General features: G+C 45.9%; 4 protein-coding genes and 2 pseudogenes across 4 annotated transcripts; 3 read left to right on the forward strand and 3 right to left on the reverse strand.

The window, feature by feature from the left end:
• Positions 1-11,643: 11,643 nt before the first annotated feature.
• Positions 11,644-12,884, reverse strand: LOC125537952 (BTB/POZ and MATH domain-containing protein 1 pseudogene; annotated as a pseudogene).
• Positions 12,885-21,794: 8,910 nt separating this feature from the next.
• On the forward strand, positions 21,795-23,398 carry LOC125527378 (uncharacterized). Its single transcript, XM_048691893.2, has one exon. It carries the CDS (start codon positions 21,852-21,854, stop codon positions 23,184-23,186), a length of 1,335 nt encoding a protein of 444 aa, XP_048547850.1. The 5' UTR covers positions 21,795-21,851; the 3' UTR covers positions 23,187-23,398.
• Positions 23,399-24,110: 712 nt separating this feature from the next.
• LOC125527388 (uncharacterized) lies at positions 24,111-26,582 on the reverse strand. The gene is made up of 5 exons (XM_048691901.1): positions 26,246-26,582; positions 25,435-25,591; positions 24,672-24,722; positions 24,415-24,510; positions 24,111-24,291 (listed from the first exon to the last, which is right to left on the reverse strand). Exons 1-5 carry the CDS (start codon positions 26,434-26,436, stop codon positions 24,229-24,231), a joined length of 558 nt encoding a protein of 185 aa, XP_048547858.1. The 5' UTR covers positions 26,437-26,582; the 3' UTR covers positions 24,111-24,228.
• A 2,639-nt stretch (positions 26,583-29,221) lies between these two features.
• LOC125537960 (uncharacterized) lies at positions 29,222-29,795 on the forward strand. Its single transcript, XM_087540376.1, has 2 exons — positions 29,222-29,347; positions 29,412-29,795. The coding sequence occupies exons 1-2, from the start codon at positions 29,222-29,224 to the stop codon at positions 29,793-29,795; spliced, it is 510 nt and encodes a 169-aa protein (XP_087396502.1).
• Positions 29,796-31,324: 1,529 nt separating this feature from the next.
• On the forward strand, positions 31,325-32,833 carry LOC125537973 (uncharacterized). The gene is made up of 4 exons (XM_087539021.1): positions 31,325-31,978; positions 32,084-32,239; positions 32,334-32,591; positions 32,705-32,833. Exons 1-4 carry the CDS (start codon positions 31,364-31,366, stop codon positions 32,831-32,833), a joined length of 1,158 nt encoding a protein of 385 aa, XP_087395147.1. The 5' UTR covers positions 31,325-31,363.
• A 495-nt stretch (positions 32,834-33,328) lies between these two features.
• On the reverse strand, positions 33,329-36,655 carry LOC147992396 (protein FAR1-RELATED SEQUENCE 5-like; annotated as a pseudogene).
• Positions 36,656-71,537: the final 34,882 nt, after the last annotated feature.

The following is a 71,537-nucleotide window of genomic DNA, read 5'->3' on the forward strand; positions in this document are numbered from 1 at the left end:
GCGTTGGACGAAGTTCACGAGCTCCAGGAAATATCCATGCACTTGCAACCCTCCACCTCCCTGAATGACGTCTGGTCGTATGCATGGGGAAAATCTGAGTTCGAGGCATCAGACTACTATAAATTCTGCTTCAGAGAGGCTGATGCACATCCTACCTTCTCGCACTTGTGGAAATCGCATTGCATTATGCGTATCAAAGTCTTCGGGTGGCTTCTCATTCATGACCGGCTAAACACTAGGAATATGTTGAAAAGAAGGCATTTCAACATTGGTGATGATCACACGTGCCTGCTTTGTGGGCTGCAAGTTGAGGAGACAGTTGATCACATGATCTTCTCATGTTCGTTCAGCCAAGCCTGTTGGAGCAAACTGGGTGTTATTTGGCCCTCATATTCATGCAGACTACAACTCCTTCATGGGATGCACCAAACCTGGGATGGACCGTTATTCTTCTTTGATATTTTTTTTGACTACTGCTTGGAGCCTATGGAAAGAAAGGAACAATAAACACTTCAGAGGCACCATACCTAGTACTAACACTTGGCTCGATAGATTCATCTAAGATTTTAGCTTGTTGCAGCACAGAACCAAAGAGGCCCTTGGTGCCTCCATCACATCCTTTGTACACTCCTTAGCCTAGTTTTGTTCTACCCTCTTCTTGCTTGTTCACCCCACACTAGGGGTTGGAGGTTGGCAACCTCCCCATTTGTACATGATTTGTACCTATGTAACACCCCCCATTTATATATATGAAAAAACAGTAGGAGCCTCTCCTACTGTACAGTTCCTCAAAAAACTGCTTTGGGGATTGTTCTTCGGTATGTGACTCCTCCAATGGTCCAATTAGATTTTGTTCTAGTGCTTTATTTATTGCAAATTATTGGTGCTTAGGTGACCCTGTTCTTGAGCTTACATGTCAAATTTATGTGGTCAAAAGTAGTTTTAATGCATGATATGGCCTCTAGGGACTTGTAGGAGTAGTTGCTATCAATCTTGTTGAGTTTGATTCACTTTTATTTTGAGTCACTAAAAATTTCAGAAATTTTCAGAGGAAGAAAAATGTTTAGGAAAATGTACCAAGGTGGTTCCTCAAGGAAGCAAGGACCGAGGCTCGCGATACGTGAGCCGGACAATGAACCACCAAGGGAAGCTCAAGTGTGGCCTTGTGAATGGCCGTCAGAGGAGTTTATGGTCCAAGCAGGTAGCAAGGATTAATTTGACGCGTATATGCGTAATGCTGATCTTGAGGACTTCGTGTCAGATAAGTGTCGGCAGTACCACTACCTATTCCTTTGTGAGAAGGTTTAAATTTACATCCTCGCGCAATTCTGACACTGTTTTATTTAATCTTTATGATAAATCATATACCATGGACCTAGAAGATTTTAACACTGCTTGTAAACTCCCGCATAGGGGCAATGTTAGTGAACCTCGCAAATCTGAATATAAAGACTTTCTTGCTAGTATCACTGTGGGGGAATCTAGGGAAATCACACAAGCTACCATAGGGAGCATTCATTTCCCTTCCATACATTATTTTGCTCTCTTCATTGGTAGATGCACTAACGATAAAGATGAGGCTTGTCACATGTGCGTTCCAGATCTTAGCGTCCTAAGAGTGCGGTATTAGGTGATAAACAATATATTGGGGGCCATTATTGCACGAAGGTTTTATCTTAACGGTATAAGTGGAGATTTGTTTGGTGGAATTAATGCAACTCGTGTAGCTAATTATGTTGATGTGCCCATACATGCAAATGATATGGAATTGCCTCCTGCTTATCTAGATTATAATGTTATGGTTCGCCATTAGTTTGTTGAGAGGAATGAACAGTTCCTCCAGTACCGAGTAATCTTTGACAGACGGCGCACTGTCCATGTTGCCCTCCCTGCTCCTACTTTCTTTGACTTTCAGACAAAAAGGAGATATGTTATAACCAGGGAGGAAGCGAACAGATATGAGAGGAGGACGGAGGCAGCTCGCCTCCAAGCTGTAGCTCATCAGGCAGTAGCTGCTACATCTCAGTACGACCCCAGCTACAAATTTGGATATCCACCAAGCCAGAAGTGGCCATAGACCAACTTAGGCCAAAAGCCTAAGCTTGGGGGAGTACGTATTTCTCACCGACATTACATTCATGTTCACACACTCATTCTAGTTGTCGGTGCTCATAATTTTTCATTGTACTATCCATGCTAGTTTATTTTCTTTTCTAAGCCTTCTTCTTGTGTGTTTGAAAAACCTTAAGAAAAAACCAAAAAAATTAGTTGTAATTTTTAGCTAGTTTACTTTCCATGCTTCTAGTGGTAGTAATTAAAAGAAAACCCAAAAAGATTTCTCGTTCTTCTTTTACTTGTTGGGAGCTTTCTGTGTAAATAGTTTTATTTCATTTCTTTGGGGGTCGAGAGGAGAAGACCATGATGAAAATGTTGAGTGGCTCTCATATGCATTATTGTTGATTTAACCAAGAGCCCATATTACCTTGTCTTCTCCCTTGTATTAAATGCTTGCAGATTCCAGCTTAGTCCAATGCATGTGCACTATTATTATTATCCACACCGTTCGGTCGTGCAAGTGAAAGGCAATAATGACGATATATGATGGACCGATTGAGATGAGAGAAGCTGGTATGAACTCGACCTATCTTGTTATTGTAAATATGATTAGTTCATCGTTCCTGATTCAGCCTGTTATGAATGAAACATGTTTGCAATGACAAGTAGAGACTATAGTTGCTCATGCCATGCTTAATTAGCTAGGCGTTTATAATGGTTTACCTTGCGTGCCAACATGCTATTAAAATAGTTGTGATGTGGTGTGATAGGGTGGTATCCTCCTTTGAACGATTCGAGTGGCTTGACTTGGCACATGTTCACGCATGTAGTTGAAACAAAATCAACATAGCCTCCACGATATTTATGTTCATGGTGAATTATATCCTACTCATGCTTGCACTCAGTGTTGATTAATTTTAATGCATGTTCATGACTGTTGTCGCTCTCTAGTTGGTCACTTCCCAGTCTCTTTCTAGCCTTCACTTGTACTAAGCGGGAATACTGCTTGTGCATCCACTTCCATAAACCCCAAAGTTATTCCATATGAGTCCACCATACCTTCCTATAAGCGGTATCTACCTGTCGTTCCAAGTAAATTTGTATGTGCCAAACTCTAAATCTTCAAATGAAATTCTGTTTTGTATGCTCGAATAGCTCATGTATCAACTAGGGTTGTCTATATCTTCCATGCTAGGTGGGTTATTCTCAAGATGAGTGGACTCCACTCATCATTCACGAGAAAATGGCTGGTAACCGGGATGCCCAGTCCCATGCTCAAATCAAAATAATTACAAACAAAACTCCCCAGGGTTGTTGTTAGTTGGAGGCACCTGTTGTTTTTGACAAGCCATGGATTGATGTTTGTTGGTGGTGGGGGAGTATAAAGTTTACCATTCTGTTTGGGAACCGCCTATAATGTGTGTAGCATGGAAGATATCGAGATCTCTTGGCTGTTATGTTGACAATGAAAGTATGCCACTCAAAATATTATTTATCTCTATTTCAAAACTCGAGCTCTAGCACCTCTACAAATCTCCGCTTCCCTCTGAGAAGGGCTTATCTATTTACTTTTATGTTGAGTCATCATCCTCTTATTAAAAAGCACCAGTTGGAGAGCACCGCTGTCATGTGCATGCATTACTATTAATTTACATTGAGTATGAATGGATCTCTTTTACCATGAATTACAATGTCTAGTCAATCCTTGATCTTCAAAGGTGCTCTGCATTTATGTTTTGCGGTCTCAGAAAGGGCTAGCGAGATACCATCCTGTTATATCATATTATGATTGTTTTGAGAAAGTGTTGTCATCCAAGATTTATTATTATTGCTCGCTAGTTGATTATGCCATTGATATGAGTAAACATGAGACCTAAATGTTATTGTGAATATGGTTGGTTCATAATCTTTGCTGAAAAACTTGAATGCTGGCTTTACATATTTACAACAACAAGATCAAACAGAGTTTGTAATTTTTTTATTTATCACTTTCAGTTTGTCAACTGAATTGCTTGAGGACAAGAAAAGGTTTAATCTTGGGGGAGTTGATATGTCTCCAACATATCTACTTTTACAAACACTTTTGACCTTGTTTTGGACTCTAACTTGCATGATTTGAATGGAACTAACCCGGACTGACGCTGTTTTCAGCAGAATTGCCATGGTGTTATTTTTGTGCAGAAATAAAAGTTCTCGAAATGACCTGGAAATTTACGGAGACACATTTTGGAATCAATAAAAAATACTGGCGAAAGAATCAATACCAGGGGGCACACACCATATCCACGAGGGTGCAGGGCGCCCCCTGGGGAGCGCCCCCTGCCTCGTGGCCCCCCTGAGGGTCCACCGACGTCAACTCCAACTCTATATATTCATGTTCGAGGATAAAAAAAACAAAGAAAAGGATTCATCGCGTTTTATGATACGGAGCCACCATGTAGCGACCAGACCTCAAACGGTCCAATCTCTGTGCTCCGGTGTCATCCCTGGATCAGTAATGCTGACACCACACAGTACTTAAAGGATTTATAACAGAGTAGCAATCACACACTTATTACATCGAGTGTCTCAAAAGATAACTTATTACAATAAATATGGCTTAAGGCCATCTAATAACGATAACAGCGGAAGGCTTGGAAGATAGGTGAGTCCATCAACTCCAACGGCATCACTGAGTATAGAACCACGACCTAATGGCACCTTAATCGTCGTCTGAAAAGTCTGCAACATTAACGTTGCAGCCCGAAACGGGTCAGCACATGGAATATGCTGGCAATGTAACACATAGAGAGTAATGGAATAAAATAGGCTATTCTATATGCATATATGGCTGGTGGAAAGCTCTATGGTTACAGTTTTGTGTAAAGCCAATTTTTCCCTACTGCAAAGGAATAAATTTTATTTAACTATCATGGTAGTTGTTAAACATTGAGAATGGTTGACAGCATTCTCAATCCCAATTAAGCATCATCATTAAAACCCAACAATTAACTTTAGAGTAACATGATGAGATTCACATGATAATCCAGGTACTAGATACTCAAGATGTCCATAACCGGGGACACGACTAACCATGATTAGTTTATACACTCTGCAGAGGTTTGCGCACTTTTCCCCACAAGACTCGATCTCCTCCGTTGGTTTTCTCGCACTGCATGGTGTTTGAGAAACGGATGATCGAGACATAGTCTTTCAGAAGCGCTAGCACCTTACGAACGGGTAGACCGTACCAACCTACATCCCCTACATCTGCTAGTCTACCACTGTAAGAGTTCGCACAACTTAGTCAACTATGCTAGAGCCCATAGTAGCTTGTGGCTGCACACGGAAGTTTCTAGTATGAATAATCTCATGATCCCTTTGAGCCTCGGTGGCGGTCCAAAAGAAAACAGGCAATCGCTGGAATACCCAGGTGCCTCAATCCACCCAGATGTGTGTTTAGGTTGCCACCTTAAATAAACCATTAATTAACAAAGCTCACATTTGTCATGGATACACTCACCCGATCCACGTCTACTAGCATAGCATAGCAATAATAAGCAAACGTAGAGTAACTCCCAAAGGTTGGATAATAAACAGGTAATAGGTTCTACCTCAACTACTCCCCAAACCCACAATTTAATTAGATCCTAATCATGCAATGTGTGAGGATTGATCTAATGCAATAAAACTGGGTAGTAGGAGGTATGATCAAAGCGTTACTTGCCTTACTGATGATCCGGGAAACCTAGCAATTCGAAGTAGCAAGCGGCGCACTCCGGGTACTCTATCGCAAACAAACAAACATACAATAAGTACTCATGCACAGGTAAAACTCGGACAAGAGAACTAACCAGAAAATTCAACTTAAGAACTCCGGTTGGCAAAAAGAATCAAAACGAACGAAGCAACGAAAGACAAACGGCAAGAGAAACAAGCTTCGTTTACTATTCTGGGTCTAAGGCAATTTTTACAGTGGAAAAAACTTGTTTGAGTTGGTTAAACGGAAAGAGGGTTTCGAGACTAAACTCCAAGCACTTGAATCGCCTAATTCCGATAAACGAGCGAAAAGTTAAACTAGAACGAACATCGGATCAGAGATCGCGATCGAAAAAACCGCGGATTTAATCCAAGAAAAAGAAAAATGACGAACAGTTAATGAACGAACGTTCGTTAACAGAAACTAAACGAAAAACGCGTTCGTTAAAACGAATGGACGAACGGGCGCTTGCTAAATAAATAAACCGGAAAAAAACCAATCTATTTATTTTAAAAAAACGAAACTAGGGTTTTCAAAAAAAAACCAAATCGGTTTTTTTTCCAAAAACCGGCCGGCGACTACCTCGGCGGCGGAGGCTCTCCGGCGGGGCTCCGGCAGGGCGGCGGGGCGCGGCAAGCGGCGCGGCGGCAGCGGGCGGCGGCGACTCGGCGGCTTGCGACGGCGCGGGCAGTGGCAGGCGGCGCGGGGCGGCGACTCGGGGCTCCGGGAGGGGGGGGCGGGATGGCTATATAAAGGAGGGGGGTTGACTTGGGAGGGGGTCGGCGGCGCAGGGCGGCTCTGGCTCGGACTCCTCCTCGAGTCCGGCGGGGAAGGCGGCGGCGGCGGCTTGGGCCGGCCTGGCTCGGCTGGGCCCTTGGCCCAGTCGGGCGCGAGGGTTTTTTTAAACAATTTCGCTGCGCCTAAGAAAAAAATCTAGAAAAGAAATCTAAAATGCCAAAACAAATTTTCTCCGTCTAAATAAAATATTTAGAACAGGATGAACATTTTTTTGGCTCTAAATGCAATTTTTGAAAACGTGCAATTTTTCCTAAATTCGAATAAAATAGCAAATAAAACCAAGATAAATCTTATTTGATTTTTTTATTAAATCCTCAATATTTCTTTATTTTGGGAAAGTCATTTTATTCCCTCTCTCATATTTTTATAATAGAAATAATTGAAGATAAAATAAATAAAATCAAATGATCCTATCTTCAAAATTTGAGAAAAACTCAAATATGAAAATAACGAAATCCCCAACTCTCTCCGAGGGTCCTTGAGTTGCGTAGAATTTCTAGGATCAACCAGAAAAGCAATAAAATATGATATGCAATGATGATCTAATGTATAACATTCCAAATTGAAAATTTGTGATGTTACACACCACTAAGCCCTAATCTCTCTCGGGAGGGCTGATCTGGAGTCCGTTCGGGGCTCCGGAGAGGGGAATCCGTCGCCATCGTCATCATCAACCTTCCTTCATCACCAATTCCGTGATGCTCACCGTCGTGCGTGAGTAATTCCATTTTAGGCTTGCTCGACGGTGATGGGTTGGATGAGATTTATCATGTAATCGAGTTAGTTTTGTTAGGGTTTGATCCCTAGTATCCATTATGTTCTAAGATTGATGTTGCTATGACTTTGCTATGCTTAATGCTTGTCACTAGGGCCCGAGTGCCATGATTTCAGATCTAAACCTATTATGTGTCCATGAATATGTGTGAGTTCTTGATCCTATTTTGCAAGTCAATAGTCACCTACTATGTGTTATGATCCGGTAACCCCGAAGTGACAATAATCGGGACCACTCTCGGTGATGACCATAGTTTGAGGAGTTCATGTATTCACTAAGTGTTAATGCTTTGGTCTGGTACTCTATTAAAAGGAGGCCTTAATATCCCTTAGTTTCCAATAGGACCCCGCTGCCACGGGAGGGTAGGACAAAAGATGTCATGCAAGTTCTTTTCCATAAGCACGTATGACTATATTCAGAATACATGCCTACATTACATTGATGAACTGGAGCTAGTTCTGTGTCACCCTATGTTATAACTGTTGCATGAGGAATCACATCCGACATAATTATCCATCACTGATCCATTGCCTACAAGCTTTTCACATATTGATCTTTGTTTAGTTACTTTTCTGTTGCCAGTGTTACAATTTCTACAAAAACCAATACTGTTACTTTTGCCATAGTTACCGTTACTTCCATATTACTTTGCTACTAAATACTTTGTTGCAGATATTAAGTCTTTCAGGTGCGATTGAATTGACAACTCAACTATTAATACTTGAGAATATTCTTTGGCTCCCCTTGTGTCGAATCAATAAATTTGGGTTGAATACTCTACCCTCAAAAACTATTGCGATCCCCTATACTTATGGGTTATCAACGTGCTGTGCTGCCCCTACTGTCACTGAGAAAGGACACTGCAAGATTGAACCCAAAGCTAAGCACTTCTCCCATTACAAGAAAAACCAATCTAGTTGGCCAAACCAAACCGATAGTTCGAAGAGAATTACAAAGATATCAAATCATGGATAAAAGAATTCAGAGGAGATTTAAATAATACTCATAGATAAGCTGATCATAAATCCACAATTCATCGGATCTTGGCAAACACACCGCAAAAGAGTATTACATCGAATAGATCTCCAAGAACATCGAGGAGAACATGGTATTGAGAATCAAAGAGAGAGAAGAAGCCATCTAGCTACTAGCTATGGACCCGTAGGTCTGGGGTAAACAACTCACGCTTCATCGGAAGGGCAATAGAGTTGATGTAGAGACCCTCCGTGATCGAATCCCCCTTCGACAGGATGCGGAAAAGGCCCCTAGATGGGATCTCACGGGTACATAAGGTTGCGGCGGCGGATAAGTGTTTTTGTGGATGCCTTTGTTGGTCTGGGGATATATGGGAATATATAGGCACATAAATTAGGTCAAGGGGTGCACGAGGGGCCCACAAGGGTGGGGGGCATGCCCTACCCCCCTGGGCGCGCCCTCCGTCCTTGTGGCCACCTCGTGGCTCTTTTGACTTTATCTCCAAGTCTCCTGGTTGTCTTCTGGTCCAAGAAAAATCATCGCGAAGGTTTTATTCCGTTTGGTATTCCTGTTCTGCGAAACTCAAAAACAAGGAAAAAACATGAACTAGCACTGGGCTCTAGGTTAATAGATTAGTCCCAAAAATAATATAAAATAGCATATTAATGCATATAAAACATCCAAAATAGATAATATAATAGCATGGAATAATAAAAAATTATAGATACGTTGGATACGTATCAATAGACTTGGGATTTCTTTGCAACCCAATAAGCTATTTGACATTGCACATAGCAAACAACAAGGATCTAGTCATTTGGAGATTTGGACTACTGAGGGAAATGGTGAGGCAATTAAATGCATGCCAAATGACAAGTCACCAGGTCCTGATGATTTCAATGGTTTATTCATAAAGAAATGATGGCATGTTGTAAAGAGCAGTTGTATAAATTTTGCAACGACTTTCAGGATGAAACTTTGAACGTGTGACCTATTAGTACTGCATATATTTCTGTCATTCCTATAATGAATACTTCAGAGCCCCCTGCTTACTACATGTTATTCCATGGTAAGCATGACAATTAAAGTACTCACCAAACTATTGATAAATAGGGTTTAGAAATATATCACTCCTATAATCAGCAGAAATCAGTGTGGATTCATCAAGAATAGAAATATACAAGACTGCCTTTCATGTGCATATGAATACCTAAAGAATACTATAAATATAATAAAGATACTATTATCTTTAAGATACAATTTGAAAATGAATTTCATAAAGTGGAGCACGTTTTTATCATATGTATGTTACAACATCTAGGTTTTGGTCATAAGAGGATTAAATCAGCATTTCCTCTACCCCCGTCATCATCAATGTGATTGCTAGTAAGAAAATCACATGTAATAGAGGGGTTAGATAGGGAGACCCAATCTCTCCATTGCTATTTTGTTTTGGTTGTTGAGCTACTTTGGATTGTGATTAATGAGGCATGGCACAATGATGGAATAAAACTACCTATTGATGATATTTTGGTCTGGGATATCCTATTGTCCAATATGCCGATCCCATGCTATTGGACAGGCTCAAGGATATCTTGCATAGATTCTCTAAATCTACTGGTCTTATGGTTAATTACAATAGATCCCCTTTTGTTCTTATCAACTCTCTTAGGATAGGGCTACAAAACGAGCTCAACACCTGGGTTGCAAAATGAGAGTATGCCATTCACCTATTTAGGGTTTCCTATGGGCATCTACATGCGTAGAGTTGATGATCTATAACCATAGTTACCAAATTGGAGAAGAGGTACTCTAGCATTGCTTCTAGCTATGACGTGTTGGCAAATTAGTGCATTGGAAAACAGTTATATCTGCTCTGCCTATATATGCAATGTTCTCTATCAAAGTGACATTTACTATCACTAGCCATTTTGAAAAATATGGAGGATCTTTATTATGGTATGGCAAGAATATAAACAAACAAGGAAAATGGATGGTTAAATGGGATAATGTTTTATTACCCAAGGTTGCTAGTGGATTAGGTGTATTGGATCTAAGGTGGTAGAACAGAGCTTTGCTGATGAAAAAAGTTTTCAAACTTTCCAACCATCATAATACTCCCTATGTGTAAATCGTATGGAAAGATGTACTATAAAAATGGCTTTGTCCCAACGACCTCATCCAATGTGGGGTCATTCTGGTTGAAGGACTAGTTCAACCTTTTAAACAATTTCAAACAATTAATTGCATGCAAAACTCATAGTGGTGATGCGTCATTGTTATGGAATGATTATTGGCATGACGATACTCTTCAAGATAATTTCTCACAACTTCATTATTTTGCCAAGAATGAAGATATTATTTTTGTTTATGCAAAAAATTATAGAAGATGACAATATATGTGATATGTTCCACTTGCCTCCTCTACTATTGCTCTTTAGCAATGTGAGGCATTGGATGATATTCTCAATGTAGGTGCTTTGAATGGTAGTATTGATTTTGGAGCTTCTACAGTGTGGGTATAGATATTCCAACAAAAAGGTTATAATGAAATCAACTGGGAATCCTCCTAATTCCATGACACCTTTTAGATAGATTTGGAAATCATGTGGCCTTTCAATATAGAAATTCCATCATCCTCAATGGGGTTCCTGGTATGAAAATCACACGTAAGAGATGGGTCAGACAGGGAGACCCAGCCTCTCTATTGCTATGTGTTTTGGCTATTGAATTGCTTCAGATTATGATTAATGAGGCATGGCATGATGATGAAACAAAACTACCTATTGATGAATGTTTTGGTCTGGGTTATCCTATTGTCCATTATTCTGACCTACTTCAATCAGACAATATCAAAGACATCTTGCATAGATTCTTTGAATCTACCAGTCTTATGGTTAATTACAACAAATTCTCTCTTGCTCCTATCAACATCTCTGATGATACAGCTGTGGAAGTAGTTCAACACCTAGGTTGCAAAAAAGAGAGTATGGCATGCACCTATTTAGGATACTAACTGGTAGTGCTTTGATAAATTCAAGGAGCACACAAATAGACAATGTATAACAATAAACAAATTGTTTAGTTTGAAGACCATAGTATTTTAGAGAACACTAGCAAGCTAGCAGAGATTAACGTTCATGTATAAGATGAGCTATGAGATAGAAGATATAATTAAGGTGATGCATATCATCACATACATAGATCATTTTGCAAAAGCCCGCTCTTGGCAGAAATATCATGGGAAACTAAATTGGAAGCCAAATGTTCATTAGCTATATAGTTAATCAAGGATGAACATGCTAAATTTTGCGGGACTTAGTTGCCCTCTCAAAAATATCAGCTATGATAGAAGGACAGGATCTTTTGAGTTTAGCATACCCTTCACTTGCCACCACATCTTGTACTCTATCTGGAGAAGTGATAAACTCAAGGCAAGCATTTTTGAGTTGGTTGCAATGATAACAGTTGGCTAGATCTAAAGTAGTAGTGACGTTCTGAACATTAAGATTCTTGCAAAGGATGCTCTCACATATCACCTTCATCCTCTCCATGGCATACCTATCTGCGGCCATGACCAAGTGCTTGACCATTTCTTCACCATTATCTCCATAAAGATGTCCCATGGAAGGTAATGAATCTGTGTAGATGAAGTGAAGCAATGCACTGAAAATAGCAGGCTGTATACCTTCTATGTTCATGGTCCGCCTTGTCTGTCGCCCATCGGCCCAAAGAGAGCCGCTTTGAAGACCGGTGACCGCATTGCAAGCACAATCTTGTGTGCATGGAAACTCTCCCCTCTAACCTCGAATGTGATATCTGTTTCCTCCCCTGCCTTAAGTAATTCTCCAAGATTATTAGATAGGTTCGAGGGAGGCACTTGAATGTCAATGGAAGTCGTCGTTACTGCCACCTTAGATTCTGCCAGAACTGTGATAGAACATTCAATCATAAGGCTGTCATCCTGTAGGTACAAGGATGGTTGTAGGAAGTCTTTGCCTACATAGGGTGGCGGATGAGAGCGAAACACTATCGGCATCTTTTGGGAGAGCAGCACCAATGGCGGCAGCTTGTTGGCTTTGGTCGACCAACCTGATCTCGAAGGACGCCCTCACCTCGGAGTTGGTGCTCGCAAAATCTAGGGAAATGTACGCATAGTCCCCAATTTTCATCTCCATCTCCCCGTCGGGGTAGTACTCAATGCGCCAAAAGTATCCGCCGACATCGAAGGCGGCGGACGACAAGTACCTACCAACGCCGATGCCCCTTTGAAGGTTGTAGCTAGAAATCTTGAAAGTGTGCATTCCTCGGACCACGGAAGGGGTGCACAATGATGCCGACGCCCTCATTCTAGGCCTTTGGGGCTCCTCCGAGATTGGAGTTTGTGCAAAGAAATTCATGGGGGTGGTTTCTGGATGGGGAGAACTGTTCTCAGGCCATCAAAGTAGGGGAGGTAGGTCCTAATTGGCTAGGGAGGGGTTGATGGTGATGTTAGCACGCATGGGGAAGGAGGTACGATGGCACTACTCGTGAGGGAAAGGACGCGCGGCTATGGAGTATGCCTACTCTGGTCCAACCCTACCCCTATTTAGGGCTCTCGAGTACTAACGGTCGGTTCACAATCAAAACACGCTTTATCTGTGAATTAATGTTATGTGTTATCCCGAAATGCGCTTTAGTTGTCAATCAATGTCATCCCAAAATAAACTTTACACCCAATGTCCAGAAGGCCAAAATGCACTTTAGTCTCAACTGTCAGATTTGAGGTCACACATGCCTTAGCCATGAATCAATGTTATGTGTTATCTGAAAACACGCTTTAGACACGAATCAATGTTATCCAAAAATAACTTTACTCCCAATGGTCATATTCTCAGTCAAAACATGCTTTAGCCATGAATTAATGTTATGTGTTATCCAAAAACGCATTTTAGCTACAAATCAATGTTATCCCAAAATGCACTTTAGTCCCATCGGTCAAAACGCGCTTTAGTCCCAACGGTTATTTTTGTTGCCTAAACGTGCTTTACCATTGTCTCGAAAGTGGTGGTTATGTGTCAAACAAAGCAAGACTGGTGGTTTACTGGTAATCTAACCTTGTGATTGTTTCTTGTAATTCACTCGCGTGGATTTGGAGTTAGTGGTCGTTTGCGAGCAATGTTAAATTTCCAAAGTTTCCCAATAGTCTATTTTAAGTGGGAAGTACGATAATGGAGTCACTTCTTATATGCAAAGATAGAAAAATTCACGTGGGTTGTTGGATCTCGAATGGATGGCCTGTTGGAAATATGCCCTAGAGGCAATAATAAATTGGTTATTATTATATTTCCTTGTTCATGATAATCGTTTATTATCCATGCTATAATTGTATTGATAGGAAACTCAGATACATGTGTGGATACATAGACAACACCATGTCCCTAGTGAGCCTCTAGTTGACTAGCTCGTTGATCAATAGATGGTTACGGTTTCCTGACCATGGACATTGGATGTCGTTGATAACGGGATCACATCATTAGGAGAATGATGTGATGGACAAGACCCAATCCTAAGCCTAGCACAAAGATCGTGTAGTTCGTATGCTAAAGCTTTTCTAATGTCAAGTTTCATTTCCTTAGACCATGAGATTGTGCAACTCCCGGATACCGTAGGAATGCTTTGGGTGTATCAAACGTCACAACGTAACTGGGTGACTATAAAGGTGCATTACAGGTATCTCCGAAAGTGTCTGTTGGGTTGGCACGAATCGAGACTGGGATTTGTCACTCCGTGTAAGCGGAGAGGTATCTCTGGGCCCACTCGGTAGGACATCATCATATGCGCAATGTGACCAAGGAGTTGATCACGGGATGATGTGTTACGGAACGAGTAAAGAGACTTGCCGGTAACGAGATTGAACAAGGTATAAGGATACCGACGATCGAATCTCGGGCAAGTAACATACCGATAGACAAAGGGAATTGTATACGGGATTGATTAAGTCCTTGACATCGTGGTTCATCCGATGAGATCATCGTGGAACATGTGGGAGCCATCATGGGTATCCAGATCCCGCTGTTGGTTATTGACCAGAGAACGTCTCGGTCATGTCTGCATGTCTCCCGAACCCGTAGGGTCTACACACTTAAGGTTCGGTGACGCTGGGGTTGTAGAGATATTAGTATGCGGTAACCCGAAAGTTGTTCGGAGTCCCGGATGAGATCCCGGACGTCACAAGGAGTTCCGGAATGGTCCGGAGGTAAAGAATTATATATAGGAATTGCTATTTCGGCCATCGGGACAAGTTTCGGGGTCATCGGTATTGTACCGGGACCACCGGAAGGGTCCCGGGGGTCCACCGGGTGGGGCCACCTGCCCCGGGGGGGCACATGGGCTGTAGGGGGTGTGCCTTGGCCTATATGGGCCAAGGGCACCAGCCCCAAGAGGCCCATGCGCCAAGAGATGGGAAAAAGGGGAGAGTCCTACAAGGGGAAGGCACCTCCGAGGTGCCTTGGGGAGGATGGACTCCTCCCCACCCTTGGCCGCACCCTTCCTTGGAGGAAGGGGCAAGGTCTGCGCCTCCCCCTCTCCCTTGGCCCTATATATAGTGGGGGAAAAGGAGGAGCAAACCAATCTAAGGCCTGGCGCCTCCCTCTCCCTCCCGTGACACATCTCCCTCCTCCCGCAGCGCTTAGCGAAGCCCTGTTGGAATCCCGCTACTTCCACCACGCCGTCGTGCTGCTGGATCTCCATCAACCTCTCCCTCCTCCTTGCTGGATCAAGGCATGGGAGACGTCTCCGTGCTGTACGTGTGTTGAACGCGGAGGTGCCGTCCGTTCGGCGCTAGGATCATCGGTGATTTGAATCACGACGAGTACGACTCCATCAACCCCGTTCACTTGAACGCTTCCGCTTAGCGATCTACAAGGGTATGTAGATGCACTCTCCCTCCCCTCGTTGCTAGTCTCTCCATAGATAGATCTTGGTGATACGTAGGAAAATTTTGAATTTCTGCTACGTTCCCCAACATGGCCTGTATTGTGCTTGAGAGTTTCTCTACTTGCCTATTTGAGAGTTACTCTTAGGATGTAACAATAGAGAAACTGTATGTGGGCCGATAGATCTTCAATGGATGGTCCAGATTGGCGAAGTGAGAGCTAGTAGGAGGCTAAAAACCCAAAAAATTGAAAGCCACCGGTTTAATATAGTAGTATTTTTTTGAATGGTCACTTGGGATCAAGTCCCCACCTGAATATTTTCATTCATAGTTGCCTATGGGGATTTGAAGCCTCTACAAGATAGGTTCCAACACTACAAAAAAGACGCATCTATGATGATACGGCTTTGTCACAGTAGATCGTGTTTCTGTCACCTATGTACATCCATGACATTTTTATGACAGAATCAAGATAGTCATACATGTGTTGTCGGGGGTGTGTTCCATGAGAATAATCCCTTTGCTGGGCCGACTCAGGGGATCCTCGTCAATAATGAGACATAGGAGTCAACATGCACATCCATCATCGAATGAAGATGCTCTGTCGGTGAGCCAAACTACGTGCGGGGCGGCTGGCTCTAGCTGGTCCCGCTGTTCACTGCACCACCTCATGCAGCGCCAGCGACCTTCTTGTGTGGCGAACGTGAACCGGAGAGTCGAGGCCTCCACCGCTACGAGGGATCATGCATCGGGAAGGGTCAAGGAGCTCCTAACTGACGCTCTTAGTGTCGGTTTAGCTTACTGGCGCTCGAAGGTGATGCTGCTGGGCCAGCCCAGCAAAATTTCAATCGGTCGCACGAGACACGAAGTTCGCTCGCGGATAGCATGCCCCTCCCCCCCCCCCAAATAAAGTGGCCCTCCTTGAGGATCAAACTCGCACCATTACACCCACATACAAGTATGGCTAACCATGAGAGTCACTAGATGCTAGTGACCAATTGTAGGGCGAGCTATTTAAGAACAATTATAGCTGCACAATTTATTTCATCGTTCTACCATTAGCGCTTTGATTTTTTAATTATTTGAAAACATTTTGGAAAACATGATTTTTATTTAAACTGGATGTTTTTGAAAGTTCACATATTTCAAAAAAGTTTGCATATTCATAAAAAGAGCACAAATACAAAAAGTTCAGGTATTCACAAAAGTTCACGGATTCAAAAAGCTTGTCAAATTGAAGAAAGTACACTAATTTGGAAAAAAGGTCGTGACTTTGAAAAGGTTCATGGATTTCAAAAAGTTTGCATATTTTACAAAAATTCTTGAAATTTTAAAAAGTTAACAGATTTTAAATAAGTTCATGGATTTTTGAATTAAAGAAGTCACATATTCGGAAAAAGTTCTTCAATTTTGGGTTAAAAGTTCACAAATTCAAAAAAACACTGAATTTTGAAAAAAATCATGGATTTGAAAAAATTCATTGATTTTGAAAAAAAGTTCATGATATTTTAAAAATAGCAATAATTTTTAAAAAGTTCACTAGATTTTGAAAAAAATTCATTGTTTATGAAAAAAATGTTCATCAATTTTGAGAAAAAGCTCACGAATTTGAAAAAAGTTCATTGATTTTGGAAAAAAAGATCAAGCTTGAAAAAATGTTCACAAATTTGGAAAAAAAATCATTGATTTTTGAAAAAGTTCAACAATTTCGAAAAACAAGTTCACAAAATTTAAAAAAGTTATCCCTTTTGCAAAAGAGTTAATCGATTTTGACAGAAGTCCATCAAGTTTGGAAAAAGTTAGTGCATTTTTAAAGAGTAAAATAAAAGAAAAGCAATAAAGAATAAAGAAAAGATAAAATAAAAATAAAATGATGAATTGATCCCAAATAAAACTTTACAAATCCTTCTTCAGAAAAAAAAATCCGACTGAACTGAGCTGCCGTAACACCTTGGATTTTCAGTCCTGACAAATTATTTTCTCGATTTGGCTTTATATTAGTACGCATAAAACAATATACTAAAAAATAGTACATACCACCTAAAAAGTAGGATATATATTATCCAAATATTCTTATATATACTATATAGTACACGTACATACTCACGGTTTTGACTAATAGTACACATGCAACATACAAAACTCACATGTACTGTGTGTGTTTATTTATATATATAATGGTTGTTGTTGCTTCTTCCTTATAAAAAACAAAGTTCTTAGCGGAAGTACCTTTCTACACCCAGGAGCAAATGCTCCCGGTATGAATAGTAAAATCAAAAAAATAGAAAAAATGTTCAAAAAATTTTGGAATTATTTTGCGACATACTTTCATAAATGTTTGTCGTGCACGCAAAATTTCATCATGAAATCACATTGGTGGACGGCGTGTAAGAAAACAAAATCAGAGCTCCAAAATGCTTTTGTAAGTAACATTTTCGGAGCATCGATTTTGTTTCTTTTACCACTCCTTCGACCAATATGATTTTGCGATGAAATTTTGCAGGCACAACAAACATTTGTGAAAGTATGGCACAAAAAAAATTCAGAATTTTTTGAATTGTTTTTTAGTTTATTTGATTTTACTGTTCACACCAGGAGCATTTGCTCCTGGATGTAGAAACTCCACATCCAGTTCTTAGTTGCTCCGTTAGTTTAAGTATTTTGGTCACTTATACACACTTTTTTAACAAAGTAGATCTTCCATATAAACAAGGGTAAATGATTGCTTCTCGGTCGCTTTTCCCATGCTGGCGCATTGGACAGGTTCAATCGCAAAAAACGCGACACATGCACACGAGACCCACTCACCATAAGTGCTACCTTATCTCTTCCCCAATGCACCACATCCACTCTCCTTTTCCTGTGAACAATCTTTCTTCTCCCTCTCAGTCTCTCGCTCGCAGCGGTTGTCAGCGCCATTGGTGGTGACGAGGAATGATTCCAGGAAGTCGCTAACGGCAAAATCTGGCAGCGAACGCTCGCTCGTTTTGCCTCGTCCACCGGGTGACACGTCTCTGCCCCAACCAGTGCCTCCAACGAAGATGGGAGAGCTGCAGCAGCGACAACTGTAGTCACGCGTTGTTTCGACAGGCCATCGGAGTTGTTGGAGACATCGCTGGCACTAGGTCGTCGTTGCCGGAGTCGGCGCATTAAGAGGGTGTTTGGTTGCCATCCTGAGACAAAAATGCCTGCCTGTAGTGTGCCTGAAATCTGCCTAGACCCCGTTTGGTTGGTGGCCTGATGAATCTGCTGGTAGCCTGGCCTGGAACACATACGAGGATGATTAGCCTGGCCAGCTGTCCAGGCACATGGTTAGCCTGAACCAGGCCACCCAGATTGGACCCCTGGAGACGCAAATGCACTTGTCTGGCATCGAAAGTCGAGCAAACAGTGCTGATTAAAGAGATCAGAAGCTGGCCCACTTGTCTACTAGTAGTACAGGCTCTCGCAACAAACCAAACAGCACCTACTGCAGGCAGCTTGGCCAGGCAAAATTTCTTCAATCTTCAGGCACACATCAGGCATCAAATTTTCTCAGGCACATCTCCCAGGGCAGCAACCAAACACCCCCTGAACATTTGCAGTCGAGGACGACGCGTGCTGGAACTAGCGTCGGTAAGGCCAACTCCACCGTGCGACCCCAAACAGACGTTCGGTTTGGTCGGATTTGTCCCTTTAGGTAGGATGATGGAGTCGTGTCTGGGTCTGTCCTGGGATGCGGTGTCCGTGCGCCCAGCGCGCGGCCGCATCCTTTGGCCCCATCTTGTCCGCCTCCATATTAAAAAGAGAACAACGTTTCAAATACCAGCGGCCCTAGTCACGCCGGCAACAGAGTCAGCAGCCTACACGTCCACGCCGGCAACAGAGCCAGCCTCCAAAATGAATAGTTTTGTTCGCCGACAACACAGCCAGCCTCCAAAATGAATGTGTTTCTCGCCGGCACACAACCAGCGGCCCGCGCGGGCGGGCGGCACCCATGCCAGCCTCCAAAAAGAACAGCCGCAGCCGATCGGACGACCTAGTTCAGGCCGCCGGCATCGAACATCTCCTTCTGCCTGGCCTCGAACCAGCTCCTTGTCTTCTCGCTCATCTTGGTCAAGTCCACGCTCATGATCGCAAGGGCCACCTCCTTTGCTTTGGTTGCGGCATTGGTGGCCTCGATGTCGAGCAGCCGCTGCCTGGCCGAGACATTGGCGGCCTCGATGTCGAGCTGCCTTTGCCGGGACGCCTCCTTCATGTCGATTTTCCTCCTCTTGGCAGCCTCCTTCATCTCAAGCTTCTTCCTTTGAAACTCTAGGTATTTGCTTCATTTGCTCGTCCTTGCTTTGCCGCTTTTTCTCGTCCCTCACATCCTTTTGAGACATCATGTCATGCAAAGTCTCATGCAAGGCCATGGATGAGGCATCACGTATGTCGTTCACCTTGGAGTTGGTCTTGCCCCTCGGCCTCTTCAATGCCTCGCCATCTCCACCTCCGGCGAACTTGGCCGTCTTCTTACTTCTCTTCCTTTGAAGTTCACGGTATTGATCCTTGAACTTGGGGCAATTGTTGATGATCATTCAACAGTGCACAAGAGTGAATGGATTGTCATTGTGCCGTGCCTTGAAGGCTTCCAAAGATTGAAATGCCTACGCCACATGATCAACAACAATTGAACATGCAAACATATACAAGGCCGAAGTCTCATGGACGTAGCAAGAAAAAGACTAGGATAAGGATAGCATCGCGCTCGGCGGCGAACTTGGCCGCGACGGCATTGACCTTGATGACCGCCCTTCGGTTCCTCCTCTTCGCCGATTCCACGTCCAACTTGGCGATCTCCTCCGGCGTGCACTCCGACTGCGGCTTCCTTGGCGCCTTGGCCGCCTTCTTCTTCACCTTTCTGGGCGGGTCGACGGCCAGGCCGTTGGAATCCGGCTGAGCGTCGGCCATGGACGGGGAGGGAGGGGGCGGCGGGAGGGATGTGGGAGGGTTTGGGGGAAATGGCGCCAAATGGGCGCGGGGTTTTTTTGCTTTGTGGCACTGACAGACGAGCCAGTGGAGGACAAGCGCGCGCGTCCCGCCCGTCCGCGCGTTGTCCGTTTCATCCCAAAATCAGCGCAAACTTGGGCCGGGGATGGGTCGAAAGCGGATAGAAAACAGACAAAAATCCGTTTGCTCCCGCGTGCTGGGCTGTCTGGTTTGTCCCTTTTACCCCAAACGGACGGGGCCGGACAGAATGGGGTCGCGCGGTGGAGTTGGCCTAATGTTGGAACCGGCCATCGATGGAGCTGGAATCGGTCGCCAACAATGCTAGAACCAACAAAAAAAGAATGTTGGGACCGACGGTGATGGGAGTTGCAACCGGTCAGCAATGCTGAAAATGGCGGTGACAAGAGCTGCAACCGACGGCTGAAAAAGCTGCAACCGACGTTTTTGCTGAAGATGCATCCAGCCCTGCTGTTTATGGCGGACTGCAACGTCAGACATGCTGGAACCATGGTCCCGTGATGTTGGAAACCAGCGGGCTGTCGTGCTGGGACGAGCAAGGCATTTTGTTGCAAGCTTCCTACCCGCCACGCTGGAACCGGATATGCGCCCTGCTAGACCTTGGGATGTTGCGACCGTTGTCGCGAGATGCCGGAGCCGACCGACAGAGGAGCTGTAATCGGCCACATGGGGAGACTGCAACCAACAGCAGCCTTGCTATGGCATCTTTTTACGTAGCAAGAGCCGCAATCGTGCTCGATGGAGCTGCAACCGATGAATTGGGGAAGACAGCGAGGGACGATCGTCGTTGCGGTGAGCACGTACCGCAAGGTGATGTCGGTGTTGCCGCTAGCTCAAGGGGTGAGGCAGTGTTGCAGGGCTTCGACAACGATTGATGTGATGTAAGCGGTGGTGGGACAGTGTTTGCCGCTATACCCAAGCACATACGTAGGAACTTTGACACGGTGGTTATCTTGCTGCACTGGAGGATATGGAAAGAAAGAAATTCCAGAACTTTTGATCATGTGGCATGCTCGCCGATCGGCGTCTTGGAGCGGATACAAGAAGATGTGGCCATGTGGCGGGCCGCCGGATGCATCGTAGATCTGCTAACTTAGCTGTTGCTGGGGCGTTTCTGTTTTGGAAGGCTGGTCCTCCGCAGAGTTGTATTGGGAACTCTGAGTTCAATCTAAACTTTTTAGACTGTCCATGATGTAACTCTCTTCCCTATCTAATAAAGATCGGCCAACGGCCCTTCGAGATGTAAGCGGTGGCGGGAGGGGGTGCATCCGGCCCGCAAGGGTGCTACGACCGGCGCGCGTGCGAAGCCCTCGAGATGTCTCTCCCCAATGCCTCGATGGGGCGGTGGCAGCTCGTCGGTGCTTCCATGCTAGTGGAAGGATGCGCGGCGGAGCAGTGGGGCCGCATCGTGGCGATTTGGGGCGAGGACGGATGAGGTGGAGAGCAGAGCAACGCGAAGCGAATGGAGCTGTGGAAAACTACGAGCACGTGGTGAAAGGGCGAAGAGATAATCCAACGATCCATGTTCCATCGTGCGGCGACCGGGCAAAATTTTGGCCGGTCGACCAACTCGACGCTAGTCACCCATAAACAAAACAAGGGGAATGCCAATCACCCAAAGGGCCTCACCGATGCTTCCGAACTCGAGAGCCCGCCACCGGCGCGACCCGAGCAAGCTCCTCTACAAGCCGCGGCCGCCGCCGGAGCCGCACCCGTTCCTGCTCCACCTCAAGTCGCTCCCTTCCCCGGTCGCCGCGGCGGCCGCGCTCCTCTCGGCGCCGCGCCGCCTCCACGACCACCCCTTCGCCTCCTGCGTGCTCTACCGCCTCGCCCGCGCGCGCCTCTTCCCGCTCCTCCTCCCGCTCCTCTCCGCGCTCCGCGCCCGCCGCGCCCCGCTCCGCGCCACCGTCTTCGCGGGGCTCATCGACCGCCTCGGCGCCGCCTCCCGCCCCGACGCGGCTCTCCTCGTCTTCTTCCGCGCCGTGCCCGCCTTCTGCTCCCACTCCAACGCCACCTTCCACGCGCTGATCCACTGCCTCGTCTGCAACGGCCGCGTGGACGCCGCCCGGAACATGCTCCCCCGGGCCGCCAAGCTCGGCGTCCGCCCCAACGCCGTCTCCTACAACATCATCCTCAAGGGGCTGTGCGGCCGGGACGGGTCCGCGGGCGCCCGCGTGGTGCTCGACGAAATGCTCGGCCGCGGCGTCCGGCCCACGGTGGTCACCTTCAACACCCTGGTCGGGGCGGCGTGCCAGGAAGGGGACGTGGGCGCCGCGGAGCGGCTCAAGGAGGAGATGGTGCGCCGGGGCGTCTCGCCGAACGCCGTGACATACTCCCTCCTGATGCGGGGCCTGTGCGACGCCGGTCGGCTGGACGACGCCAAGAAACTGATGTTCGACATGGAGTACCAGGGCTGCCAGACCGAGGCGGTGAACTACGGCGTGCTGATGAGCGCCTACGCGAGGCAGGGTGACGTCGACGCCATCAAGGGGCTGCTCTCCGACATGCGCAAGCGCAAGCTCGGGCCCGACGACGCGAGCTACAACGTCCTGATCAAGTGCCTGTGTGACAGCGGCAGGGTGGAGGAAGCGCACAAGGCGCTCGTCGAGATGCAGCTCAAAGACGGCACGGCGCCAAGCGCGGCGACGTACCGCGTCCTGGCCGACGGGTGCTGCAGAGCCGGCGATTTCGGGTTGGGGCTACGGGTTTTCAACGCCATGCTGTCCAGCGGGCATCGTCCCCTAGGTCACACCTTCAAGCACCTGGCGAAAGGGCTCGGCGAGGACGGCAAGGCGGAGGAAGCCTGCTTCGTCTTGGAGAAGATGGCGGAAAGTGGGATTTGGATGGATGCAGAAGGGTGGCGGTCTCTTGCTACATGCGTCTGCAGCGGCGGTGCAGGTGAGGTGAAGCTCGTCGATGAGCTAGCGTTGTCATCTTGACATTTCCAGTCCATGTGAGGCTTTGACAGCCTTCAGCTGTGGCATTTTCATTTGTCTATTCTCTTTATCTTGCTTCAGTTCCAGAAGCATTTAGTTGTGCAAGGCAAAATGCATAATGCTCCTGGGTATAATGGCAGATAAAAGATGCGAGTCTTACTGCTGAAAGTGAAGTTCGTCAGTTTATTTCAAGTTAGAAATCTGTGTGCAGTTTATCAATCTTTCCATACCACTTTCAGAACTGTCGTTTTTTAAAATGGTCACCGGGGGAGGAATCGCCACCTGTATGTCGATCTCATTTCGGAAAGAATGATCCGGTTTATGTAAGAAACCGAATCGAAAACCTTTTTTTCCAACCGGGCTCGCACCCCTTTCCACTAATTTTGCAATCAATGGAAATACATCAGTCTGTTTTCAATCAAAAACCATTGATTCAGTTTACATGAGAAACCGAAACCAAATCAAAAACCTTAACAATGCTGAGGGGCAAGCCTGGCTGGCCGAGCATGCACCAGGGAGAAGCGTCGCTTTAACGCCAGCGAGAACAAGTGATGGTGATTAAGTGATATGATCGTAGAGAATGTGGTGAGTGGACATATCTCCACCAACGGGTGGTCGTAGCCCAAAGAGAAATGTAAGTGAAGGGCACACACAACAGGGAGAGAGATGACAAGAATTGCTACTGAATGGCGTTTTGATGGAGAATCTGGAGAAACCTCAGAGAAGTTCACCGGGGATGGGAGGGGATGAAGAGAAGAACAAGGCGAGGGGCTTAGCCTGGCGGCCTCCTCCGGTGACGGCAAGGCCTGGGAGGGTGGCGAGAGAGCAAGCCGGAGACAGCTGCATGGTGTCGTAAATTCGACGACCATCATCTATCTACCAGCGCAAAATATGCTGTAACCAGCAAAGAACAACACACGCAACCAGTTCAACAGAAGGGCACTTTATATGGCCAGAGATACAAAGTAGACTTTGCACAAAAAATGTTCCTCGTATAAAAGTAGTGTAATCTGAGTATAAGGCAAATTGCCAACTACAGTATTTCTCATACAGAAGAATTCCCCATTAAATACGCTACTGTACAACCAACAAGGGCTCCGGCAAAAACCTGCACAAAAAAGGCATAAGTCAGCACAAACGTACACCTAAAAATAGCTGCGAGTTGCGGGTGTAACAAGTCTGAATGGCAAATTCAGTTTCTTAAATTGGCGTGAAATATGAATCGAGCTACCTGAAATGGACTGTGTCCAAGAGGTTCCCGAAGCGGCCGGAAGGTAGAGATAATTGGATGTTCCGGTGATAAATCAGAAACTATTTGATTTAACAACTGCAGCAGAATTTAATAGACTATTAGAGGATGGAAAGGAAACAATAGACCATTAGGAACATGGTAGGTGAAAATATGAAACAATAACACGATAAAAAAAATATTGCTAGTAGGCAAAAATCACTGATGTGAACAATGGGCGTGCAAAACCATGAGCTTACCGCAGCTTGGCGGCCTGTGTGAAACCTAACTCCTGATGCATCATACATTACCTGTAACGAGAAATATATGCTTAGAAACCCATACTGAGAAAAGAGCTTATGTGAATATGAATACACTCATGACTGATCTTTTTTTTAAATAAGATTTGAGAAAAGGAAAAACATAAAGTTAAACTGACAGACGATTATGTTAGAGCACAGCTGCAGACTTGGCATGGCAACAATTAAAGTACATAAGTTACAGACCAGCTTGTGAACTCACAAATACAGTAGCTCCTATCACTTTATTATTCGAAATTAGCTCTTATTCCTAAGCTTTATAGACCTTTATTAATGGAATCACTTTAGGATGAAGATGTGCACATCCAGCGTCACTGCACAGCTATAAAAGTTGACCATAAAAGTAGTTAACCACCTCATGAATGACAAGGCCATATTTTTGGAATTTTCTTATTATTCTTTCACTAAATCACTCTATCAAGCTAATAGACAAGACTATCTTTCAGCAAGGTGCCTTTTGGGGAAAATCCATGTCCATCCCCAGCAAAGCAAGAAGCAATCAAATGCCTACTGAATTGGGGTATTGATAAACATGTACTACATTTTAAAAGCAACAAATAATACCAAAAGGGAAGAGAATTCTTAACGGAGATGCAACTAGTCACGAGTATATCAAGTTATGAGAGAAAAAGCACTTTCTTGATTGCGACATTCACTTGCTTGAAAAAGGAATGCATGGAACCTGGTTGGGTCAAGTACATACAACGGCAGCAAAAACCAATGCAAGGGCGAAAACAGAGCTATCTCCGCCTTCTTGTTGGCCAACCGCCACAGCCAAACTTGCCACGGCCGCAGAAAGAGATGAAATAACTCCGGAAGATGTAAGAAACTTCCTTGCATCCCACTTCTTCTCCTTTAACCTGCATGTCTAGGGCGAACAAAGCACAGCTTAACGAAACAGCAGCGCAACTGTCCAACTTGCTATTCAACTGCAATGGTTCTGAAGATACAGTAATGCGCTTTTCCTTTGAGCAGGATAGTCTTATTCAGTTATCAGCGACGCAATATACATATATGCGATACTGGTGTCCGGTTGTGCGGTGGAAATAGTTCTGGTTCCACTGAGTGATTTTGGAAAAGCAGTACTAATCTCTTACAAGTTATTTTGGCAGCAAACGGGAAAATGTAACAGCTAACTCAGCCTGATTAACCGATCGCGCATGGGTTTTCCAAGGAATAAGACCATGTACTGAATTTCAGTGCAGACGGCACAACACAGATCGCATAGGCGTGCATCGAACCGATAAATCCTCGTCTGCGTACACAATCCTCCTACTGCAGCCAAGTTCATCCCTCTAGTCTCCGCCGTGAACGGAACCTAAGATTTCTGAAACGCTAAGCAAGCCGCTTGCTTCCACATCAAAAGAGGAAACCCTTTCGCTACGCTTTCTATCAGCAGAAAAAAAAACTACCGGATCGCAGGAGCGACACCCTGAAGAGATCGCACCGACAGCGAAGCGGAGGGCGCGTCGGATCTAGCAGAGCGGGCGGGAGGGAGGGAGGGAAGGGCGCACCAGATGGAGAGGACGTTGACGAGGTTGGCGAAGGCGAAGGCGAGGAGGGCGGCGCCGAGGGGGAAGTTCCCGCCGGCGCCCGCGGCGGGGACGCCCCCGCTGGCCCCGGCCAGGCCGGCCACCGAGGCCGTGGAGGGCGTCGTCCCGGCGGCAGCCCCCGCCGCGGCGGTCAACATCTCGGTGGCCCTCATGCCCGCCCGTCGGTGGTTGGGACGGTTGTTCACTCTGGCTGGCTTGGCTGGGCTCCCCCTCCGCGGCCGGCTCCGTGTTCCCCCTCTCTCGGTTCGGGATCGTCTGTCGCGCGTATGCTGCTCACTCGTGTGGCGGAGTGGGGCTTGGCTTGGGGCCGCTTCGGGGAAATATCTGGTGCAGGGTGCACCTGTTTTGATTTAGCTATTTTACGAATGTGTAATAGATGTGAATCTTTTTTTTAGATAAAAGGTGTGAATCTTTCAGGACATAATAGTAAGAATAATATATCTATATCATACATAATATTAGTGATTAGCCCCACATTATTCTCTCACAAAGTGTGTTGGAGCTCAGGTTGCAGTTGACTATTTACAACCCATCTTTCTTCTCTTTCCTCGCCTATTTCCTCCACCTCATCATAAATCTGAGGTGGTAACTCTTAACTCTTATAACATGTTTATGTCATCTTATTATAGTTGCTCTCATAGTAGGGTACTAGGGTAGGATTTGTTTAAAAATGTAGTTAGTTTACACGAGATGTTATAACAGTGTAGAATGTGCCAAAAAAAATCCACATATGGCTAGAAACACGTGGTTGGTATCTGGTTACACATCGTACTTCCTTCCTAAAATGTAATGCCCCTCGAATTCTAATCCTAATTTGGGTGAACAAAGTATGAGTTATATGACACATTATACCATTAGATTCGTATTCAAAAGATGTGTGCATCACTCACATCGTGCAATTGAAAATTGTCCTACACACGTCTATAACAGTCCACTATGTGCACCCTTTTCAATCTTCTCTTGACTTATTTCCGTTGAAACTATTGTCCGCATATACTTCCTCCTCCATTATCCCTTTATCGCTAGCTCTCTCACACTCATACCCCCCACCCCACCCTGTGTGTTGTGTCTGATGATCTCTCCACACAGTCATGGGTGACCCCCCCCATCCCCTTGCACATGCATTGCTACCCGACGCTGCTCGCCTTGCATTACCGGGATGAGGGGGTAGTAGGATGACACAACATGGGCAGGAGTGGTGATGCAAGCCTCTCACGAGCTGTTGCAAGAGACAGCCACTTCAAGGGTCGCCATTGCATGGTGATGCAAGGGGCAGACGATGATGCTATGTATGGTGAGGGCGGGTGCTGCAAGCTTTGTGACGGTGACATTGTGTGATGTGACGAGGCGGGCATTGCCTGACAGTGTTGCAAATGACCATCGTCGATGCTCCGTGCGACAACAGTGAGTGCTACAAGTGACGACGACAGGTGCCACAAGCTTTTGCGATGGTGATGTTGCATCACTAGTAGAAAACATGGCTTTGGTCCAGGCCGGGTAAGCCCATTAGTCCCGATTCACTCATGAACCGGGACCCATGGGGGCATCGGTCCCGGTTTGTGAGGCCAGGGGGCCGGCCGGGCCTCGGGGGCCATTGGTCCCGGTTCGTCTGGCCCCTTTGGTCCCGGTTCCAGACACGAACCGGGAACAATGTGCCTGGAACCGGGACCAATGTGCCCCACAACCATTGGTCCCGGTTGGTGGCTGGAACCGGGACCAAATGGTGTCCTTTAGTCCCGGATCCAGTCACGAACCAGGACCAAATAGATGCCTATATATATACCCCCTTGCCTGCGAGCAGAGCACTGGAGTGCTCTGTTTTTTCGGCCGGCCGTGGAAGAGCTTTGTGGTGCTCTAGCTCACCTCCTATGCACATGAGGTGTTCGATGAAATGCCCGAGCCACACTTAAGCTTTCTCCTCTCGAATCTCCTTGTCCAAGCTCCATTTTTCTCAAGATTTGTCTAGGTTTGGCGGTCCGTCATGTCCCGTCCCCGTCCTCACCGCCGTCGATCGCCCGCGCCGATCTCGCCGCCGGCACCACCTTGGTGAGCCTCTTGATCTTATCTTCTTTCTAAAAGAAAAAGTTCTTACTTGTATGATTTACATAGATACTTGTGTAATTTTCTTACTTTTATTATTGTTTGATATTATATAGTGCGATGGTTTTGGTATCCGCCTCCGTCGCCCTCGTCCTGTCTCTAATTCGGATGTGGTATATATATTATCTTTTATAACTATTTGTTTCATTTAGTGTTTATGACAATTATGCCGATAAACGTGACATGGATTTTTTTAATCTAGAAGTTATGTGAACCAGAAATTCCAACCGACCCTATTGTCGAGAGGTTAAATTTAGTTGAAGAAGAAAACAATTACTTGAAGGAAAAATTGAAAAAAATTGAGGAGGGGAAGATGATATTGGAGTTGCATGTTGCGGATGTCGTCGATGATCACAAGATCAAGATGGATGCAATGCGTTTGAAGATTAGAAATATTAGAAAATATGCCATTCATACTGCGATAATTGCTAGGCGCGGACGAGCTCGCGCGCTCTCGGAATCTGTATGCGTTCGATCCGCTGGAGGCGCGAGGGGCCCGCTGTATTGTACGCGACGGGTGAGTACAGTTAATGTGCGTACGTAACGGGCAAGAGACGTTGGTGGCTCAGGCGTTAGACGAGGATTTCACGGTGTTTATGTAACGCGTCGTCTGTCTACTGTTCTGGACTTGTGTGTACCGGAAGTACGAGACGGCCTGTAACGGTGAGGTACAGTAAGTAGTTGGCGGCCCACTGGATGTATTTAACGCAATCCACGGGCCCTTCTGGATCTGGTCCCCGTTCGATCCCCAAAATCGCAAGACGAAACCCTAGACTCACCCCACAGTTTCTTCTAGGTCGCACCAAATCGGAGCAGATAGATCCCTAGGTATCGAAGATGGCGGATCCAGCTGCTCCGCCAATCGTGCCTTGTCCGGATTGCGGCAGGAACGTGGTGACCTACGTTGCTAGGCGCGGGCAGAACGCCGGTCAGTGTTTCTACAAGTGCCGGAATCACAACCGTGTTTTTTGAGATGTTTAGCTGGGTAGATTATCACGAGGTACGTGTTCTTGTGGATCCATTGCAGCCTTCAGCGTGCGGATGCGATTTCTACAGGTGGCAGGAAGGCTATGCAGCGCATCTGGCCAATCTTGAAGGAGGAGAAGCTGCTGTGGGTCAAATCGGTCCGGGTCAGATACAGGGTGGGCAAGCTGTCGAAGCTCAAGTTGTGCAGGCTGACCACGGCCAGCCGGTGCAGCAAAATGGGCCGCCGGAGGCGTCGCAGGCTGCATCGTTTGCTAGTGCAGTCGCAGGATATATGCTCGCGACAGCTCCAGCTGCCGGTCGGCAGGGTGTGACAGTCGCCGACGCCGCCTCCATCAACCTGGTGGTATCTGTAGCAAACCTGGTAATTGGGGTGGCAATTCTGCTGTTGCTGGTGGCAGATGTTGTCCTGCGCCTGGTTAATTAGGTGACGTGGCCGTTCTTATCTGGCCGAGACGGCAGAGTGGTTAACTAGGCATAGGCTTAGTGTTATGCAAAATTACGTTATGCTTTTCTAGTTGGTCGATGTGTGGACGTGACGCTGCCATGTAGTGCTAAGTGTGGACGAGCTGCAGATGTAATGTCCTGTGTGATACTATGAATGATGATGCCTACGGTGTGTGAAATATGTCTTTTTTTATCCTGTCAGAATGGGAGTTTCGAGAGATGGCTTTTCAGCATGAATGTCATTTTTCCTTTTTGCATTTTAAGCCGTGATTTTTAGGAGCTGGCGTGCATGTATGAAACGGATGGTCACCAACATGGTTAACCATTGTTTGTATGCAGATATTCAGGCATAATTTTTTTATTCCTTTTGTGTTACTTAGATTTAGTTTTTACATTTATTCCTGTACGGCAAAGATATATTTGTTAAAATACAAGTTTATATTTTTATATATGTCCATATTTTTTAGATGCATATTTTTTTAGTATGTTTTTGAATTGACTGATAATGATTTTTTTTGAAAATAAAAGAATTACATCTTTTATTATGGCAACATTTTCTATGAACACATATAAATATTTTAAACAGAAGTGGTGCTTTTTCATGGGTGGTCGTTCTTTTTTTTTATGCATTTACATTTTTTAAATTGGCCGATAATATTTTTTAATACTTGTTTTCACCATTATTCAAATGCTTGATAATTTTTATAAGTAATGATTAACTCCTTTCACACATGCTGTATATAATTGGTATACACTCTTAGGCAAGAGAAACATTTTATTTATACACTTTTGAACATTTTTTTGCACATGCTGCTTAATTTTTTTTGCACACGCTGCTTAATTTCATATACATTATTAAGATTTTCTATACAAAATTGTTGTACTGTCAGATGCTTGTTTAACATTCGTCAAGCACAAGTTTTTTTGATTTTTAATATCCGGTCAGTAATATTAACGCATAGGAGGTGAAACAAGCGTGTAACAGTAGTACTCCTCGTCCCTCAAAGTGATTGGGCTGTTCGTTCTGGTGGGTTGGCCCGTCGTGCGTAGACTGCCCTGCCCCGTGCATCCCTTGGCATCTAAATCGCCCGGAGCCTTGTCCGATGTGCTTGACCACCTACCCCCTTATCCGCATCTGAATGGCTATCCAGTCAGAGACGTCACAGCCGGAGCTTTAGTTCAAAGAAAGGTCGCTAGATCTGGATCTCGTGAAGCAGGTATCTTCTCCGTCGGCTCTGAAGGGAGGTTTGCAGTAGCTGCTCGGGTGCGGCGCTTGGCGCCTCGTTGCCCGGGTATTCGCTGGTACGTTTTTCATGGCGTCAGATCTAATTTCGGCTGTGGCATGTAGTTTTGCATATAGATTTTGTAGCTTGGAATTGAGGAGTAGATCCATGTAGTGATTCAGTTGCAATATTGTAGATGGACGAAGAGTTTGAGGAACATGATTTTTCTGATGGAGCGGTGGGTGAGGGAGAGCCTGCACTTGATCCGACAGAAGAACATCAGCCAGTTATTACTTCTCGGTTGTCAGTTAAGCGTGTTGTAGAGATGGTTGCAAAATTTGACGAATACAAGAGATGGCTTGTAACCGAAATTGGTTTTGGTGCAATTCTGAAGCTCCCAATGCTTGTCAAGTTGGACCTGAGGATGAGTGCTTGGGTTATGAGGAAGGTGAATGCTCGGTGTCGTGCAATCGCCATTGATAATGACAATACGATTGGTTTCACAGCAGAAGATTTCCACAAGGTTTTTGGCATCCCATGCGGGAATCGAGATGTGGGTGGCAGGGATGCACAAATTTCTCAGTCTGCAATCAATTTCATCAAGCAGTCAATTGGGATGGACAGTACAGTTGCTCATAATCTGAAGGTGGCTGAAGGTTTTATAAGTAGAGATATTTCAGAGGATTCGAGTAAAATTGAAAAGGATTGTTTTCAAATTGCATTCGTCATCTTTGTCATGGGCTATTTGATAGCACCGTGTACCAAGCATGACACCATGACCATTGATTTCTGGGGTGCTCTGGCCAATCCAGAATTGATCCCGCAGTTCAATTGGTGTGAGTATGCTATGCAGAAATTGATGTCAGCTGTTGTGAAGTTGCAGAATGATTATCAAAGCAAAGCGGCAACGGTTCATATGTTTGCGTGCCACCTTTTTTTTCCAGGTGAACACATTTTTAGGTTTTCATAGTTTGGGTGTGGATTTTCAGGAAGCGATGTGTGTGTACTATTGAATTCTTGTTGCTTACTTGATTATAATCCATGGCAGCTTTTCTTGCTGGACAACATTGACCTTGGATTGTTCAATATGTCGCCATCTGAATTGCCCTGCGTGCAGTGCTTCGAACAGAAAAGGTTTCGGCAGATGATCATAATGGCTTATGGCATGAAGCACGGGAAGTGGGGTTATGTCCCTGCAGGGGTATGTTTTTTGTAGTTGTTGGTCTAAAAATTCATTTCGGTCGAGGTTGAGAAGTGATTTTGTTTGTCTAAGTTTTTTTGTTCCATGCTTGTAGGTGCGGCCTGCAGAGCTAGTTATGTACACGCGGCCAGACACGACGCGCCAAGGATGCATTGACTACCATGTATCATCAGGTTCATTGAAGCAATCAATTCCAAGGGTGCCTAATAGAGTGGACCAACGGACTCCGGATTTGGGTGTGCATGCAACGACGGCACCAGCTGACTATTTGGGTGATGTGAGGTCGGCATATCATTCACTTGGGCCAAGGGATTTTGCAAATCATTTGCGCCAGACTTGCTACGGTGATCCGGTAAGTTTTGTTCATCTAATTAGGTGGGGTTCTGGGTGGGTAATGCAATGACTTTTTATTGTTGAAATGTTGATGGATATCGGTTTTTAAGACAAGCATTGTGCAATCTGCAGGTCCTTGAAGAGCTGAGCCTGATGCTGAAGCAGCAGAATGCAAAGTGCACGCTGAGCATGTCGTTGCTGCGGAGTAGGATGCAGTCTGACATGCTTAGCTTTGCTGATAGAATTGTATCACTTGTGTAAACTTGTATGCGGTATGCACACACCGATTTGCTTTTCGCACACCTTGCTCATAGGCAGCAGGATGTAGAGGGCTTGGGGGGATTGGGGTGGCAAGTGGTGGAGGTTGGTGTGAGAGTCAGGGGTGCCGGACGAGAGGCAAGGTATTGGTATTTAAGCACAGCGTGGTGCCCCGAGCGCGCCCGATCAGTACAAAATTCAAACGGCGGGCGGTTCGCGCTCAGCGCACACATCATGGCTTGTGTTCACAGCTGTCATCCACACCCGCGATAGGATTTTAATGCTGCATGCGAGGACTAAGGTAGAAGTGAATATATACACTCGGGGGAATGAATTTACAGAAAAATAAAATTCCATTTTGAAAATACAGAGCAGAAAAATTGTTCAGACCACAATAAGTTACAAGATTTGTGCCGCACAGCAACAAATGCCATGTCTTATTACAGAGAGTTATCATCTACTGGCTGCAAAGCCCTCAACATCGTGTATCACATGAGTTCAAACCAAAGCACTAATTCTATTTGCGTCTATATCAGTGTTGGCAGCAATATGGAGAACAACTCTTGGCTTGTTGCAGGTGTTTCTCCTATGGCCACCGACTCCACAATTTGAGCATTTTGCCTCCTTCCTTTCCTTCTGAGGAAGATCACCTCTTTGCGGACAAGTTGTGCTCTTGTGTCCAGGTTCGCGGCATATGCTGCAGAAACGAGTGCGCTTGCTCGTGCTGCACTTATCACCATCTTCAGTAGGTCTGCATTGTTTTAACCTTTTGCTTTTTGCACCCCGATCATTGTATGGAGGTTTATCTCTGCTGTTGGTAGGTCACCCAGCTTTCCTTTTCCGCTCTGGTGCTTTCAGCCCTACAAAATCACCGATAACGCTGCCTTCTGCATCACTTGCATTGCTGCTGGTGTATGCGATTGCTGGAACGGGTTCCTTGTCTTTAAGTTGCATCTGATGAGTTCTGTCCTCCAATCCCATGCCATCACGGGTAGCAGCTACAGGTGTTAACTTATCCATTGTTATCTTGAGCATTTCCATTGCAATCCCATATGCCTCTGGATTTGCATCCCCTAACCTCACGACTTCAAGTGCATGGCTGTAGAGATTTGAATGTCTGAATGTTACTGACTTTACAGAAATGCTATCCTTCTGAAGGTATGACAGATGGGCTGGCAGTATATCTCATGCATCTTTCGTCCAACGTTTGAGAATATGCTTCTTTGGTATGTGATCTATGCCAATGAAATCCAGTACCTGTCACACATAGGTGGTGTTTCATCATACATGCATTCAAAAGAGAACTTTTCAGATTTTTTAGCAGCAGGATGTGGCAGTGCATTACCTTGACAGCATGGCAGTAGAGCAGGCCAGTGTGCTCAAAATTGCCACATTCACAGAACACTTGTGGTCCATCATCAACAAGTTCTACCTTATATAGAACCCTACACCACATTTCATGTTTTTCTGGATGGTGTCGTCTGACAAAGTATGTTTTACCTTTTTCAACTTCTTCAACTCTGTACTGTGATGCTTCATATGTGATTTGGCCAAACATGTCAAATATAGCTCGAGTGTACACCTTGCTAGCATGATGCTCCAAGGGTGTGTTCATTCTCATTACAGGGGACACCTGAAAAAGCAGACATTATATTTATAAGATGACATGACATCACACACTAAAAAAATCCGAATAACAATTTCTGAAAAACTTACTATTTTGGTTCTCCTCTCTTCATAGTTCTCACTTGCCTCTCTATCAAAAAGAAGCCGCATGTACTGACGAACAAATAGATGCATTGGACAACTAGCTGGAACATAAGTCTTCAACATGTGGTTGGCACTTTCACTGCGCTGCGTACTGGTCATCTTAGCACAAAACTTTCCATGGAAATATGGCTTCGCCCATTTCTCTCTTGTCTCATATATCTGGGTGAGGTAATTGTTCTTTTGCAGACCATATGTTTCAATCATCTCCTCCCATGCTGATTCAAATTCGTCTACTGTCAACATGTGCTATACTATTTTGTGGAAATCTGACTTGAATTTGCTGCGTTTTGTGTAATACGATCCAAGATATTCCTTTGCTTTTTTGAGCACATGCCATTTGCACCATCGGTGTGTTGTGTCAGGCATAACTTTCTCAATAGCTAATTCCATTGCTCTGCATTGGTCTACAAGAAAAATCGAAAGTCATCATATTATGTCAGTACTCTGACAACACAGTGTTCGACAATACGAGAGATTAAGCAAAATATCTTATTGCATTCCTCACCAGTTAGTATTGTTTGTGGATGCTTCCCACCCATCATGCGGATGAATTCACTAAAGACCCACTTGAAACTTTCCTCTGTCTCATCCCTGATGAGCACACCACCAAATATCACACTCTGGAAGTGATTGTTGACTCCAACGAACAGTCCAAATGGCATGTCATACATGTTTGTGCGGTAAGTTGTATCAAAGGTTATTGCATCTCCAAAGTAGTAGTATTGTGCTCTGCTGGCACCAGTTGACCATAACAGATTGCGTATGCGGCTTTCTTCGTCAGGCTGTACTCTGTAGTACAATCCGGAATCTTTTGCTCCTAATTCTGCAAAAACATCCATTGTCTTCTTCACATCATTATCAGCTTGTTCACGACTGATCTTGCCACACAACCCTCGGAGAGCTCTTTTGGTGAATGGTACATTGCTCATTGAACCGAAGAAACTTCCGATTATATTGTAAACTTTGCCAACGCTAATGTTGTTTCCACGGAGTTGTTTAATCACATCACGTGTGTATATATCAATATGCTTGTGTGAAGGCCAGTAAACTTTCTCACCACATTTTTCAGTGAGAGCATGGTTGTGATCTGTCCTGTACTCATTTATATACCAGCCATTATCGGCTGAACGCAGCAGCCATATCATAGCAGGGCATCTACATCGGCATGTACATTTGTTATCCTTCTTTGGTATTCCCTAAAAATGTACAAAAAAACGAACATCACAGTATTTGTCAATAACATCTTCACTCATAGGCAGCGATACGTATCACAGTAAATGACTACTCACCGAACATCCACAAACTATCTCCTGCATGCATTTGGTTCTTTCGACATTTAGCCGGCTTTTGCCATATCTTACTCCAAACCCAACCTCCCATGAATATAGATTGTAGTAATCATAAGCTTCACCGAGTGTATCAAAGTTCCTTCCCACAGCAGGAACTATGACAGTTTCAGTTTTGTTTTCTGCATAGCTTCGCAGTGTTAGTTCCAGCGCACTCATCCTAGAAGCACATGGGGGTCTTTCCTCAGGTACATGCCCAACCCGGATTCTGCATGTATAGAGATGTATATTTTCAGAATTTTTTTCACTTAGGTGTTTTAGCACATGGCATGCACATGGAGGAACAATTAGTGCACAAATCAAACGCAGTAAAGCTAATGCCGTGCAGATGTACCTCTTCGTCCAGCCAGGGGCTTCAGGGTTGTCTTTCCCTGTAGATTGCTCTGAAGCTGCTGCAGACAGCACTACTGCTTCGCAAGTGCTGTTCAGATCAGTTTCCATGGCTACTATGGCATCTCCCGCTTCAGCAATGCTGGATTCAGCAGGCCCGCACACTGGCGCTTGGTTCGCACCATGTTTCAACAGCGGCTCTGCTCCGTCCAGATCCAGCAGTGGAAATCTATTTTTCAAGCGGGACGAGTATGAAAGTAAGGAACTGCTCTATCCTACCACAGAGAACATAAAGTGGGAGCGGCAAGGTTTACCTGTCGACCGGATCGGACAAGAAATCGATTTCCTCCTCTCCGGCGGTCGCGACCTCCATAGCCATGAGCTCCTCGCTATCGCCACCGCCCCAGGGGTAGAAGACAGATCTGCTTTTACTTTCCAGCCCCGGACAGATGACGGTGCCCTACATTATAGTATTCACCTAGGCATCCCGCATGCGGCGTTTATGCAACGGAATCACGAGACGGAATTGTAACGTGAGCAGTCACAACCCATCTGTACCAACGGAACAATAATATCCTGTACCGATTCTCCCTTGTTAGATTCGCCGTCACCGTCTTCGTCAACTCGCTTGCAAACGTATGTAACGGTGCTTTGTACATACAATTGCATTTAATACTATACGCCACGCGTCGCCACTCCGTCCTTGCCGGATAGCAGGAGCGTGCGAGCCCGTCCGTGCCATCGCCGCTCTCATTCATACTGAGGCTTGGTATCATTATGCCGTTGGATCAATTGTTACCTTAGTTGCAATTATGATCGCATTTGTTGTTGCATTGAAATGTTTTAGATAGTTTCAATGTATGGTTTAATTAGATGCTCTGGAGAGCTATATGTTGTTCAATGAGAACTATGTATGTACTTTGGTTTTAATGTGATGATGAACTTCTATTATTTTGGTCATTTCTGTAATCATGATGTTCTGTAATGGTTTTTGACACACTTAATTATATATAATGCACGAAGATGAACCAGCAATGGATGTACGGTAACAGACGCACCTCCGAGTACATTAAGGGCGTGCATAATTTTTTCGAAGTGGCTGAGGCAAACAAGCAGAATGGTTTTATGTGTTGTCCATGCCCTATATGTGGGAATACGAAGTCTTACTCTGACCGGAAAATCCTTCACACCCACCTGCTTTATAAGGGTTTCATGCCACACTATAATGTTTGGACCAAGCACGGAGAAAGAGGGGTTATGATGGAAGACACCGAAGAAGAAGAGGATGATGACAACTATGTGCCCCCTGAATATGGTGATGCTACAACGGGGGGAAGCTGAAGATCAAGAGGAACCAGATGATGTGCCTAATGATGATCTTCGCGGGGTCATTGTTGATGCAAAGAGACAATGCGAAAGTGAAAAAGGAGAAGTTGAAGTTCGATCGCATGTTAGAGGATCACAAAAAGGGTTGTACCCCAATTGCGAAGATGGCAACACAAAGCTCGGTACAACACTGAAATTGTTGCAGTGGAAGGCAGAGAATGGTGTACCTGATAAAGGATTTGAGAAACTACTGAAAATATTGAAGAAGAAGCTTCCAAAGGATAACGAATTGCCCGACAGTACGTACGCAGCAAAGAAGGTTGTATGCCCTCTAGGATTGGAGGTTCAGAAGATACATGCATGCCCTAATGACTGCGTCCTCTACCGCGGTGCGTACGAGGATTTGAATGCATGCCCGGTATGCAGTGCATTATGATATAAGATCAGACGAGATGACCCTGGTGATGTTGACAGCGAGCGCCCCATGAAGAGGGTTCCTGCCAAGGTGATGTGGTATGCTCCTATAATACCACGGTTGAAACGTCTATTCAGAAACAAAGAGCATGCCAAGTTGATGCGATGACACAGAGAGGACCGTAAGAAAGACGAGAAGTTGAGAGCACCTGCTGACGGGTCGCAGTGGAGAAAAATCGAGAGAAAGTACTGGGAGTACTTCGTAGGTGACGCAAGGAACGTATGGTTTGGTTTAAGTGCGGATGACATTAATCCTTTTTGGGAGCAGAGCAACAATCACAGCATCTGGCCCGTGACTCTATGTATCTATAACATTCCTCCTTGGCTGTGCATGAAGCGGAAGTTCATTATGATGCCAGTTCTCATCCAAGGCCCTAAGCAACCCGGCAACGACATTGATGTGTACTTAAGGCCATTAGTTGAAGAACTTTTACAGCTGTGGAATGGAAACGGTGTACGTGTGTGGGATGAGCACAAACAGCAGGAATTTGACCTACATGTGTTGTTGTTTGTAACCATCAATGATTGGCATGCTCTCACTAACCTTTCAGGACAGACAAACAAGGGATACCATGCATGCACGCACTGTTTAGATGACACCGAAATTATATATCTGGACAAATGCAGGAAGCACAGAGAGGACCGTAAGAAAGACGGGAAGTTGAGAGCACCCGCTGACGGGTTGCAGTGGAGAAAAATCAAGAGAAAGTACTGGGAGGACTTTGTAGGTGAAGCAAGGAACATATGGTTTGGTTTAAGCGCGGATGACATTAATCCTTTTTGGGAGCAGAGCAACAATCACATCACCTGGCCCATGACTCTATGTATCTATAACCTTCCTCCTTGGCTGTGCATGAAGCGGAAGTTCATTATGATGCCAGTTCTCATCCAAGGCCCTAAGCAACCCGGCAACGACATTGATGTGTACCTAAGGCCATTAGTTGAAGAACTTTTACAGCTGTGGAATGGAAATGGTGTACGTGTGTGGGATGAGCACAAACAACAAGAATTTGACCTACATGCGTTGTTGTTTGTAACTGATATGTCAATTTTGCATCATGCTTTTATATCGATATTTATTGCATTATGAGCTGCTATTACACATTATGTCACAATACTTATGCCTATTCTCTTTTATTTTACAAGGTTTACATGAAGAGGGGGGAATGCCGACAGTTGGAATTCTGGGCTAGAAAAGGAGCAAATATTAGAGACCTATTCTGCATATCTCCAGAAGTCCTGAAACTTCACAGGAGCACGTTTCAGAATATATATAAAATATTGGGAGAAAGAAGTACCAGAGGGGGGCCACCCACCGTCCACGAGGGTGGGGGGCGCGCCCTACCCCCTGCCTCGTGGGCCCCCTGTTAGCCCTCTGATGCCCATCTTTGTCTATATGGAGTCTTTCGTCGAGGAAAAAAAATCATAACCAAGATTTCAGGAAGAAACTCCACCGCCATGAGGCGGAACCTTGGCGGAACCAATCTAGGGCTTCAGCGGAGCTGTTATGCCGGGGAAACTTCCCTCCGGGAGGGGGAAATCATCACCATCATCATCACCAACGATCCTCTCATCGGGAGGGGGTCAATCTCCATCAACATCTTCACCAGCACCATCTCATCTCAAACTAGTTCATCTCTTGTATCCAATCTTTGTCCCAAAGCCTCAGATTGGTACTTGTGAGTTGCTAGTAGTGTTGATTACTCCTTGTAGTTGATGCTAGTTGGTTTACTTGGTGGAAGATCATATGTTCAGATCCATTATGCATATTAATACCCCTCTGATTATGAACATGAATATGATTTGTGAGTAGTTACATTTTTTCCTGAGGACATGGGAGAAGTCTTGCTATAAGTAGTCATGTGAATTTGGTATTCGTTCGATATTTTGTTGAGATGTATGTTGTCTCTCCTCTAGTGGTGTCATGTGAACATCGACTACATGACACTTTACCATTGTTTGGGCCTACAGGAAGGCATTGGGAAGTAATAAGTAGATGATGGGTTGCTAGAGTGACAGAAGCTTAAACCCTAGTTTATGCGTTGCTTCGTAAGGGGCTGATTTGGATCCATATGTTTCATGCTATGATTAGGTTTACCTTAATACTTCTGTTGTAGTTGCAGATGCTTGCAATAGGGGTTAATCATAAGTGGGATGCTTGTCCAAGGAAGGACAGTACCCAAGCACCGGTCCACCCACATATCAAATTATCAAAGTACCGAACACGAATCATATGAGCGTGATGAAAACTAGCTTGACGATAATTCCCATGTGTCCTCGGGAGCGCTTTCCTTTATATAAGAGTTTGTCCAGGCTTATCCTTTGCTACAAAAAGGATTGGGCCATATTTCTGCACCTTATTTACTTTTATTACTTGTTACCCGTTACAAATTACCTTATCACAAAACTATATGTTACTGATAATTTCAGTGCTTGCAGAGAATACCTTGCTGAAAACCGCTTATCATTTCCTTCTGCTCCTCGTTGGGTTCGACACTCTACTTATCGAAAAGGCTACGATAGATCCCCTACACTTGTGGGTCATCAGTAACCATCAATGATTGGCCTACTCTCACTAACCTTTCAGGACAGGCAAACAAGGGATATCACGCATGCACGCACTGTTTAGATGGCACCGACATTATATATCTAGACAAATGCAGGAAGCATGTGTACCCGGGGCATCGTCGATTTCTTCCGACCAACCATCAGTGTCGAAAGAAAGGCAAACATTTCAAAGGCGAGGCAGATCACTGGAAGAAGCCCGCCGTCTGTACCGGTGATCACATACTTGCTATGGTCAATGATTTACAAGTAATCTTTGGAAAGGGTCCCGGCGGACTATCTGTTCCGAATGACGCTGAGGGACACGCACCCATGTGGAAGAAGAAATCTATAATTTGGGACCTACCTTACTTGAAAGACCTAGAGGTCCGCTCTTCAATCGACGTGATGCACGTGATGAAGAATCTTTGCATGAACCTGCTAGGCTTCTTGGGCGTGTATGGGAAGACAAAAGATACGTCGGAGGCACCGGAGGACCAGTAACGTGTGCGCGAAAAAGACGGCATGCCTCCAAAGCAATATGAAGGTCCTGCCAGCTACGCTCTTACCAAAGAAGAGAAGGAAATCTTTGAATGCCTGCTCAGTATGAAGGTCCCGTCTAGCTTCTCGTAGAATATAAAGGGAATAATAAATATGCCAAAGAAAAAGTTCCAGAACCTAAAGTCTCATGACTGCCATGTGATTATGACGCAACTGCTTCCGGTTGCATTGAGGGGGCTTCTACCGGAAAATGTTCGATTAGCCATTGTGAAGCTATGTGCATTCCTCAATGCAATCTCTCAGATGGTGATCGATCCAGAAATCCTACCAAGGTTAAGGAGTGATGTGGTGCAATGTCTTGTTAGTTTCGAGCTGGTGTTCCCACCATCCTTCTTCAATATCATGACGCACGTCCTAGTTCATCTAGGCGGCCGTCGGCTCTGTTGCACCTCCTCAACCTGACGGAAGTTTTCACTGCCGTTCGATTCCACATGGCTATGTTGTTGTGATGGTGGATGAAGTAACGGAGGGATTTGAGGAGCTCGAGCTTGACCACCCTATAGGTGAAGCGGAGAATCAGCTGGGTCATGCTCTGAGGACTACATGTCTATGGCGGAAGGAGTACATCAAGCTTCCAAACTGGACGCCTTCGCCTCCTCCTCCTCCTCCTCCGGTGAGTGATCAGGGCACTCCGCCTCCTTCTCCGCCTCCTCCGGTGCGTGAGGCCACTCCGCCTCCTCCTTCGTCTGCTCCGGCGCATCGAAGCACTTCGCCTCCTCCTCCGCCTTGTCAGCAACGGTGGAAGCCAGACGTCGGCGCTCCGGCTCCTCTGGCACATTGGAGCACTCTGCCTCCTTCTGCGCCTCATAAGCAACAACGGAAGAGAGACGCCGCCGCTTCGGCGGCTAGCAGTACAAGCAGAGGCGGGAGGCGGCAATTCAGATACGTCCATCTCTCAAGACTCTGGAAAAGTTACCATACGAGAGGACCGAGAAGGAAAACACGGAGATCTGTGAAGCCCAAGTGAGGGATTTTTTGCAAAGAAACCTCCACCTCTGAAGGAGAATATAGATCCGGTGAAAGCTCAACGCACTATCGATGCCCTGAAGCGACCACCACCGCCTTCGCCGTATTCCAATTATGTCCGCACTCTTAAAATGACATATGAAGATGCGTGGCGGTCAGGAACTACTTCCAGTGATAAAAGGTTAGCAAAACGAAGAAGTGGGAAAAAATGCCCCAGCTCGGCGAACAGGCGAACCAATCGTGGCCCCCGCTCAAGGTGTCTAGCGATCTCGTCGCTAATCTGCTGGGGATGGTGCCCGGTACCAATCCTGCTGATTGCCTGGGCGATGATGTATAGTTTGAAACAATGGAGGTGGACGAATTCAGATACCAGTACGGGAAGCCTCTCCTCAAAGATGGAAGTCCTCCTCTAACAATGATGATGCGAAGATTCCATCAATGGTACATGAAAACCTACAGCGAGTCTGGAAAGGATGTTTTGACAATGAGAATTAAAGAGGAGCACGACCCCGTTGGAACTGGTCTGTTCACTGTTGAATTTGATGAGTTATTCCAATTATACAATCAAAAGGCCCTCGACAAAACACTCGTGACATGCTACCGTGTGTAAGTACTACTTCTGTAATTAAGTCTATATATCTAGCTGATACGTCTCCAACGTATCTATAATTTTTGATTGTTCCATGCTATTATATTATCTGTTTTGGATGTTAATGGGCTTATTTATACAATTTTATATTATTTATGGGACTAGCCTACTAACCCAAGGCCCAGTGGAAATTGCTGTTTTTTTTTGCCTATTTCAGTGTTTCGCAGAAAAGGAATATCAAACGGAATCCAAACGAAATAAAACCTTCGGGAGAGTTATTTTTGGAACAAACGTGATCCAGGGGACTTGGAGTGGATGTCAAGCAACCAACGAGGAGGCCACGAGGCAGGGGGCGCGCCTACCCCCCGGGCGCGTCCTCCACCCTCGTGGGTCCCTTGTGGCACCACCGACCTACTTCTTCCTCTTATATATATTCTTATACCCCGAAAACATCCAGGAGCACCACGAAACCCTATTTCCACCATCACAACCTTCTGTACCCAAGGGATCCCATCCTGGGGCCTTTTCCGGAGCTCCGCTGGAGGGGGAATCGATCACGGAGGGCCTCTACATCAACTCCATGGCCCCTCTAATGATGTGTGAGTAGTTTACCTCAGACCTTCGGGTCCATAGTTATTAGATAGATGAATTCTTCTCTCTCTTTGGATCTCAATACAATGTTCTCCTCGATCTTCTTGGAGATCTATTTGATGTAACTCTTTTTGCTGTGTGTTTGTCGAGATCCGATGAATTGTGGGTTTATGATCAAGTTTATCTATGAACAATATTTGATTCTTCTCTGAAATCTTTTATGTATGATTGGTTATCTTTGCAAGTCTCTTCGAATTATCAGTTTGGTTTGGCCTACTAGATTGATATTTCTTGCAATGGGAGAAGTGCTTTGCTTTGGGTTCAATCTTGCGGTGTCCTTTCCCAGTGACAGCAGGGGCAGCAAGGCACGTATTGTATTGTTGCCATCGAGGATAAAAGATGAGGTTTATATCATATTGCTTGAGTTTATTCCTCTACATCATGTCATCTTGCCTAATGCATTACTCTGTTCTTATGAACTTAATACTCTAGATGCATGCTGGATAGCGGTCGATGTGTGGAGTAATAGTAGTAGATGCAGAATCGTTTCGGTCTACTTGTCACGGACGTGATGCCTATATACATGATCATGCCTAGATATTCTCATAATTATGCACTTTTCTATCAATTGCTCGATAGTAATTTGTTCACCCACCGTAATACTTATGCTATCTTGAGAGAATCCATTAGTGAAACCTATGGCCCCCAAGTCTATTCTCCTTTATATTAATCTCCCATCAACAAGCTATTTCTGGCACCGTTTATTTTGCAATCTTTACTTTCAATCTATATCATAAAAATACCAAAAATATTTATCTTATTATTATTATCTCTATCAGATCTCACTCTCATAAGTGACCGTGAAGGGATTGACAACCCCTTTATCGCGTTGGTTGCGAGGTTCTTATTTGTTTGTGTAGGTACGAGGGACTTGCGTGTAGTCTCCTACTGGATTGATACCTTGGTTCTCAAAAACTGAGGGAAATACTTACGCTACTTTGCTGCATCACCCTTTCCTCTTCAAGGGAAAACCAACGCAGTGCTCAAGAGGTAGCAAGAAGGATTTCTGGCATCGTTGCCAGGGAGATCTACCACAAGTCAATACATACCAAGTACCCATCACAAACTCTTATCCCTCGCATTACATTATTTGCCATTTGCCTCTCGTTTTCCTCTCCCCCACTTCACCCTTGCCGTTTTATTCGCCGTCTTTTTCCGTTCCCCTTCTCTTTTCTAGTTCGTCTCTTTTAGCTTGCTTCTTGCATCACCGTGTGTCATCATGGCTAGTCCCTTATCTGCCACTTTGTCTCCCGAGTTTGAAGTTCTTCACTTCAAACAAAGACAAGGAGAAAATTTAAAATATGCCTGGTTTAGGATGATGGAATCTTATCGTAATTGCACCCTAGAGGTGAATTTTAGAATTTTACTTTGCAATTTTTATGTTGGGCTGAATATGTCGAATAGACAACTCTTGGATTGCGTTGCCAAAGGGAATTTTATCGAAATTGATCCTAGTATTGCTCATGAAATCATAGAGGGAATAGTGGGAGCACTACCTCAACAAAAGGGGTCACATCATACCCAGGAAGAGACACAAGTTTTTGAAAAGATTTGCGAAGTAACGAAAATCTTAAAAAGTCTCTTGAACCTCTTAAGAGTGTTAGTGGAAACCTTCACCGCATGAATATGTTGATTACCCTTTGCAATAAGCGGTTGGATTCTTTATATCTAAAAATTTCTGAATATGAAGGGAAACGTCACTACTAGGAAAAGGGCTATAGCTGATATGGACATTAATGGCGCACCATGTATGTGGTGCGCCGCTGCTATATAGCAGTGGCGCACCAGATACAGGTGCGCCATTAGTGTCCTCATTACTAATGGCGCACCAGACACACGGTGCGCCATTACTAGCAAAAAAATTTATTTTATTTTTCCAAAACTATTAATGGCGCACCAGGGCACAGTGCGCCATTACTAGTTTTAACTAGTAATGGCGCACCACACGCTCGGTGCACCACTACTGACAATTTTTTTACTTTTTTTTCCAAAAGTAGTAATGGGGCACCTGGGCGAAGTGCGCCATTACTAGCTCAAACTACTAATGGCGCACCACACCCACGGTGTGCCACTACTGAGAATTATATTTTTTTGCAAAACTAGTAATGGCGCACCCCTGGCAGGTGCGCCATTAGTAACCACAGTTACTAATGGCACATTTTTAGGTGGTGCGCCATTAGTAACCTGAGACCAGCTAGATATTTTGGACAGCCACCTACCACACTCACTTTCCCCACTTCATTCTCTCCTCCTCCTCCTCCTCCAAGCTTTTCTCAGCTACCTCCTCCTCCTCACCTCATTTGCACCATAGATTCACCCAAATTAAGTGGTTAAATTACCTTTTTTGATAGGTAAGTAAGGGGAAAGCTTTCTTTATGTTGTAGATCTACTTTTTTCTGCCTCCAACAACGTGCACATGCACTTTTTATGGCCTAGCTAGATGTACGTATGTTTGTGGTGTTGCATATATTTGTGGTGTTGCATATATGTTTGTGTTTGCAGGTACCGGTATTTGAAATGCGATAGTTGCCAATATTTTGCCGGAATGTTGATTCATTTCCGTTTCGGCGAGAATTTGGCACTATGCATTCTTTTTGGTCCTATTTTAGGCAAAGTCATGCCAAATTTTTTCTTGGTTCTAAAATATCGTTTTGCTCTACCCCGCAGGCGACCATGGTCCGCACGATGACCGAAGGCATCGTGAATAGGTTTTTGAGCTCCGCGAAGCCCGAGATGCTTCAAAAGAACGAGACGAAGATAAGATGTCCGTGTCGAAGATGCAAGCTGAAGAGCCTTATTGCGGACCTGGATTCTGGGTAGGTGCGGGACCACCTGCTCTTGCGTGGTTTCATGGATGGCTATCGGTGGCAAGGTGATGAAGATGACCATGAAGTCGTCCATGGGGGTCGGGCAAGAAATGAGGAAGGGCAGCAAGACAACCACGACGGCGAGGGCGGGCGAGAAGACGAAGAATCTCCAGGACATGATCATGACGGTGATGCTGGACATGATGATGAGGAAGATCAAGACGAAGGGCATGATCATGAAGATGAAGATGCCGGAGCAGACGATGATGGACCATCGATGGGTTGGGTGCATGACCCTCATATTCAAGAGCTGCTTCTCAAGCAGACGGATAACGCAAGAGCTGCCGTCCGAGAGAAAGCCAAGCTGGATCAACTAGAGATAGACGCGGTTACTCCATTGTATGAAGGATGCAGGCCCGAGGATACCCGCCTGAAAGTAACGCTCATGGCTCTGGAGATGAAGGTAAAACACAAAATGACCGACGCATGCTTCAACGAGAACATGTCATTCTGGCACGAACGTCTTCCCAAGGGGAACAAGTGCCCGACCAGTTTCGAGGAGGCGAAGAAAATCGTGTGTCCTCTAGATTTACCGCACATGAAGTACCATCTGTGCATGAACAATTGCATCATTTATTGGGACGAGCACATGGAGTCTACCATATGTCCGGTGTGCGGCGTCACTCGATACAAGAAGAGGAAGAAAGCTCCTCGAAAAGTGGTGTGGTACTTTCCGATCACTCCTCGTCTGCAGCGGTATTTCGCGGACCCTAAGCTAGCAAAGCTCCTGCGTTGGCACGCGGATAGGGAGGAGAAGAAGCAAGAAGATGACGAAAATGATCCGGAGATAAATAAAAAAGACAAGATGCTAAGTCACCCTAAGGATGCGAGCCAGTGGCAAGCGTTGAACTTCGAACACCCAGAATTTGGGGACGATCCAAGGAACATCATGCTGGGCACGAGCACCGATGGAGTCAATCCGTTTGGCAGCCAGAGAAGCACACATAGCACCTGGCATGTGTTTGTGTGGATGTACAACCTTCCCCCTGATTGTGCATGAAGAGGAAGTACATTCACATGAGTATGCTAATTGAATGGCCGAAACAACCAGGGAACGGCATCAATCTGTATCTGGGGATGCTGAAAGAGGAGCTAGACATGCTGTGGAAAACGCCAGCCAATACGTGGGACGCCACAGAGAAAGAATATTTCCCTATGAGAGCCGCACTGCTCACGACGGTGCACGACTATCTCAGTTACAGATATCTCACGGGGCAGGTGGTCCACGGATTTTCTGGATGCGTCAGGTGCATGGATGACACAATGTATCGCCAGCTAGATAGAGATCCCAGGTCTTTGAAAACTGTGTTCATGGGACATCGAAGGTGGCTTCGTGACGATGACCCATGGAGAAAACGCAAGGATCTGTTCAATGGTGAAACCGAACCCCGAAGACACCCGCGTACGAGGAGCGGCGAGGAAATAGACGAGCTGTTGAAAATTTGGAAAGATTGCCCACTGCTGGGAAAGAAGAAAAAGGCGCCAGAGCTGGGAAAGAAGCGTAAGGCGCCAGAGCCGCTGCTGAAGGTATGGAAAACGAGGTCTGTTTTCTGGGACTTGCCGTACTGGAAGATCCACCGTGTGCCTCACAGCCTTGATGTCATGCATATCACGAAGAACGTGTGCGAGAGTCTGCTTGGTACCCTGCTCAACATGCCAGAGAGGACCAAAGATGGGCCGAAAGCAAGGGCAGACTTGAAATCAATGGGCATCAGGGAGGAGCTTCACGCTAATGATGATGATGATGATGATGATGAGGCGAAGCAGGACACGGAAAGTCGTCGCAAAGGCAAAAAGGCCAAGAAGACCGGAAATGACTACCCTCCCGCATGCTTCACTCTAAGTCAGGAGGAGGTCGAGCAGTTTTTCACCTGCCTCGTAGGAGTAAAACTTCCTTATGGTTACGCGGGGAAGATAAGCAGATACCTAGACTCAGCGAAGCAGAAGTTCAGCGGGATGAAGTCTCATGACTGTCACGTGCTGATGACGCAGATACTTCCAGTTGCAATCCATGGGATCATGGACGCGTACGTCCGTGAAACGCTATTTGGCCTATGCAACTTTTTCGACGTCATCTCTCGGAAGTCGGTTGGCGTGACGCAACTCAGAAGGCTATAGGAATATATCATGGTGATACTATGCGAGCTTCAGATGTACTTCCCGCCCGCATTCTTCGATGTTATGGTGCATCTGCTGGTCCATATCATGGAGGATATCATCCAACTCGGGCCGACATTCCTACACAGCATGATGCCGTTCGAAAGGATGAATGGTGTCATCAAAGGATACATTCGCAACATGTCACGTCCAGAGGGAAGCATAGCCAGGGGCTTTCTGACCGAAGAGCGCATCTCCTACTGCACGAATTATCTAGGCATCGAGAACCCCGTTGGTCTGCCCATCAACAGGCACCTCGGCAGGCTCGCTGGATGGGGTCACCATGAGGGTTGCCGCGAAATGCATGTCGACTTTGAGGGTCGACTCGCCGACTTTGAAAGAGCAAACCTAGTCGCGCTACAACACATAGACGTGGTCGATCCTTGGGTGGTAGAGCACAAAACCTTTATTGAGAAGATGTACAATGACCGAGGCCAACAGAGGACGGATGGAGATATAATGAAAGAGCACAACTCATGTTTCACGCGTTGGGTTCAAGGAGAAGCTTCTGTCGTACCCTTTACATGAGGATTATTCCGCGGAAGAAAAACTCATATTCGCCTTATCACAGGGCGCCGAGCACAACCTGATGACCTATGAGGTGTACGATATCAACGCTACACATTCTACACCGAGGACAAGGACATGAAGAGCGATGGTTATCAGAACTCCAGGGTAACGATGGAATCCTACACCGGTAACGACAAGGACAGATACTACAGAAGGATCGAGGAGATCTGGGAGCTGAGCTACGCTGGAGAGAAGGTCCCGATGTTTCGTGTCAGATGGGCCAAGAGCGTCATAAAAGAAGACCGGTATTTCACCACCATGGTTATACCCGAAGCCAAATCCAAGACTGTGGATGCAAAGTCACCGCGAAAAATGAGCCATGGGTACTGGCTTCCCAAGTGGACCAATGCTTCTCCATTACCGACCCGTCAAAGCCTAGTCGTGTTGTCGTGAGGAGAGGCAAAAGGAAGATCATCAGAATGGATGGAGTCGCCAATGAGCAAGACTTCGACAAGTACGGCGACCCGAAGATGGAACATGACGATGACGATGAAGTTCCATACACCACAAGAAGAAGCAGGACCACCCTACCTAAAGCACGTCCATTCAACAGAAGAACTCCATTTGCGAAAAGAAGGGCAAGAAGATTGTGAAAAGATAGCTAGCTAAGATCGATTGTATTTAAATCATAGTCTTCATTTCTCGATTGTATTTCGACATTTTAAAATGATATTTCTTCTGTTCTAGTCCTCATGAATATTGAATTTGCTAATATTTTTTGAACTCATGAATATTTTTAAATTTCATGGGCACGTTTTGAATTCATGAATATTCTTCAAATTTGATGATATTTTTTCATATTCATAAATGTTTTACCAATTCACAAATGAATGCAACTAAAAATCCAAAAAAAATATTGATGATATTTTTAAATAACAAATTTGATGATATTTTCAAATAACAAATTTGATGATATTTTCAATTAAAAATAAAAAAATTGATGATATTTTCAAAAAAATGATGATATTTGATGATATCTTTTGTTCTAGTCCTCATGAAAATAACAAATTTGATAAAAAAACAAATTATTAGATGCAACAAAAAATAATGAAAAAAAAGTCACTAATGGCGCACCAGAGGAGGGTGCGCCATTGCTATCAGAAAAAAGTTACTAATGGCGCACCAGAGGATGGTGCACCATTGCTATCAGTGTTTTTATGGCGCACCCCTAGATGGTGCGCCATTACTAACATTCCCCCTCTAGTTGGATACCCCTTCGCCCGATCCCCCTTCCCTCTCCCTCGCCAGATCCCCCTTCCCTCCCTCGCCACACCCGCTTCGACGACCCCCCGCGCCCGCTCCAATGACCCCCGCGCCCGCTCCGATGACCCCCGCGCCCGCCCCACACCCGCTCCGGCTCCCCTGTTGGATAAGGCCGAGCCACACCCCTGTGCAAACCCTAGCACCTCCCCACTTCTCCTCCCCTCGCGCTGCTTCACCCGACTAGGTCGTCGCCGTCACTGCATCGTCCCCGTGACCACCGTCGTCCCCGCACCCCACCAAGGAGTCCAGGAGCTTTGCAGTGTTCTTCTACGTCACCTACGGCCACCCGTTCGAGCTCGACGACTCTGCATCGTGCGGATCGAGGCCTTCTTCCACCTCCGGCCACTGCGGCCTCACCGTCGATCCGCGTCACCTCCTCAACCCCGGCCCCGCACGAGCTCTCCATTATCTTCCTCTCGGTGAGCTGCACCGGTTCCCCTTCCCCCCCTTTGATTTCGTCGCCGTAGACTGTCGCACCACCGCGCCCTAGCTCCTGGTTGCCGCCCCCCGTGGCCGTGCTCCCCTCGGCCCCTGGCCGCGCCCTGGCCCCGCCCAGGCGCGCTCACCGCACCGCGACCGCGCCTCCACTACGCCCGGGTCGCGCCCAGCCGTATCGCATGTGTTCTAGATGAGCTGCTGCTAGTTAGTCCCCCTTAGAGACTACATTCTAGATTGCATAGCATAACTCCAGAATTTTGTCATTGCACACCTGCGCATATATTTCTGTTGTGAGCATAACTCCAGAATTTATTAATCTGTGATTCGTATTGGGTTAAAAACTGGGGTGGCTCTGGCTGTAAACTGAACTTGGTTCGGTTAAAAACTGCACTGTCAAATCTGGACAGCAAGCTTATATCTGAAAAATGAGTTAGCTAGGCTCAGAATTTTGAGTTGGCCCTTTACATAAGTTTTAGATAAAGTTTCAAGGTTTCTTTAGAGTATTTATTTGTGTCGTTTGGATGTACAGTTTGAGAGCAGCTATCAGTTTAGTTTGCTGTCCCGAAATATATGTTCCTGGGTACAATATTTTGAGGTGGTATTAAAATAAAGTTACAACATGAAAATTTTAGAGGCTGTTCTGTAGATACTTAAAATACATATCACTTGTCAGGTTTCGTTTGGTATATTAAATCCTATGAAATTATCAAAGTGGGTTGTACTATGTTGGACATAATTTTATGTTTGGACTTGGGTGAATGTAACCAGACTTATACTCTCAGATTTTGTCATAGTTGATGGTGTGAGACTTATAATGTGATAAAGTATATACGTTGTTGCAACACCTCCATATGAAAGTAGAGGCACACTGTGGTGCTAGTTTGCTGGGTTTTGTCTCCGACCATCGTGTCGTGATGATTTTGCAGGTACCCCGAGAGGCCCTTGAGTTTGCCGGAATGTCGATTAACTTCTGTTCCGGCAAATTCGGGTACTCCATACGTCCTATTTTCAGCAAAGGTCATGCTGAAATTTTCCGTGAATTTTAGCACGACTTTGCTAAAAATAGACATATGGGGTACTTGCGACTAATGCATGGGCCGGGGTATCTTAGTACTTAATTAAGTAGGATCAACTGCCTCTTGTGTTATGCATGGGCCTCAGCGTCGACAAACCCTAAATGATAAAACCTTGGCTTTTAGGGTGCCTCGGTGTTGATAAAAACCTAAATGATGAAAGCTTAGGCTTTTAGGGTGCCTCGGCGTCGACAAACCCTAAATGATAAAAGCTTAGCTTTTAGGATGCCTCGGTGTCGACAAACCCTAAATGATGAGACCATGATCTTGTTCCTTGAGAATAACCAACTTTTTGACCAATTTTTTTCCTATTTAGAGAGAAACATGGCCCACAACGATGAGGCCGGCGGTTCGGGCAAGGCATTCTTGGAGCTGTCCCAGGAGATGGAGGAAGAACCTCACCGCTATGAGGACGCCGCAGAAGACACCAATCCCGACTACACAACCCCTAGTGGTGTCGGGGATGACACGACTGATGGTGCCGCCGAGGATGCCACCACTGATGATGGCGGTGCACGCACAGATGGCAGCCAACCGAAGAAGCAACGGAAGGACCGGCGCCCGAACGTGCTCGGCACCGTCAAGGAGGAATTTACTGAAGTGTCCTCCGAGGGGCATCCAACGGTGCCCAAAGAAATAGTCAAGGGGTACGCGGGACAGCTCGGGTGCATTCTTCGGAGCACCGTCTCGATCAACACCGAGAACCTAAGGCATCATGACCGAGGGAATTTGCGCAACCTCCTCTTCACGAAGTTGCACGAACGATACAAGTTCCCCGGTGACTTTGCAAACACACGCCTCTTAGGGAATAAAGTGAACAGTGCCGCCCTCACGAAGATGAGCACGTCCCTGGCTACTTGGAGAGTCTCGGTGAAGAGCATGATTGAAAAAGGTGATAGTTATGAGAAGATCAAGGAGAAAAATCCTTCGATCAGCGAAGATGACTACCGGGAGTTCAAGATCAAGTGCGAGAGCAACGCATCTGCGAAATCAAGTCAGTGGGGGAAAGAGATGCGGGACTTGAACTTAGGGGTCCACAAACTCGGTCCCGGCGGTTATAGAGTGGCGGAACCTATATGGGACAAGGAGGACGCAGAGCATGCCGAGCAAGGCCTACCGCCCCTCTTCGAGAAATACCGTGACAAGCAGACCAGGAACTATGTTAGGGCCCGGTACAAGATTGACCCGGTAACCAAGGAGCTTACCATGGATCCGAAGACCAAGGCTCTTGAGCGTGTTCTAGTAAGGAATACACCCCCGCGTAATTAGCTCCATATGGTTGCATTCTAATTAATGAAGCCAAATTCCTAAATGGTTCACGTTCCTTCTGCAGGACACTGGAAGCAGTAGCGCGGGGTCGTCTCAGAGCTCCCCTTTCGACACCCCTTTAAATAGGGTGTTGAACATAGTGAAAAACAAGGATAAGCTTAGTAAGCCGACGTCAGCTAGTCGTGTGGCCGGCAAAGGCTTGTCCACGAAATGGTCGGAGTACTATACCGCTGGGCGAAAGGAGAGAAAGACCAGCTCGGAAAGCCAGGAGCGCGAGGTTCAACAACTCAAGGCACAAGTGGCGCGGATTCCAGAGATCGTCGAAGAGCAAGTGCGAGACCAACTGGAAGCGACGATCACCGCCATTATGCCTACCTTGGTTTCTGGGCTGCAGGCGTGGATTGCGGGCGGCCAACAGGGGCCGCCCCCGATTCCCAGCTTCACGGGCAGCAACTCGCGCAACGCACCGGTGGCACCATTGGTGTCTCCCGCGGCGGCGCCGACATTGCAGCTTAATACACCCGGGTGTGGGAAGAATACGCCGACCGACACCTCGGCAGCAAGCGGCCCCTCCGTCACTTGCACGCCCGCCGTTGGCGGTGCCTCGACATTAGCCGAGCTCGACGCCATCACGGTAACTAACTAAGCCTCTCGGCCGATGACTTCATCTCCTTGCCTTTGACTGGGCATCCCTGACACCCTACATGTTTTTGCAGGGCGCCGGCGATGTTCCGTGCACTTTCCTGCACTTTGTGAACGACGAGTTGGTCGATGTCGCCAAGGGAGGAATCGTTCAACCGGGCAGCCGCGTGTTCCATGGTAATCAGATGCCACCCACCGTTTATAGGGTTCAACTGGTTCGGGTGCTGCCGAGCTTCGACGACATGTTACCTCCATATCGACCCCATGGGGCCGATGAAGATGATGTGATGACCCTCAGCGCCTGCATAAGCTGGCCCATGCTTTGGCCGAAGGGCCAGATTCGTTTGAGGGTGGGGGACACCACCCCACAGACAACACCGCCAGCCGTGCCGGCGCCAAGCCATGGCAAGACCCCCGCAACACTACCGGACATGCCGGACATGGATATGGCACAGGATCCGGACATGCATATGGCACATGATCCGGACGACGACGACGATGGTACATTTACCAACGTCGATAAGTACTTCAACGAACATGGGTACGGTGAAGAATTCTTGGGGCCTCCTTCTCAAGAACCCAACCCTGCAAAAGACGATCTAGCTGGTACCATGGAGAAACCCAGTTGCAACAGGCATCGTCTAGCGTTCAGTTCTCAGGAGACGCCTCCAGCTGCCGCCTTCACCGAGCCTCAGATAGCCGAGGTGCAAAATATTATCAGCCCCAACACACTCAAGAAGGTTGTCTGTGAGCAGAACTCGATCCCATTACAACAGAAGAAGAAGGGACAAAAAAGAAAGAGTAACAAGGGTGCGAGCCAGCCGGCACCGAGTACGATCCGTGCTCAGGACGGGCCACCTTCACCTAAGGATATCTTGAGGAGGGTGCATGTGGCAGGTAGGCCGATGCTACCGACTAATCTGCTCAATGCTGCAACCGGTGCTATGCAGAGTCTGCATGATAGTGTTCTTTCTTTGGAGAAGCGGCGTTTTCGAGAGAATGATGTGGCATACCCGGTTTTCATGGCCAAGGTGCCAGAGGGCAAGGGCTTTGTGGATAGCGCCATCAGGGGTATGATCGTCCTGCGGTTTGATGACATCTTCGCTATGTTTAAACTTCATCCGCTGCACTACACCTTCGTTCGGCTATTTTCGCTGAGTATGGAGATGCGGATCATTAGAGACAAGACCCAGGACATCGTGATAGTCGACCCCTTCTACATGCGTGCTAAGATCTTGGGCAGCGCTGGGGACCGGCAAGTCGCGAGTTCATACCTCGAAGGCGTCATTCGGGCAAACCCAGATAAGGATAACTTCCTCGTGCCTTACTTTCCCGAGTAAGTCATCCCCTCACTGCCCCGTAACATATGATTTCTTATTCGATCGTTCTTTTTTTTCTAACATTCCATGTTTTGTGCAGTGACACACATTGCACACTCATCCTCTTAAGCCTGAAATATTCCATGGCCACGTATTTCGACTCAGACTGTCAGTCGAAGAAAGACTACACAAATATCAAGAAAGTTCTTGATGATGTTCTCCCCGCCTACGCCAGATCTGGAGGCACCTTCAGCAGGCCAATTCGTAGGTATGGCAAGCACGTGTTCGCCCATAAAACGACGTTCCCCTGCATCAAGCAGTCGCCTGGTGGTCCGAAGGATGCCTACTATGCCCTCCATCACATGCGGGTGATCGTACGGGACCATAATCACCTTCTGCTACCAAATAATCTCAAAGATTGGGCCGCAAGATTGTCGGCAATCCAGGACGCGGACATCAGACAAGAATTCTTTCGCATCCAGTCGGAGTTTGCGGAAATCATCCATCAAGATGTACTTCATACCTCGGGCAGTTCTACCTCAGATATCAACCGTCCAACAGTGAGATAGAAACAACGCTACAAATGCAGGCTGGCAACGCCCGCGGTTTCATGACCATCACGACAAACAGCGGCTTCATCCATGCTCCGGTCCCTGAGTCGAGTCAAAAGTAGTGATGCTATGTGTAGTTCTGAAATATCGATTAGCTCATGTTGTAATTAAACTTTAATGAACTTGTATGTCTCTTTGGTTTGGACAGTCGCTCAACTTATATGTAATCGATGCTATTTATTAGTAGGACCACGAATCGTGCTATTAATGTCTTGCTTTTCTCTTCCGATCCTTTTGTTGCATACTTATATATTGCTTATGTATTGTTTGTGAATTGCTACTAACATTTTGTTTGGCTAGTGCATAGAGATGCCGTCGTATGTCGTGTACAAGGGTAAGGTTCCCGGAGTCTACGACGACCGGGAGGAGTGTCGGAGACAGGTTCACCATTTCAGCGGTAACAGTTACAAAGGGTACACCACTAGGGCGGAGGCGGAAGCTAGATACGTGCGCTACCTAGCGGGAGAGAGGAGGGAGCGGAGGAGGAACCGGATGAAGATCAGTTTCATCGCGATGATGCTAATCATGATGACCGCAGCTCTCTTCTATGTGATGGTAGTTTAGATGACCGATATCGACTTGTAATGTGAAGACAAACTCGCTACTCGCGGTCTCGAGACTTGTAATGTTCTAACTTTGTTCGTTATTTTGAATTCGGAGACTAGCTAATATGATGAATTGTATTCGGAGACTAATCTTCTATTGTATTCGATAAATCTGATGTTGCTGTGTGGTGCTGTCTATATTCTGTGCAGTAATATATTTTGTAACCTGTGCAAATATCAAAAAATAAAAAAAATTCTAATATTCATACTAGTGGCGTACCATACAGCACATTAGTGGCACACTGCTCTAAAAATACTAGTGGCGCATTGTCTGTTAGTGCGCCATTAGTAACCCAGAGCAGAAGGTAAATATGGCCCCTTGGGAGGCATACTAATGGCGCACCATGGGACATACTAATGGCGCACTGCCTGGTGCGCCACTACTGTCTGATATACTAATGGCGCAATGCCTGGTGCGCCACTATTGTCTGATATACTAATGGCGCACTAGGGGTGCACCATTAGTATTAGTTACTAATGGCGTGATGATAGTGGCGCACCTGTAGTGCGCCATTAATGGCCAAAACAGGTGCGCCACTAACAGGCCTTTTCCTAGTAGTGCGTAAAGAACCTCCTGGATTCGAGCATGACTCCGCTAAAAAAATTAAAACCAAAGATGATAATACATATATCTATCCTTGCTTTTATGCCTAGCTAGGGGCGTTAAACGATAGCGCTTGTTGGGAGGCAACCCAATTTATTTTTGTTTCTTGCTTTTTGGTTCTGTTTAGTAATAAATAATTCATCTAGACTCTGTTTAGATGTGGTTTTATGCTTTTAATTAGTGTTTGTGCCAAGTAGAACCTTTGGGAAGACTTGGGGAAAGTCTTTGCCATCTTGCTGTAAAAAAACAGAAACTTTAGCGCTCACGATATTTGCTGCCATCTTTTACTGGAGAGTGAGATTAAGTTGATTCTTTTTGCAGATGATTAATAGATAAATTCCTTACTTCCAGAAAGTTATTTTAGAATTTTTGGGGTTACATAAGTATTCTAAACCTACCGATTACTACAGATTGTTCTGTTTTTGACAGATTCTGTTTTTCGTGTGTTGTTTGCTTATTTTGATGAATCTATGGCTAGTATCAGAGGTTATGAAACATAGAGAAGTTGGAATACAGTAGGTTTAACACCAATATAAATAAATAATGAGTTCATTACAGTACCTTATGTTGGTGGTTTGTTTTCTTATACTAACGGAGCTCATGAGATTTTCTGTTTAAGTTTTGTGTTGTGAAGTTTCCAAGTTCTGGGTAAGGATTTGATGGATTATGAAACAAGGAGTGGCAAGAGCCTAAGATTGGGGATGCCCATGGCACCCCAAGGTAAAATTCAAGGATAACCAAAAGCCTAAACTTGAGGATGCCCCAGAAGGCATCCCCTCTTTCGTCTTTTTCTATCGGTAACTTTACTTGAGGCTATATTTTTATTCACCACATGATATGTGTTTTGCTTGGAGCGTCTTGTATGATTTGAGTCTTTGATTTTTAGTTTACCACAATCATCCTTGCTGTACACACCTTTTGGGAGACACACACGTGAGTTAGTATTTATTAGAATACTCTATGTGCTTCACTTATATCTTTTGAGCTAGATAATTTTGGTCTAGTGCTTAACTTATATCTTTTAGAGCACGGTGGTGGTTTTATTTTATAGAAATTATTGATCTCTAATGATTCACTTATATCATTTTGAGAGTCCCTTAGAACAGCATGGTAATTTGCTTTGATTATGAAACTAGTCCTAATATGATAGGCATCCAAGATGGGTATAATAAAAACTATCATAGAAAGTGCATTGAATACTATGAGAAGTTTGATACTTGATAATTGTTTTGAGATATAAAGGTGGTGATATTAGAGTTGTGCTAGTTGAGTAGTTGTGAATTTGAGAAATACTTGTGTTGAAGTTTGCAAGTCCCGTAGCATGCATGTATGGTAACTTTTGTGTAACAAATTTGAAACATGAGGTGTTCTTTGATTGTCTTCCTTATGAGTGGCGTCGGGGATGAGCGATGGTCTTTTCCTACCAATCTATCCCCCTAGGAGCATGCACGTAGTGCTTGGTTTTTGATGACTTGTAGATTTTTGCAATAAGTATGTGAGTTCTTTATGACTAATGTTGAATCCATGGATTAGATGCACTCTCACCCTTCCATCATTGCTAGCCTCTTCGGTACCATGCATTGCCCTTTCTCACCTTGAGAGTTGGTGCAAACTTCGCCGGTGCATCCAAACCCCGTGATATGATACGCTCTGTCACGCATAAACCTCCTTATATCTTCCTCAAAACAGTCACCATACCTACCTATTATGGCATTTCCATAGCCATTCCGAGATATATTGCGATGCAACTTTCCACCATTTCATTTATGACACGCTTCATCATTGTCATATTGCTTTGCATGATCATTTAGTTGACATCGTATTTGTGGCAAAGCCACCATGCATAATTTATCATACATGTCACTCTTGATTCATTGCCCTTCCCGGTACACCGTCGAAGGCATTCATATAGAGTCTTATTTTGTTCTAGTATCGAGTTGTAATCATTGAGTTGTAAATAGATAGAAGTGTGATGATCATCATTAATACATTGTCCCAAACAAAAAAGGTGAAAAAAGGCCCAAAAAATAAAAGAAATAAAAAGGGGCAATGCTACTATCCTTTTTTCCACACTTGTGCTTCAAAACAGCACCATGATCTTTATGATAGAGAGTCTCTTGTTTTGTCACTTTCATATACTAGTGGGAATTTTTCATTATAGAACTTGGCTTGTATATTCCAACAATGTGTCACAGCCCCAGTTCAGCCCTTGCTTGACTTTGCTTGTTCATCATGCCATCATGTTTAAATTCCAAAGAAACTTGAAATGGGGATTGCCTAAACCCCTAGCATCAAAGGAAGTCACTAGGTTCAACTAAAATATTTTCAGTAAATCCAAATGGCTTTAAAAAATGTTCATCATTTATGGAAAATGCTATAAACAGTAACCAGAGGTGATGCACATTTTTCCATGACATATTTGGGCTCTGAATTAAATCATACTCTATTTGCATTTGGGCATTTAAAAGCTATAAAATATTTTAAATGCTCAAATAATCATAAACTAAAATGTTTACTGTTGGATATATTATAAACAGTAGCCATGATTAGTTTCATGATTTTTGGAAATGTCCTAGCATTTTAATTAAGTCAAAACAATTGCAGAAAAAATAGAAAACAGAAACTAAATTAGAAAGAGAGAGAGAGAGAGAGTAACCTCACCTGGCCTCCCTGTAGTCTGGCCCAGTTTCTGCCGGCCCAGCCCACCTCCTCCTCCCTCCTACTGTCTTCAACCTCCTGCCAGTGGGCAGGAGGGCGTGTGGTCGCCGCACGCGCGCCAGCTCCAGCTTCCACCGCGGCGCCCCGGCTCTTCTGGATGCGCGACGGAGACGCCCGAGACCTTCTCCCCCTGTTCCCCTCGCAGCTCTCTCTCCCCCCTCCTCTGACTCTCTCTCCCATGACCGACCGTACGCACCCGAGACCGCCGACGAGAACCACCACGGCCACAGTTACTCCCTCGCCCCTCTGTTGTGCCCACGAGCTCCGCATCATCTTCCTCGTCATGTCCACCGAGCCAAGCCAACCGGGACGCTCCGTAGCGTCATCATCGCCACCGTCTTCAACCTCGGGAGCCGGTCACCGCCGACGTCGATTCGCCGTCGCCAAGCCGTCCCTGAGCAAGCTGAGCCCCTCTTCGTGATCGTCGTGAGACCCGCCATCTTTCCCCCCTCTCCCATGTTCATTTGCATGCTATAGGTGTGCTAGTCACCGGACCCGAGAGCTCACCGCTGCCGCGCTCATCGTCGCCGGCGAATAGGCTAGCAACCTTCGCGTCTGAGCACTGCTACGTGTTTAGCATGCTCCCAGAAACCCAACACCACCATCAGCTAGTCCTCCCGTGCACCGCAACGTCGACCCCGAGCTTGACCGAACTCCGGCCACCGCGGACTTGCTCGTCGTCGTTGGCTCCGGCCACCATAGGCCCAGCCTCCACCACCACTAGACATGCGCCTGCAAGAGCTCTCCAACGAGCCCAAGAACAGCCTCGCCCGTGCCCTGTGGGCGTTTTCCGAGCCGCGCCACCGTCTCGGGCCTCGCCGGCGTCGAGTCGCCGGTGGGTTTGACCCCCGCTAACCATTGACCGGGTGGGCCCAGTTTGACCCCCTGGGTCACTGACATGTGGGCCCCATGCCACTAACTAAACTAGGATTAGTATTAGTTTAACGCTAGCTAAATTTAGTTAGTTAACTAACTACTGACAAACGGGACCCACAGGTCAGGGTTGACCTGGACCACGCCTGTTGACCGCTGACATCACATTGACGCAATGCTGATGCAATAACTCTTTTCTAGATTTATTCTTATACAGGAAATTCAAAAAAAATAGTATAAACTTCTAAAATTCATATAAATTCAACCGTAACTCCAAATGAAATAATTTATATATGAAAAATGATAAGAAAAATCCAATCTATCCATCTGTACCATTTGCATGCATGTTAGAGCAACCTACGTCCTCTGTTTAGGACAATTCAATTAAATGGCATTTAAGAAAGCACATATGGAGTTTGAATTTGAACCTAGTGTTCAAACCAACTCCATTTAACTTGTGGCTAGTTGCATTAGGCCAATCAACAGCATATTGCCATGTCACATTCATGCATCATATTGTTGCATGGCATTGATTGTGTTTCTACTTTGTTTGTTGGTGGTTGTTCCCTCTCGATAGACGTGGTTTCGACGATGAGATCGATGACACCGATGAAGAGTTATACTATCTTCTGAAGTGCCAGGCAAGCAAAACCCCCTTGCTCATTCCGATACAATCCCACTCTCTTGCTCCTGCTCTCTTTTACTGCATTAGGACAACAACGATTCATCTGTTACTTTCCGCGGTAGTTGAACCCCTTATCCTCTGCATGACCTGTCATTGCCACAGTAAATAGATGAAACCCACTAGCATGAGTAGGAGTTGTTTGAGCCCTGATGTGCCTACTCATTCATGCTTGTCTGTCATGCCTGCTATTGCATAGAGTTGTGTCAGGTCTGATTCATCGGGGATGAATCGGAGGTGTGTGAACATGTCCTACTATTGAGAGCTAAGTGTGTGAACATGATTTGGTAAAGGTATCGATGAGAGGCCATGTAGGAGTACATGGTGGGTTGTTTCATTGAAGCCGTCCTCAGGAACTGAGTTTTGTGTTTGTGATCCATGAAACAACTACTACCACACATTGGGCCCTGAAATATGACCCCGCTTGACTTACTGACCCCTCTCGTCCTCTGTCCAGGAGTTGCAACTAGTTTCTGGTGTTTATAGGTTATGTGTTGGCGGCCGTGCGTAGCGCTGACCCTAGGGGTGGGCTATGATGCGGTAGATACACCGTGGCCGGGTATGCCGGGCGCCCGTTTGGCGTCTCGGGACCCTGTACACATCGTTTGGGGCCGTTGAGGACACCCCGGCCGGATTTCCTTGCGGATGGAACCCGAATAGGCGATAAACCTGGACTAGAGACTTGTACGGTTAGTCAAGTCGTGGTCTACACCCACGTCGGCTTTCGCTTGAAGTCTGCCGAGCACATGTCGTGTGCAGACGCTAAGTGGTGGAAACATGTGTGACGAAGTACACCCCTGCAGGGTATAAAACTATTCGAATAGCCGCGTCCGCGGTAAAGGACTTCTGGGTTGCCTATAACAGTTCATAGACAAGTGGAAGTGGATACTCTAAAATGCGCAAGATAAGCGTGAGTGCTATGGATGGCGTTCTTGTAGGTAGACGGGAGCGGATCCATAGTGGTGTATTGATTGGTGAATATGTGGACTCATGTGCGCCACCTCAAAAGAGTTACTTGCAGTCGTAGTTCAGGTTAGCCACTGAGTCAAAGTTGGCTTGCTGCAGTTAAACTCCACCACCCCCTTTGTTGATACTGATGCATATGTAGCTAGTTCTGATGTAAGTCTTGCTGGGTACATTTGTACTCACGTTTGCCTATTTTATGTTTTGCAGAGAGACGTCAGTCTCGCTAGTAGTTCCGTGTGGACTTCGATGTTTAGCTTGATACCTCAGCTACGATCTCGTGCCCTCGGCAGGATCGGGTAGATAGTCAGGCTTCTCAGCCTTTTTCATTTGTAGATGTCTGTACTCAGACATGCTAAGCTTCCGCATGTGTTTGTCTTGTATGCTCTGAATGTTGGGTCATGAGACCCATGTTTGTAATATCTCGCTCCTCGGAGCCTAATGAATAAATACTTGAGTTGTAGAGTTATGTTGTGATGCCATGTTGTATTTGCACATATCGGGCATATTGTGTGTATGATTGAAATGCTTGGTATGTGTAGGATCTGACAATCTAGTTGTTTATCCTTGGCAGCCTCTCTTATGGGGAAATGTAGTCTAGTGCTTCCTTGAGCCATAGTAGTCCGCTACAGCCCGGTTCACCGGAGTACTGCTAGCCCGGCACTACTGTTCAGGACACTTGACTGGCCGGCATGTGTTTCATTTCGTTCCTGTGTTTGTCCCTTTGGGGAAATGTCACGCGGTGACATCCGGAGTCCTGCCTAGCCTGCTACAGCCCGGGTTACCGTAGTCCTGTTAGCCCAGTACTACAGCCCGGATTCACACGCTGCTGACCGACATGCTCAAAGTTGATTCATGTATGCCTGTCCCCATAGGTTAGTGCCACTTTGGGTTCATGACTAGCCATGTCGGCCCGGGTTCCCTGTCATATGGATGCTAGCGACACTATCATATACGTGAGCCAAAAGGCGCAAACGGTCCCGGGCCATGGTAAGGCGACACCCGTGGGAATACCGTGCGTGAGGCCGCAAAGTGATATGAGGTGCTACCGGCTAGATCGATGTGACTTGGAATCGGGGTCCTGACAGCTTTGGTATCAGAACCTGACTGCCTGTAGGATTACCAAGCCAAACTCGTCGAAGTTGAGTCTAGAAATGCTTTAGTTATATAGTAGGACAAATGCCCGTGCGTTGCAACGGGCTAACAATATCGTAAAACTTGCTCTATGTGAGAGTACACATCATTTTTTATATCTAGTTCTGATAAACATCGGTAATAAGTTTATAATCTTATTGCCTTTCAGAGTATGACGCATGGACGTAAAGAAGCCACCCTAACATCTTTCATCTGATGGAAGAGTAGTGGTGCACGTAATAGCCTAGTAATTGGTTTTATTTATTACTTTTTGGAAAATGCAAATATTTCTTTATTTTAAATTAATTAAAGAATCTTTAATTTTTTATCCTTTTATTATAATTGAAACATGTTTTGAAATCAACATTTTTTGAACATGTGTTTTTAAATTTGAATTTTGTGATCAATTTTAAATGATTTTGTTAAAAAAATTTGGAACATTTATTGGTATTTCAATGCATTTTTAAAGCATGATTTTTTAAAAGCAAAAAGAATTTGAAACACTATTTATCTCACATGCTCGGTGACCGCAATTTAAAAAAGGATTGTTGGTGTCTAGATCATGTAGTATAAAGTTGAGAAAGCCGTCGAGATGTGCTTTGATGGTCCTCCTTCATCTTAGCAGTTAGCACTAAAATCGGATGGAAGAGGAATGGTATAAGTGTTTCTAACGGGATATACAGACGGTGGAATTACTTATACTATTTGAGAGTTTAATCACTAATATAAAAGTTTTTCTTAGAATTTTTAAAAGTTTTGAATGCAAACGAATTTATTTTAAATGCAAGTGTAGTGGTGCATCTAAGTAGGGTTTTTTATATATAGTTTTTTGTGTGTTAAGAGCAACTCCAACGACCCATTTCATCCGCGGCCGTTCGTTTGGATCGGCGCGAACAGAAAAGTCGGCCCAACGCGCCAACCCAAACGGATGCGCGTCCGCTTTCGTCCGCCCGCCGACCCATTCCCGGCCCATTTTTGAGTCAGATTTGCGTCGGCGCGGACACAAGACAGAAGCGCGTGCTCGCCCTCTTTCTTCACCGAGCCCGCTGATCGGTGCCACATTGGCCTCTTCACATCAAACAGCACACCCTCGCCCGCCTGCTTCGTCGCCGACACCGCCGTCCATTTTTTCCGATAAAAAGATAGTTCTAGCGTACACAGATAAAGAAAAGACCAACTACTCATCGCTTTCCGACTCCGACTCGGTAATGTCCTCCTCCGACGTCTGAATGTAGGCGTCAGCATGCTGCTCGTCTTCGAAGTCCCAACCTGACATTTCTCGTAGCTTCAGTTTCAATTGAGCGGCCTGCTTCCGCGAACGCTTGTCCTCCCGATAGGCAGCTCGCTCCGTCCTCCTCGCGTCCCTCTCCGTCCTCCTTTGCTTGTAGAACTGGCGCTCGTCGACGATGTCCTGCGGGAAGCGTTCGCGCCACACCACCATGGCTTCCACGTCCATCTCGGCGATAGCGAGGTGACGCTGCCGCCTCCGGTGGACACAAACGATCCTCGTCGGTGAAAAGCCGCGGGAGAGGCGCGAGATCCTGTGCCCGCTGGCTCGACACGTCGGGAAAATTCATATCCCGACGAGGCCTCAGGAGGCGCCACGCCGCCATGTCGTGCGCGCAGGCCGCCTCCTCTGCGGTGTCGAAGGTGCCGAGGATGAGGCGTTTCTCGCGAAACCAGATCTCGGAGGAGAAGGCGCCGGACCGGTGCTCGCGGACTCTGCGAAAATCCGAAGCGCCCAGGCGGCGCATCAACATGGTGGCGCAGAGGCGACGAGGCTAGTGAGAGGGGGCGAGACGAGTGGGCAGCGGTTAAAGCATGGAGGGAGCGCCTTCTTATAACGAGCGTCGGCCGCGGCGCGCGCGAACCTTTCCCGCGCACTGGAGCGCCAAAACCAACGCACGCTAGGCCTCTTTTCTCCGTGCGCGCGAACCTTTCCCGCGCGCTGGAGCGCCAAAACCAGCGCGCGCTAGGCCGCTTTTCCCCGTACGCGCGAACCTTTCCCGCGCACTGGAGCGCCAAAACCAGTGCGACGGCATGGCCGCTGGCATGATCTAAAACACGCACGGTCATGAAATGGGTTGACCCGTTGGATGCACTGCCGACCCAAATTTAAAAGAGGACGAACGGCGGACGGGCAGCCGACCCAAACAGACAAAAACATCTTCCATTTGGGTCGGCCCGTTGGAATTGCTCTAACATTCAAAAGCAAACAGGTTTTTACTATGTTGTTTGTTTTTTAGAAAATGTTGGTTGTTTGGTTGCAAGATCTCCATTTGTTTTTTGTACTATTTGAAAGACCGCACGCACTTCCCGTCAACATAAGTAAAAAAAGCAAACTTTGTTGGTAAATTTCAGATGGAGGCCACGTACAGCATCACGTGTACGCCTCGTCCAATCTAGTCAAATTCGCTGGCAAGCCTATCCTCGCGCGGCGCCGCTAGCTCGTCCGGGATCCTCTGCTCCAGAGGATCCCACGGCCGATGGCGGTTGCCGATTGTGCTAATCCCGATCCCGATTTCCCAAATCTTTCTTCGTTTGTGGGATTAATTCCTTCGTTCTACTCCCTTCATACTTTTGTTGATTTCTGATACGGCAAAATCGCTAGCGAATATAAATTGAGTGGATTATACGCAAAGGAGCGAGGTGGGACTATTTCTGAGTTCTAATAATAGTATTTTTCTCTACTCGTCTAATCATCGTTTAAAAAAAAAGTGCGGGCCATGGTGACGAGCAAACTCACGTCTCGGTCTAGCGACGGACGGGACCTACTCCATACGGCAAAAGGAGTGCGGGTTCTATTATGAAAAATTACAGGGACTTTTTATAAAAATGTCGCGACGGTGAATTCAAAGACTCAATCCGTGCTTTATTATTAGAGATAGAAGGGAATTGATTGTGGAAGGGAACGTAAGGCTCTTTTTACTCCTTTACCTTATGCCCTTCTGATATGAGTCAACCTCTTCCTTTCTACGGGGATTAAGAAGTAGGCCTTCTCATCTATCTACCAGGATGACGAGTTACTATGATAGAGACTTATAGGATTGGTGGATTTAAGCCCCAGTTAAGTCTCTACTACTTTCGTGTTCATAGTTGGTCCCGAAACCTTGATATGATGATGCTAAGTGGTTATGCCACCTTTTTGCAGGATGTCTAAAATCTTTTGAGAATTTACAACCGTTATGCTGTCTGAGTCATCCCAGGTCTCTAACTAGTCTGATGCATTTGCAAATCCCTTCTTCATGTTTCCGATGTCCTTTTGGGCCAGATTAAGCACACTAACGGTCTGTTGAGGTACTCTACTACCTCGACATATATGCTGGAGATATTATTATGACCATAGGTGTTTTAGGGAGTCACCTAGTAATCTAGCCATGTTTTGTGTTCCTAGTGTGATGATTCTGGCCACCATTCTCGAAAGCATCCCGATGCCATTTAGTAGTAGGTATTCTATTTCTGGGTTCTTGAGCCCAAGATTTACTCTACTTACCTCGTGTTGACAGTGTTTGCTCGTTCCTTTAGGTTATTAGTAATCTTTTGATAGTCCTCAAGGTCTGTGGTACATCGTTCTTCCAATACCATGAGCCAATATGGCAGAAGTTATTTGAACCAAGAGATCACAATCAGAGTACTCTTGAGGAGTTCTCCATTCATAATTGTGACTCTGCCAGTCCTACTTCTCTGCATGGGTTATCCGGAAGAAACATGTTGAACTTGATTCGACATACTAATCTATGCATCCACAACTCAGAAAGTTATATGTTCCTTGAGTTGACCCTCCTTAGCTGTATCCCGACCCTAGTCTATCACTTGATAGTCAGGAATATTTGTGCATTCGTGTTCATCGATGCCTATTATTCTTATGGTCCGTCAAGCCATTCTATTCTAGAATGACTAGGAGAAACAAACCCCAGTACCTCATCCATATCTAGGATTGGGTCAAAGTAGTTGTATTCCATGGATCAAAATGCCAATCCAGCTTTTGCTCTGTTATACCTTGAAGTGTTACCATATTTATGTCAAGGATATTATAGGAATTGCACCATCTCTTATGAATTCTTGATGCAGTGATACTTCTCACCATCATCATTCATTCCTCAGTCCTTGTGTTGTTGTAACCGGAATGCCGACAAGTGAATTGTGATGTGTGAAATCAATACTCCGAGCAACTCGTTGCTTGGTAGTAAATGGACAACATTCTCATTCTTAGCTTGTTGGTTATTAAATCATCATCCTAAGATTGATCGTGCTACCTAATCCTTATTTCTGGTGCACTCTTCGATCCATGAGTTAGGATTGTGTCAATCCCTCACTCTTTTGATCATATCATCTTGCCCTGAGAAGCAAGGTTGTTCTCGAGCTTAGTAACATATTGGTGGTTCGTGATTTTCCGAATATCTTCTCGGAAGTGTTACCAGGTTGTCACCTGACCGCTATGTTGAGTTCGTGATCAAGTTGGTTTCTTGTAGCCACGCCTTTTCTCCAAGAATCGGTGTTGGATACCCCTGAGCTAGTTGGTTAAGCTAAACAACAACTTGGAGAGTTGGAAGATAAAAGCTTGTCTGACCTAGTTCATGTTAAGGGATATCTTTTTGTGTGTGCGTGTGTTGAAGAAAGATGATATCTTCACCAATTGGTCCTCGTGATCAGTTGTTGGATTTATTGTCTTGTCAAAACTTTGACTTGAGTATGGGCTATCGCCTAGTCAAATCATAACCAACGATGTTCGTAATGTTGTCTTACTCGTGGTTGATCCCTCGAGCATACACCATTACATCTTTTGGTCTGACCAATGATATCACCGTGTTCACATGATGGTGGAAGTCCAGTGATATGGAAACTCCGATGAGTTGCTGTTGAGCCCATCAGCAACACTTTGTCTCCCCCATGATTCATGTTGAACATTAAGCTAGTATTGGGAACTTTGTAACCATTGCCTTCATGTTGCGTTCATGAGGTATATGTTTGGTGCAAGAAGTGGCTTTCTCCAAGTTCACGTGCATTAGGTGCAAGTTGCCGTTGTGAATTCGAGAAAGTTAGTTTTGCTTCCTCGGGAATCATCCCAATTCAGTCATGCACGTGCGAAGTATATTATGGCTTGAGAGATTAGCTACCTCCATCCCATCAGTATTTCCTAGCACACCAAGCCACTGATTGATTTGTTCAAAGAAAAGAAGTTCATGCGCTAACCCTGAAGGGCCCGGACGGATATGCACAAGACTTCGTTATCCCAATGATGGTTCCCAACCCGAACTCAATAGTGTTTTTATTATAAGACTACTACGTGGTCATTCTTGTCTTCGACAACACGCTCACATGTAGCAGAACCGGCTCATGTTTTGGAGCCTGCTATCATAGTTCATATCCCGAGAATCTCGCAACGTCATCTCGTCGATTTGTGTTGCAAACTTTCTTTCGGACATGTTGAGTCTGGAATATCCTGACACCAACCAGATCTGAGTCTCAGGCAGATACGATGGTTGGAACTTTCCCAACAGTTGCATTTTGTTCCCAGTTTGCACCGCCATTGTGCCAATTCCCCATGGGATGCCCTTCTCGGTAGTTGCTATCCAGGATCATCTTCAAGAGTGGTCCTGTCATGGGTCCCATCCATTTCCGGTGATAAGCAAAAGTCATCCATTGCGTTGTCTTCAACAAGGTAGTCCACATCATCCATCCTAGTCCGAGTATGCAATTTCTTCGAGCTCTTTCAAACAATCAATTGTAATTTGCCTTAAGCTGGTATGAAGAGTTTCAATGATCTATGGATCAAAAGTAATTCTTTTTGCCACGTAAGGGAACAGTCCAACGAGTCACCTTTCCCAAGGTGCCCCGTTACGGGATCATGGCAATTATTTCCTCCCCACCTTGACACCATCCACCATCTTTCCAAGCATGGAATTGTTGCCCACCAAATCAAACCCTTTCATTGTTCTTCCATCCCTCTCGATGTGTTTTGTGTCTCAACTTGAGATGTTTCAACATCTCATTCCGCGAGTGATATTGTATAGCTCAATCTTCGAGAAGATCAATCCTAGTAGAGTTTATTTTTGTTGTCATCGCGTGGATGAAGATCTCAAAGCGAGGATGTCAAGATCAACGTATGCAACGAATCAACAACCTTATGAGGTGCAACCTAGATCGTGAAGATTATGTTAGCTTGTGTTCCCCCTTCACCTTACCCTACGTTTGAATCTCGGGACGAGATTCTTGTTTAGTGGGGGTGAGCTGTCACAGCCCCAGTTCAGCCCTTGCTTGACTTTGCTTGTTCATCCTGCCATCATGTTTAAATTTCCAAAGAAACTTGAAATGGGGATTGCCTAAACCCCTAGCATCAAAGGAAGTCACTAGGTTCAACTAAAATATTTTCAGTAAATCCAAATGGCTTTCAAAAATGTTCATCATTTATGGAAAATGCTATAAACAGTAACCAGAGGTGATGCACATTTTTCCATGACATATTTGGGCTCTGAATTAAATCATACTCTATTTGCATTTGGGCATTTAAAAGCTATAAAATATTTTAAATGCTCAAATAATCATAAACTAAAATGTTTACTGTTGGATATATTATAAACAGTAGCCATGATTAGTTTCATGATTTTTGGAAATGTCCTAGCATTTTAATTAAGTCAAAACAATTGTAGAAAAAATAGAAAACAGAAACTAAATTAGAAAGAGAGGGAGAGAGAGTAACCTCACCGGGCCTCCATGTAGTCTGGCCCAGTTTTTACCGGCCCAACCCACCTCCTCCTCCCTCCTACTGTCTTCAACCTCCTGCCAGTGGGCAGAAGGGCGTGTGGTCGACGCGCGCGCGCCAGCTCCTGCTTCCACCACGACACCCCGACTCTTCTGGATGCGGCACGGAGACGCCCGAGACCTTCTCCCCCTGTTCCCCTCGCAGCTCTCTCTTCCCCCTCCTCTGGCTCTCTCTCCGGTGACGAACCGTACGCACCCGAGACCGCCGATGAGAACCACCACGGCCACAGTTACTCCCTCGCCCCTCTGTTGTGCCCACGAGCTCCGCATCGTCTTCCTCGTCATCTCCACCGAGCCAAGCCAACCGGGACGCTCCGTAGCGTCATCATCGCCACCGTCTTCAACCTCGGGAGCCGGTCACCGCCGACGTCGATTCGCCGTCGCCAAGCCGTCCCTGAGCAAGCTGAGCCCCTCTTCGTGATCGTCGTGAGCCCCGCCATCTTTCCCCCCTCCCCCATGTTCATTTGCATACTATAGGCGTGCTAGCCACCGGACCCGAGTGTTGGGGAACGTTGCAGAAAACAAAAATTTTCCTACGGTTTCACCAAGATCCATATATGAGTTCATCTAGCAACGAGTGATCGGATGCATCTACATACCTTTGTAGATTGCGAGCGGAAGCGTTCAAAGAACGGGGATGATGTAGTCGAACACGACGTGATCTAAATCACCGGAGATCCTAGCACCGAACGGATGGCACCTCCGCGTTCAACACACGTACGGTCAGCGTAATGTCTCCTTCTTCTTGATCCAGCAAGGGGAAAGGAGAGGTTGAGGAAGATGGCTCCAGCAGCAGCACGACGGCGTGGTGGTGATGGAGCTGCAGTACTCCGGCAGGGCTTCGCTAAGCACTATGGAGGAGGAGGAGGAGGTGTTGGAGAGGGAGAAGGAGGCAACCAAAGGCGTGGATCAAAAAGCCCTCCTTCCCCCCTTATATATAGGAGGGACAAGGGGGGGGCGCCAGCCTAGGAGATCCAATCTCCTAGGGGGCGGCGGCCAAGGGAGGTTTCCCTCCCCCCAAGGCACCTAGGGGGTGCCTTCCACTTGTGGGACTCTTCCCCTTTTGGAACCCTAGGCACATGGGCCTCTTGGGGCTGGTGCCCTTGGCCCATGTAGGCCAAGGCGAACCCCCTACAGCCCATGTGGCCCCCCGGGGCAGGTGGCCCCACCCGGTGGGCCCCCGGGACCCTTCCGGTGGTCCCGGTACAATACCGGTGACCCCGAAACTTGTCCCGATGGCCGAAACAGCACTTCATATATATAATTCTTTACCTCCGGACCATTCCGAAACTCCTCGTGACGTCCGGGATCTCATCCGGGACTCCGAACAACATTTGGGTTACTGCATATACATATCCCTACAACCCTAGCGTCACCGAACCTTAAGTGTGTAGACCCTACGGGTTCGGGAGACAGGCAGACATGACCGAGACGGCTCTCCGGTCAATAACCAACAGCGGGATCTGGATACCCATGTTGGCTCCCACATGCTCCATGATGATCTCATCGGATGAACCACGATGTCGAGGATTCAAGCAACCCCGTATGCAATTCCCTTTGTCAATCGATATGTTACTTGCCCGAGATTCGATCGTCGGTA

The sequence above is a fragment of the Triticum urartu genome, chromosome 1A (genome assembly GCF_056163025.1).
Source record: "Triticum urartu cultivar PI428250 chromosome 1A, HENAU_Tu73, whole genome shotgun sequence".
In the NCBI taxonomy this organism is placed as follows: domain Eukaryota; kingdom Viridiplantae; phylum Streptophyta; class Magnoliopsida; order Poales; family Poaceae; genus Triticum; species Triticum urartu.

What these genes read in the sequence shown, in the direction of transcription:
- LOC125537960 (XM_087540376.1), top strand. Translation starts at nt 29,222, where the DNA reads ATGGCGGATCCAGCTGCTCCGCCAATCGTGCCTTGTCCGGATTGCGGC. An exon ending in AGTGCCGGAATCACAACCGT is followed by an intron (nt 29,348 to 29,411) that starts GTTTTTTGAGAT and finishes GATCCATTGCAG; the next exon opens with CCTTCAGCGTGCGGATGCGA.
- LOC125527378 (XM_048691893.2), top strand. Translation starts at nt 21,852, where the DNA reads ATGCCAATCACCCAAAGGGCCTCACCGATGCTTCCGAACTCGAGAGCC.
- LOC125537973 (XM_087539021.1), top strand. Translation starts at nt 31,364, where the DNA reads ATGGTTGCAAAATTTGACGAATACAAGAGATGGCTTGTAACCGAAATT. An exon ending in TTGCGTGCCACCTTTTTTTT is followed by an intron (nt 31,979 to 32,083) that starts CCAGGTGAACAC and finishes TATAATCCATGG; the next exon opens with CAGCTTTTCTTGCTGGACAA. An exon ending in AGACTTGCTACGGTGATCCG is followed by an intron (nt 32,592 to 32,704) that starts GTAAGTTTTGTT and finishes TGCAATCTGCAG; the next exon opens with GTCCTTGAAGAGCTGAGCCT.
- LOC125527388 (XM_048691901.1), bottom strand. Translation starts at nt 26,436, where the DNA reads ATGAGGGCCACCGAGATGTTGACCGCCGCGGCGGGGGCTGCCGCCGGG. An exon ending in GTCAACGTCCTCTCCATCTG is followed by an intron (nt 25,592 to 26,245) that starts GTGCGCCCTTCC and finishes CTAGACATGCAG; the next exon opens with GTTAAAGGAGAAGAAGTGGG. An exon ending in ACACAGGCCGCCAAGCTGCG is followed by an intron (nt 24,511 to 24,671) that starts GTAAGCTCATGG and finishes ATTCTGCTGCAG; the next exon opens with TTGTTAAATCAAATAGTTTC.